Source organism: Hemitrygon akajei, chromosome 7, assembly GCF_048418815.1.
Source record: "Hemitrygon akajei chromosome 7, sHemAka1.3, whole genome shotgun sequence".
NCBI classification, from domain to species: domain Eukaryota; kingdom Metazoa; phylum Chordata; class Chondrichthyes; order Myliobatiformes; family Dasyatidae; genus Hemitrygon; species Hemitrygon akajei.
In genome coordinates this window covers 55,172,549-55,244,637 of record NC_133130.1, presented here as the reverse complement: position 1 = coordinate 55,244,637, position 72,089 = coordinate 55,172,549, and the positions used below count along the sequence as shown (strand labels likewise).

Genomic DNA, 72,089 nt, shown 5'->3' with positions numbered 1-72,089 from the left:
TGCACAGATAGAATGAAAAGTTTACTGGCAGCAGCATCACAGGCACATACCATCATATAAGCAGCATTCACAAGAATATCTTAAATTAACCAAAAATAGTACACCATTTCTACAAGAAGAATACAATTAAAACAACAAAAATGAAATCCATTTTAACACATTGTTATCTATGTGTCCATAGTATTGCTAAATTGGTAATGAGATTATTACCAGTTGGTTAAAAAACTGAAGAGTTGAAGGGAAGTAACTGTTCTTGAACCTTTTGGTGTGGGACTTCAGGCTTCAGATTACCCCTTGCCCAATGACAGCTGTGAGAAGATGGCATGGTCTGAATGGCGGGTACTATCAATCATGGAGAGCAAACCTGATGTTGATAATTCTAGGTGGGATAATGAGTAGAGAGACGGAAGTAAAGTGGTTTGAAGAGAACATAATGTGGAAGAACACAAGGTCATCTGCTTTGGTACACAAAAATAAATGCTGACAGATTGGGATATGCTGATGCTCAAAGGGAGGTACATGTTCTTGTACAATTGCAATAGAAAAGGCAAACAATAGAGAGATTTTGGTACATTGTCCTTTATAAATCAAAGTTTTGAGTATAAGAGTTGGAATGTTATGGTGAGGTTGTATAAGGCATTGGTGAGGCCGAATTTGGAGTACTGTGTGCAGTTTTGGTCACCGAATTACAGGAAGGATATTAATGAGGTTGAAAGAGTGCCGAGAAGGTTTACAAGGATGCTACCGGGATTTGAGAAACTGAGTTACGGAGAAAGGTTGAACAGGTTAGGACTTTATTTTCTGGAGGGTAGAAGAATGAGGGGAGATTTGATAGAGGTATATAAAATTATGATGGGTATAGATAGAGTGAATGCAAGCAGGCTTTTTCCACTGAGGTTAGGGGAGAGAAAAAACAGAGGACATGGGTTAAGGGTGAAGGGGGAAAAGTTTAAAGGGAACATTGGGGGGGCTTCTTCACAAAGAGAATGGTGGGAGTGTGGAATGAGCTGCCAGATGGTAAATGCGGGCTCACTTTTAACATTTAAGAAAAACTTGGAAAGGTACATGGATGAGAGGTGTATGGAGGGATATGGGCCAGGTGCAGGTCAGTGGGACTAGGCAGAAAAATGGTTCGGCACAGCCAAGAAGGGCCAAAAGGCCTGTTGCTATGCTGTAATGTTCTATGGTTCTAATATATCAGACATTAATATGAGTGGATTTCTGTGTAAGAGTAAATTCTTACTGCCATTCTCTAGGATCTTGTTAAGATTGAACCCTGAATATATTTCACAGTTTTGATTTCATTATCTGATAAAATAAAGATGTTGCAGAGGGAGTGCAACAAAGATTCACTAGTCTAGCACCTGAAATGGTAACTTTGATGTATAAAGACAGATTAGTAGATCATGCCTATATGAGTTTAGAACAGGGATTCCTAAACTGGGTGCACAGGCCCCCTCCATTAATAGTAAGGCTCCATGGCATAAAAAAAAAGGTTGGGAAGCCCATGGTAGTTTCATTGAAATTTCCAAAAATTTCCAAATCATCACAATAAATGAAGGGGTAAGAGATTAAGGGGCTGCCATTTAGAGCTGTTACGTGGGGAATCTCTTCAGTCAGATGGTGGTGAACTTGGTTCCCCTAATATCTGGAATCTGCTAAACCCAATCTTTACCTTGAGCAAATCCCTAACAAAAACTTTCCACCTAATGGGTAAAACCCAGCATGAGCAGAGCCTTTCCATTTAAAATCTTAGATGGGTGAAGCCCCTTTCCTTGGGTTCCTTCTGTCATTTGCAAGGATTCAATCGCTATTTGAAACTAAATGTACTACAACCAATTTTAGAACTACAATTTTTTTTAAATTATCACGTGGAAACATTTATTTTTCACTCAAAAACATGTAACTTACATGGAAACAGCCTCTCTGCCTGTTGAACCTTGTTGCGGTTTCAGTGGAGTCACAGGTCTGAAATGCTATGGGTTTAATTCCACTGTAAGTGATGGGAACTGCAGAAACTTCTTACTTCTGCTGCATTATACAACCTGCCCAACGTGAAAGCGCATTTAGGATGATAGCAGCTATCAACTGTTAGGTCAGTTAAGACTTCCCCCATCTTAGCACATAGCCCAAAACCTGTACACAGTTATAAAAGTAACAACTGACCATTCCACACAGAACAAGGAAAAGCTGAGCAAGCTAAGGATCTTCCCTTTGCAGCAAAGGAGGAATTGAAGAGATTTGACAGAGATATATAAGATTATAAGAGGCATAGAGTGGACAGCTAATACCTTTTGTCCCCAGGGTGGAAATGGCTAATATGAGAGGACATACTTTTAAAGCGATTGGGGGAAAGTATAGGGGGATGGCAGAGGTAGGATTTTATTTACACAGTGAGTGGTATCTGCACAGAATACACTGTTAGGGTGGTGGTAGAGGTTGATACATCAGGGACATTTAGGTAGACATGTGGATGAAAGAAAAATGGAAGGCTACATGTGAGGAAAGGGTTAGTTTGATCTTGGAGTAGTATTGGCCAAAGGGCCTGTACTGACTGCGCTGTACTATTCAAACAACCACCTCGGATTTTGCAGAAGTATTAGGGCTCTGGGACGGAGCAGATGGGCTGCCCTGTATCTTCTGTTCTAACTATTGAAGATTGATTAAGGTTGACTCTCCTACCAAGCTGATGAGCAGAGGTGACAGCAATTACCTCACAGGAGGAACAATTAAATTGACTCTGCTGCTGATTCACTCTGTATGTGAGCACTTTGATACCAAAGTTCACAGAATGCCCACTTGAAAATAACATAACTTTAGCTAATACAAGTGGAGGCCCTTTTCACTATAATTATCTTGTCTGGTTGCTTATCCTTTCTTCTTATCTTCTATCACAACCATTGTCAGTCTTGCTGCATACAACACATCATTCTACAAATGACATCATCCATTGAAACAATTGAATTCAGGACATGCATGGGGGAAAGAAAGATATTTCAAATAAACAATGGTGCTCTATAATATATACTAGGCCCGTAATTCCCTTTTAATTCTACTTAGCGCAGCAAAATAATTCTTTTATTTTACCTTCCTAACATCCATCATTCTATGGGAATAACACTGCAGTGTCTAATAGTTTTAAATCAATGGTAATTCAGCAGTGCTTTCATTACATTGAACTGTGATACAATTGCCAGTGATGATCAATCTATCTCATGACTCATAGAATGTCAATGAAATAATCCTGCTCTGCTGCACTGATCTGCAAAGCTATCCGAACCTCCGAAATTAACATACCTTCAATTTCATATCAGAGAATGTGTACAGTATACAACCTGAAATTCTTTCTCCGTGTAGGCATCCATGAAACAGGAAAAAAAACTTACAGAGTATCCAGGACATCTTCAAAGAGCGGTGTCTCAGAACGGCAGTGTCCTTTATTAAGGACCTCCAGCACCCAGGGCATGCCCTTTTCTCACTGTTACCATCAGGTAGGAGATACAGAAGCCTGAAGGCACACACTCAGCGATTCAGGAACAGCTTCTTCCCCTCTGCCATCCGAATCCTAAATGGACATTGAACCCTTCATTTTTTAATATTATTTCTGTTTTTGCATGATTTTTAATCTATTCAATATACATATATTGTAATCGGTTTACTTATTTATATTTACTTTTTTTGTACTACATTATATATTGCATTAAACTGCTGCTAAGTTAACAAATTTCATGACACATGCTGGTGATAATAAACCTGACTCTGAATGAATGACAGAAACAGACAGCTCTTTCTACCCTCAAAAAATCCTGCGATGCCCGAATCCAATCAGGGATTGAACTGAGCACTTGTTTTCACCTTGAAGAAGTTTGAGGGGATTGGTAGAGACAGCAGGGATATTGTAACATTAAAATCCATGAAGTATTTGACCAGCACTTCAGCCTGCCTTTCAGTTGTTGTTCTTTTATTTTGATGACATTTGTATCTCATGGAAATAAATGTAATGTTATCCTTAAACTAACCAAGAAAAAAAAACAAAATCTTTTTTCTCATCCTAACATTAACAAGTCTAATACCAATCCAAACATTTTCAAAACATATGTCCATGAGTTGCAGGGTTAACGGTCCAACGCCTTGGATTCTGAACTAGATTTAATTCACATACAAGTGACTCATTTAATTTGATATTTCCACTTACTCATTGATTTGAATGTATTATCAACAGTATAATAGAGAAAAAACTGTGAATTACAGCTATATATATAATAGTTAAATAAGTAGTCCAAAAAATAGTTATAAAAAAAGTAGTGAGGTAGTGTTCATGGGTTCAATGTCCATTCAGAAATTGGATGGCAGAGGGCAAGAAGCTGTTCCTTAATTATTGAGTGTGTGTCTTCAGGCTTATTTACCTCCTACCTGATGGTAGCAATGAGAAGAGGGCATATCCTGGGTGGTGGGGTTCTTAATGATGGACATCGCCTTTTTGAGGCATCGCTCCTTGAAGATATCCTGGATGCTATGGAGGCCAGTGCCGATGATGGAGCTGACTATCTCTCTGCTGCTTACTTTGATCCCGTCCAGTAGCAAGCCCCTCCCCACCCCATCCCCATACCAGACGGTGATGCAGCCAGTTAGAATGTTCTCCACAGTAAAACCCTAGAAATTTGCAGTTAGTCAAAACAAAGTGGGTCCCAGGAAGATGTGATTCTTCAGTGTTTGTCCTTTTGGTAAAATGATGTGACTATATACAAATGCTTTCACCTCACAGCATTCAATCAATCAGTCATAATGTTTATTGCTAATTGTTACATCATGGTGCTTGCTTTGAGCACAGTGCAAAGACATGCTTCATTCAATACATTACTGGGAATTACAATTCCAAGTAAGTGTCTAAACTCTGTAATTTGAATGAAAAGGGTTCATTTTGTAGTGGCAGGGCCAGGAGATGAATTGAATCAATATCAATTAGTAAGCATGCCTCGTGCTTAGAGCCGGACTCTCCTCTCATTTAGTATTGCTTTTGTGCAAGGAGCAGCTGAGAGAGGTCAATTGTGAATAAACATTGTCCTACACAAAAATCAATTTTAAAAGTTTTGATTTAGTAATTAAAGTTGGTAAGAATACTGTTTATAAATTCACTATTTTAAGCTTCATTTTCTTCTTCAACTATTGCCACTCACACAAGCCACAAGAGAAACACAGCAATTAATAGGCGTCTTTGGAGAATCACTCTCATGGACAGCATACATCGTCTACGTTGGTGCTTGTTGCTTCTAATCCAGGGAAGAAAGGTAGGTACAAAAATATTGTTATTAACTATTTTATTAAATAGTTAATTTGCTTTTACCTATCTAATAGATTTTCGGAGAGGTGTAAGACATCCTCTGATGAGGAGGAGGAAAAGAAGATTGCAAAGCACTTTGGGTGGCTTGTGCATATGTAATTTCTGTGAGTTTACTATGGGTTTTATGAGGGGAAGAGGGGAATTGTTTTCCTATTCGTCAATGTTCTATGCAGCTTAGGTATATACATTAAGTTGTGAATCCCAAAATTGTGAATTTTCAAGGGAGATCCATAATGATTATAATAACAAAACAGTGAGTGGTTCAACTGATATTTTAATCACAAAAATAATTCTGTCTAAATTGACCAAATTGTCAAGCAAATCTGAACAACGGCAGCAAATTGGTACAAATGCAGGTAATGTGGTTTTTCATTTGTTCTTCTTCATTTGTTTATACCATGAGAACATTTCTGGAAAAGAGTTCCCCTAATGTTCCAAAGAAGATTGAGGTAACCTCTTTGAACTACTGCATACCTTGTGCATTTCTCTGCTGACACAAATATTGTGCATTTACCATCACAAAAATATGTTAGTTTGTTAATATTTTATCAGTACTGGATTTTAAAAACACAATTGCACATAATTTTTAAATCCTTGAAATTATACCAAATACAAATCGAGGCATCAAATATCAATTCTTTTTACTAAACATTTGTAAACCCTTTTGACATCAGTCTTATTTAAGGTGTCTGGGGGCCAGTGAAATCCCTGCTTCACTCCAGGTATGAAATTGTCAAACATAATATAAACTTGGGAGTGCGCAATTTACAATACTGTAACATAATCTTAAGAGTTCAGATAACACTTGTAAGTTGCTTGTGGCTTTGTAATATTACCATGAACCGAGCTGTTAAAATGTGCACATTGTACTTTTGAGCATACTGTAGTTACCCGGACCTTTGTGTCATGCTACAAATTTCAATATATAACAACAATGGTTGCACAAGATTGTGAACACAGGTGGAGTATCTGGTTCCACCTGTTCTTTTATGATTACTCAAAAGAGATCCATCTGTCTTGGGTCTAATGTCCAGTCTTGCATGTATTTCAATGGAAGTTGTAGGAAGGACAGATGAGCTCAGGGCATGGAATTATGATATTGTGGCCATTTATGAGCCTTGTGGCAGGAGGGGCAGGACTGGCAGCTCATTCTTCTTGGGTTCCACTCTTTTAGACGTGATAGAGTGAGACCTATTAAAGTGGAACAGGTGGTGTAACTAGTCAGGGAAAATGTCACAGCAGTGCTCAGACAGGACAGATGGAAGAACTCGTCTTGTGAGGATTTATGTATGAAACTATAGAATAAGAAAGGTACGGCCATGTTAATGAAGTATAATATAGACCACACAACAGTCTGCAAGATTTAAAGGAACAAATTTGTATTGAGATTATAGACTGTTACAATAAACCATAATGTTGTGATAGTAGGGTATTTCAACTTTCCACATTTGACTGGGTGGACTCCCATACTGTAAAGGACTGGATGGGATAGAGTTTGACACATGTGTTCAGGAAGGTTTCCTTAATCCGTATACAGAAATCACAATGACAGAATGTGCAATACTTGCTTTCCTATTAGTCAATGAGATGGGGCAGGTGACAGAATTTTGCGTAGGATGCACTTTGCGTCTAGTGATCATAATGCTATTAGTTTCAAGCCATGATGGTACTCTATCAGACAAGGTGAAGGAGAATCCTAAGGGCTTCTACAGAGATGTTAAGAGCTAAAGGATTGGAAGCAACAAAACTGGTTCTCTGGAACATCAGTCTGGTAATCTAATGTGGAGCCAAAAGAGATGGGGTGAACTTAAATATTTTTTTTTTGTATCTGTATTTACTCAGGAGAAGGACACGGAGTCAATACAAGTGAGACAGCAAGGTCATAGACCCTGTACAGATTACAGAGGAGGAGGTGCTTGCTGTATTGAGGCAAATTAGGGTGGACAAATCCCCAGTTCCTGAAAAGGTGTTTGCTTGGACTCTGTGGGAGACAAGTGCAGAAACTGCAGAGGCACTAACAGAGTTATTGAAATCATTCTTAGTGACAGGTAAGGTACCAGAGTATTGGAGGAAAGCTAATGCGGTTCTGCTGTTTAAGAAAGGCTCTGCTAATAAACCAGGAAATTATAGGCCAGTGAGCCTGATACCAGTAATGGGAAAGTTATTGGAAGGTATTCTAAGGGACCAGATATACGAGTATTTGGATAGAAAGGGACTGATTAGGGAGAGTTGGCATGGCTTTGTGCATGGTAAGTCAACTAACCAATCTTATAGAGTTCTTGAGGAAGCTACCAGGTAAGTTGATGAAGGCAAGGCAGTGGATGTTGTCTACATGGACTTTAGCAAAGCATTTGACAAGGTCCGACATGGGAAGTTGGTCAAGAAGGTTCAGTCACTTTTCATTCAAGATGAGATAGTAAATTAGATTAGACATTGGCTTTGTGACAGAAGCCAGAAAGGGATAGTAGATGGTTGCCTCTCTGACTTGAGGACTGTGACTAGTGGAGTACTGTAAGGATGTAGTTGACAGTGAGGAAAACTAACAAAGCTTGCAGCAGGCTCTGGAAAAATGGTCCGAAAATCACAGATAGATTTTATTGCAGGTAAGTGTGAGGTATTGCACTTTGGGAGACCAACCAGGGTAGGTCTTACAAAGTGGATGGCAGGATCTTGAGGAGTGCAGTAGAAAAGAGGGATCTAGAAATACAGATCCATCATTCCTTGAAAGTGACCTCACAGGTAAATAGGGTAGTAAAGAAAGTTTTTCACATATTGGCCTTCATAATTAATGCATTGAGTAAAGGAGTTGGGATTGTTAGCCATAAAGAAATTATAATATGTAAGGAAACATTGAATAAGTATCATGGGAATAGACAAACCAGATGTCTTTGTTCTTGCCATGTGCTGGAAGGAATTAAGGCTACCATTTTGTGAGGCTATTCTGTAACCTCCATTTTGTGAACTGTTTGATGAAATGATTCTTGCTCTGGGATAACTGAATCTTACAAAGTGAGCAGTAGCGATCTGGGATTATAGGTACCTAATTCGTTGAAAGTGGTGTCACAGGTAGATAGGATCATAAAGAAAGCTTTTGGCACATTGGTCTTCATAAATTAAAATATTGAGTACAGGAGTTGGGATTTTATGTTGAAATTGGTGAGGCTTAATTTGGAGTATTGCTTGCAATGTTTGTCACCTATCTACAGGAAAGAGGTAAATATGAGTACAGGGACAATTTACAAGGATATTGCCAGGACTGAGGACCTGAATTATAAGGAAAGATTGAATAGGTTAAAACTGTATTCTCTTCTAGAATGTAGAACATTGAGGGGTGATTTGACAGAGATGTAGAAAATTATGAGGGCTAGGGATAGGGTTATTGCAAGCAGGCATTTTACACTGAGGTTGGGTGAGACTACAATAGAGGTCATGGGTTAAGGGTGAAAGGTGGAACATTTAAGAGGAACGTAAAGGGAAACTTCACTCAGAGGGTGGTGAGTGTGTGGAAAGAGCTGCCAGCGCAAGTAGTGGATATGACTTGAATTCCAAAGTTTAGAGAAGTTTAGATAGGTACATGGTTAGGAGGTTCTATTGTCTGGCCGCAGATCAATGGGACTAGGCTGTTTAAATTGCTTGGCATGGACTAGATGGGCCAAAGGGCCTGTTTCTGTGCTGTAGGTTTCCATCTCTGTATGAATCTTTTTGTCCAAAAATGCTACCAGATATTGCATAGAAATAAAATTGATTTTATAACATGAGGGACTCAAGTAAGCCTTGGTACAACTGTATAGGGAACTGGTGAGATCATAACTGAAGAACCATGAAGACCTTAAGTAGAGATTTTTTTGAAATATATCAGTTTCTGAAGAGTTCTTCAATTTATAAAAATGCTCTAGATTGTGAAATCCTAAGATACTGAAAGGCAATTTGTAAATTTACATTCATTTGGCTTTTATAGTCTTTTTGTGTTCAATCCTTTCCTGTGTTCTCATCTTCCTACTCAGATACTTTATTCAGAAAAGCTTTTATACAACTGTCTCTTGAGCCTCTATCAATTCCACCCCATCAAGACCACTTAGAAGATGCATAGTGCCCAGATACTTGACTTTTCTTAGTAAGTTAACCTCAAGGGGTAATTTGTCATTAACCAGTTTGATTAATGCTGACAACTCACCAATCATAGACAAATAAGAGGAATAAACATCCAATTGAATTGTCTTTGTGTCTCTTGTCTAAGTCATCCCACATTTGTCAAAACCATATGAGTATAATTTAATCTCTGCCTCACCCAATCTCAGACAAATGACCATTTTCTCCAAAAAAGTGTCTTAGTTGTTGTACCTTTTCTTCAAAGGATTACTAGGAAAAATGATTAAAATGTAACTAGGGATCACTTTAACTTTGAGTAACAATGTACAATGGTTAAAACCATATTAATTACTCATTACACATGATTATTCTATTCTATTTCTATTGGAATCATTTGAAAGGATAAAGGGATGGGAATATAATAGCCAATTTCATAATGATCATTATACATATCATACCAGGTAACATTGCCACCTGAGAATTTTTTTTCTTGTTTGTCCTTGGAAGTTTGATCCATAACTTTCTGTACTCAAAATATTAGAGAATGGTTAGCAATCTATTCCATTGGAAGAGTATTGCAATTCAAAAGACAGAACAAAATATATTTGAACAGGTACTACTGCTACGATTCAAACTCCTTTTATTGTATTGTGAAAAAATAGTTAAGAATATACCCTATAATTTGCAGTGCTGTAAAAAAATAGTTTTCAGTGATTCACCATGCTTCAGAACTTCCCTGAAGTTCCTTATTGTACTGTGTGCCCCAAAGTAGCAGCAAAGCTGGAGGCAAATGATTAAGTTGAAAGCAATTCCTTGGTCACCAGCCAGCAAGAATTTTAAATGAAGCAATGAAAATGTTTTACAATAGATAGTAAGACCTAAAATAAACAGAGGCTTAAACAACATAATCACCTGAACAAGCTTTATCCCCCCCCCATTGTTTGAAGTTAAATGGGTAGTGATACAATGGAATATTCAAATTTGAATGATATCATCTTCCTTAATGAAACAGTAGGGGAGTGTATCACCCAGTGTGTACAGGTTTAATTTACTGATTGTTTATCACAGTCAGGGCAACAGAACAGCGGATGCAACAGAAGGCAGAAAAAATTAACCTGAGTTCTTGCCCTAGAATGCTCCCGGAAAGTTCATGATTGCTAGATGACGACAAAATAAGGACCAGACCACTTACAAAGTGCTTTGTGACAATTCATACATCTTATATCCACTACTAGACAGTTAACCTTCCAAGTACAACCACTGTGGCTGTCTCTGACTGACAAACACATTTCTATTTGTCAGGTTTAATCTCAATGAATGGATTCTGTAAAGTCCTCACCAATGAAAATAATGTCACATTTAACAGTAGGATAACAGCATTACTTGTGCAAAAGGTAAGACCAGACTTCATTTATAGACAGGCACAGCAGACTTGTTCTTCACAGGAAATTCTGGTTTATTTTTCTTCTACAGATGCCATTGAAGTTTCATATTCTCCACTGTGTTCTCAAAGGTACCATCGATATAGTATTTAAAAAATGAACACCCTGCAAGTGACTGAAATGCTACATTAGGCCATTTGCCTCCTCCCTTACCTCCACTCAACGCCCCAGTCCTTCCAGACAAGGCAACACTTCACCTGCAAATCATTTGGGGTCATCTACTGTATCCGGTGCTCCTGCTGTAGCCTCCCTTACGTAAGTTGGGGCATCACTTTGTTAAGTACCTGCACTCCATCTGCCAGAAACAGCATTTCCTGGTGTCAACTATTTTAATTCCTATCTGCATTCCCATTCCAACACGTAGGTCCATGGCTTCCTCTTTTGCCACACCTCATATTCCATCTGGGTAGCTTCCAACCTGAAGGCATGAACAGCGAATTTTTTCTTCTTGTAAAAAAATTTCCCTCTTTCTTTCCTCTTTTTCTATTTCCCACTCTGGCCTCTTACTCTTCTCTTGACCTGTCCATTACTTCCCTCTAGTTCCCTTTCTCCCATGGTCCTCTTCTGTCAGACTCCTTCTTCTCCAGCCCTTTACCTTTCACATCCATCTAGCTTCACCTATAATCTTCGAGCGAGACCTCCAACCCTTCCCCCACCTTTTAATTCTAGCATCTTCCCCTTTCCTTTCCAGTCCTGAAAAAGGGCCTTACTCCAAAACATCAACATCATAAAAAGTACAGCACAAAAATAGGCCCTTTGGCCTATCTAGCCCATGCAGAATCCATTTAAACTGCCTACTCCTATCAACCTGCACTTAGACCATTGCTTTCCATACTACTATGATCCATGCACTTACCCAAACTTCGCTTGAATGTTAAAATCCGAGCTCACGTGCACCACTTGTACTGACAGCTTGTTCCACACTCTCAGGACCCTCTGGATGAAGAAGTTTCCCCTCATGTTCCCCTACAGCTTTTCATCTTTCGCTCTTAACCCATGACCTCTGGTTGTAGTCCCACCCATTCATTGCCATAGATGCCTGACCTGTCGAGTTACAAGATCTGATTGGCTTGGAGATTATTTAGGAAGAGTTTTTAACCGACATTAGTGAGAATACCCTGGAAAACTGAGGATCAGTTTAGGGATTTAAGATGCATCAAAGTATTAAGGAAAACTAAATGACAGTATTGAACGAATTATAAAGCCATGGCCATCCACAAGAAGCAAATGTCTGCCATTGCAGCTATTCTTTATTTTTGAAACAGAATTCATCTTAGTCTTAAGCACAGAGATACAACTGGCATGCCTTACAGAAACACCAAAATATAGGTATAAAAAATAAAAATGACAAGATCAAACTTCAAAAAGAAGAGCTGTGAGGGAACTGATTTAAGGAGGCTGAGTTCAGAGAGCTGATGCTACGTATGTGGGGATACAACAAATCGGTACGCTTCTGGAAACCAAAGTTGGTCAATAAGAGGAATAAATAGTCTGTGCTTATCCTAATAAAGTATCTCAGCCTGAAATGTTGACAGTTTATTCCTTTCCATAGATGTTGCCTGACCTGCTGAGTTTCTCCAGCATTTTGTGTGTGTGTGTGTGTGTGTGTGTGTTACTATAGTTAAACAGCAACTATCTGAATGGCCTGTGAATTCCACAGTGTTTAAAACATCAGCAGAGGTCTCATGTAATCTATGCATCAGTGGCTGACAATCGTTTCAAATTTCATATTTTCTTACAACATAAAAGGCCACTAGGTGAAAACTGGTTTTCAGAGCAATCCTACTACTGCAATTATTTCTTCATTACCTTTTCTCTCTCACATGCCTTTGCCTACCTCCTGAATCTCCTATTTACACTGAGATGGAAACTGCTAAGACTCAAGAAAAATAAGTCTGGTCGCAGGAAGAAGGCAGACAGTGCCCAAGATCATGATTAAACCTAGGTCACTGAGACTGTGAAGCAAATATTACCTGCTACGATGTATTACTCTAGCCAATGAAGAACCAATTTAGAGTTTAATCGGGAAAAAATGGAAACATGTGGCAGGTACATTATTTAGGATCGAATGAGTCTGAGGAATATAGAGCTTGTAGGAATGAATTTAAGAAGGAAAAACAGAGACCTTAAAATATTCTTGGCAAGTATGATTTAGGAGGTATCCACAATATTCTGTCAGAAGCAAGAGTGTATTCAGGGAAAGTATAACCACTGTAACTTAGGTACAAAAAGAGTAATCTATGTGTGGAGCCAGGTGATGAGGACCAAGTCCAAAATGAGTATTATTCTTAATCTGTATTCACCAAGGAGAAGGACGTGGAAGACAGTTATTTCAGGGAGAGGTATGTGGATAACCTGGGACAGGTCAGTATTAAGCGGGAGAACATGATAGATGTTACAGCTCATAAAAGGGTTGATAAATCCTCAGCAATGAGACCTATCTTAGCTTCTATGAGAAGCAAGGGATGAGATAGCTGGGGCTCTGACAGAATTTTTTTGCAAGTTTCTTTAGTCGCAGACACAGTGCAGAAGACTGGAGGATAGGCAATGTTCTTCTGATATTTAATAAGGGCAGCAGGAATAAGCAAGGTAACAACAGGTGATGGCTTTTACATCAGTTATAGGAATGTTATTGGAGATCCTGAGAGATATATATGCAGATTTGGAAAGACTGTGGCTGATCAAAATTAACATAGCCTTGCGTAGGGGACATCCAAGCTTACTAATTTCATTGAGTCTTCTGAAGAGGCAACTAAGAAGACTGGCAAAGGCAGGGTGGTAAACCATGTGGATTTTTAAGGCACTTGACAGGGATCTGAACTGAGAAGGTTAAGGGTCCTGATATCCAAGGGAAGCTGGTTGATTGAATTCAATTTTAGCTTGGTGATAAAAGGGCAGAAGTTAGCTTGGTGGTGTGTGACTTTTGATTATTTGTGATATATATTAATGATTTGAATGTGAATGTAGGAGGTAGGAATAGGTAGTGTCTGAAATTAAATGGAAGTTGGTGTTGTGAGAGCAAGGCAGTTTCTCTCAGGCTACAGCAGGATACAGTTCGGATGGAGAGCTAGGTAGACTTGACAAACTGTGAACTTGTGCATTTTGTGATGTCCTTAGGAATAGAACATTTAAAGCAAATAGTAATAGGCCCAGAAGTAATATTGATAAACAGAGAGACAAAGTACACAGTTGTAAGTGGCAATGCAGGTAGATATTTCAAGTTTATTGTCACCTGACTGTACATATACACAACCTAATAAAACAACTTTCCTCCGGACCATAAAGCATCTATCACACACAGCACAAAATAATTACCACAAATAAGTTAATAAGATATAATTCAAAGTACATGCAGTGCACAGCAAAGATCAACAGTAAAGGAAAAAAAGAGTAAACAACTCGCTGTCCTAATGATGAGACCTTGGTGGTGGCATTTGGTATGCTTGTCTTCATAAATCAGGTCATAGACTATGAAAGTTTAAACATTATGTTGTAATGACTGGTTAGATGGCCATTCTAGTTAAAACATTCTAAGAAAGATGTAGTTGCACCAAAGAGAGACAGTAGACATTCACCAAGATATTATCTGGACTGCAGTGCTTTTACTTAGGGGAGAGATTGGATATTCAGTGTTTGGGGCATTCCCCAGAGAACAGGTGGTTAAGCAGTGGACCTGACATGAGGTATATAAAGTTGTAAATAGGGTAGATTGATTTTCTCTTCCCTCCTCACCCCAACCTAGGAAGGGAATCGGGGAAAAAAGCATCATTTTAAGGAGGGAGTAAGGAATTTTAGAGGGGATTTGAGGGACTTTCTTTTTTATAAACAGAGAGAAGGGAGGTGGAATCAGACAATCACTATGTTTATGGCACATTTACATGCACAGTTAAACAGGCAAGGAGTAGAAGGATATGGAAAATTGGATTAGATTGATGGATGTGAGGACTGGCATGGACGTTGTGGATGTTTCCTGAGCTGTATGATTGTTAGTCTGTGAGAGAGACAGCACAGAATTTCCAAAGGCCATCCATTTGTTCCTTTCAATTCATCAGACTATTTAGGCTTTGTGAACAGATTGAAATATTTAAGGAGATTGAATTCTACTTTGCAAAGGGGGATTGTCGCAAACTTCCACCTGGTTTAAGATTGACTGGTAATAAAGGGGATTTGTCACCCTGACCCAGATGGTCAACATGTAGCTCAGCACGTTTACTGACAACTATCCAAGAAAATGACTGAAGGCGGCAATTAGGGATGATCAATAAATGCAATGAAGTCCATGTCCTATGGGCAAATAAAGTACAACAAACACCTGCAAAAGATTGAAAATATGGTGAGAAAATTATTCAAAAGAGATTTCAAAATTCTGCCAAACAGCAGGAAAGAAAGGTTTCTTTGATAAAAACACTGCAACAGCTCAGGTCTGCTTTGCCCGTGATGTGTCCACATGATCAGTCTCACTGACCTCAAAATTAAACTGTCATAAATAAACTAGGTTACATGGGGCATGCTTCTTGCTCCAACTCTTCTGTTATTTTCACCAAAATTACTGTAAGCGCCTTCCTACTAACATTCAAGTAATTGTAGATGGAAGCCTAGAAAATGCAGTTTTATGCTGAAATCTCTCAAAGACCCAGTAAGAGGTCGACGTAGTGATGTCGATGTATTCCATTGCATGAAGATTCCAAAGTTGGTGCCTTAATTATTTCCGTTTTTTCTTTTATATGTTGAATATTGGTAAAATGATACATTATATTAATTCAGCATTCATATTGATTTTTGGTAAATAACAGAACAAATATGATCCCAAAGTAAACTGACCCATATTTAGCTTAATACTATGCACACAATATGTATCACTAAAATAAATAATGCTGCCTCTGTTGGAGTAAAGAAGGACAATGAATTTGAAAGTTCCTTACCTATAGCAAGGCAAAGGCACCACAGACCCTCCTAAGTTCTGAGGGTTTTTTTCATAATAAGTTTGAGAAATTACTAAAACAATACTGCTTAAAATTTTCAAGTTAGTCTTGTAACGCTAAGTGTTACCAATGAAAACAGTAGTTTTTTTCAGGTTAGTACTTGGAATAATTTAATGGATGAGGGAAAATCAATTACTGTACTGGAAAAACCATAGCCGATTTCAGAATGGTTTCACGATTGAGCATGGGTGACAGCAGGCCTGCCACCTGCCAGAATCAGTGTATGTTAAAGATGCAGAACTGACTATGTACCATTTCCCTCCAAGCCTTCTCGTTACTATTACCCTGCAGTACCTCTGGACACTGAGGTTTCCTCACTATACACACAAAGTCGCTCATCATTACCCTCTTGGTCACGACTGACCACCAGGTCCTCTGTTCACCATTACCCTTCAGGATATCTGCTCCGCAGTGCCCACTGAAATCTTTACTCATCGTTATCTGTTGGGGCTACTGTTCACCAATGGTTGCTGGACATCTACTTATCATTGCCTACTGGGAGATTTACCCAAGGTTGCCCAGAACCTCTACTCGTCATTGGACAACTCTGTTCACCATTTGATGCTGGACCCTTCGTTCATCATTGTGCACTAAGTCTTCTGCTCACCACAGCTGTATGTGACATCTGTTCAGAATTTCTCTCCATAAACTCTTCTCACCACTGCCCACCAGGAGCCTGCACACCATTGTACAGTGTTGTCCTGTGGGGGGGGGGGGGGGGGGGGAGGGGCGTGCCTTATTGTCAAAAGCCGCTTCCTTTGTGATTGGTTAGCTTAGGAGGTGCCTCTGCTTTCCCCATTGGATAGATGCCTGGTGTCCAGTTTCAAATGTCTTGGGTGTATAAAATAACAAGTGGAAGAGGCTTGGTCTCTTCTTCCTTTGTCTAAGACATGACCATTGGGAAGATATGCTCTTCACTCACTTTTAACTAAGTATATTTGTTGAATGTACATATGTTTGCTGAATATTCAGATTTGTAGCATCTATAACTTGGGCAACATGAATATTTGGTCAAATTTTTGCTGTTTGTAAATAAATGATTAATATACTTATTCGCAGAGAGTGCTTTCTGTGTCACTTGCCAGATCCATGAAATTGATTGAACGTTACAAGTGCTCACTGATATCCACCAGTATGCCTATTCATTATTGTCTGCCAGGGCATCTGCTCATCTTTGTCCTCCAGCATGTTCTGATTTTGGAGCACTGAGATCAGGGTGCAGAAAACCCAAAATAGGTTGGCACTGATAAAAGGGTTCAAAGTAGCAAAAAGATCTTTCCAGGTATGAGGGCAATTGGGCCATCCCAATATTGTCTGTGGAAAGATGCAAAGAAGCAAAAAATTATCACTATATCTGGCTAGATCTGCTGCCACACTTTTTGATCAGATGTGCAGCAAGTCAATTAATAATTAGTGTCTAAGATCTGTTGTGTGATGACAGTAAAATGTTCAAAAGCAGGCTCAAGGAGGAGTACTTGCTTGTGACCTTACTGGTTCATCTTCCCTTCTTCTCTACCATATATGGACATGATAACTGAAGGAAGCCAAACCATTAACATGCTATTGGAATGAGCTTTAAAGGTCACCCTATGGCTTCTTCTCATTTACAAACCCCATTTCCAGAAAAGTTGGGATATTTTCCAAAATGCAATAAAAACAAAAATCTGTGATGTGTTAATTCACGTGAACCTTTATTTAACTGACAAAAGTACAAAGAAAAGATTTTCAATAGTTTTACTGACCAACTTAATTGTATTTTGTAAATATACACAAATTTAGAATTTGATGGCTGCAACACGCTCAACAACAGTTGGGACAGAGGCATGTTTACGATTGTGTTACATCACCTTTCCTTTTAATAACACTTTTTAATCGTTTTGGAACTGAGGATACTAATTGCAGTAGATTTGCAATTGGAAATTTTGTCCATTCTTGCTTGATACAAGACTTCAGCTGCTCAACAGTCCGTGGTCTCCGTTGTCTGATTCTCCTCTTCATGATGCGCCATACATTTTCAATAGGAGATAGATCTGGACTGGCAGCAGGCCAGTCACGCACACGCACTCTGTGTCTACAAAGCCACGCTGTTGTAGCCCGTGCAGAATGTGGTCTGGCATTGTCCTGCTGAAATAAGCATGGACGTCCCATGATGGCAACATACGTCTCTCTAAAATCCTAATATACGCCTCAGAGTCAATGGTACCTTCACATACATGCAACTCACCCATGCCGTGGGCACTGATGCACCCCCATACCATCACAGATGCTGGCTTTTGCACCTTTCACTAATAACAATCAGGATGGTCATTTTCATCTTTGGCACGGAGAACTCGACGCCCGTTTTTTCCGAAAACTAGCTGAAATGTGGACTCATCTGACCACAGCACATGGTTCCACAGTCTTTCGGTCCATCTGAGATGAGCTCGGGCCCAGAGAACTCACCGGCGTTTCTGCATAGAGTTGATGTATGGCTTCCTCCTTGTGTTATACAGTTTCAAGTTGCATTTCTGGATGCAGCAACGGACTGTGTTAAGTGACAATGGTTTTCCAAAGTACTCCCGAGCCCAGGTGGCTATTATTGTCACAGTAGCATGACGGTTTCTTCGGCAGTGCCGCCTGAGGGCTCGAAGATCACGTGCATTCAACGGTGGTTTCCGACCTTGCCCTTTACACACTGAGATGCCTCTGAATTCTCTGAATCTTTTCACAATATTATGTACTGTAGATGTTGAAAGACCTAAATTCTCTGCAATCTTGCATTGGAAAATGTTCCTTTTGAACTGACTAACAATTCTCTCATGAATTTTGGCACAAAGGGGTGAGCCATGACCCATCCTTGCTTGCAAAGACTGAGCCTTTCATGGACGCTACTTTTATACCCAGTCATGATACCTCACCTGCTACCAATTAGCCTGCTTAATGTGGATTCTTCCAAACCAGTGTTACTTGAATATTCTGTGCACTTTTCAATCTTATTTTAACTCTGTCCCAACTTTTGTTGTGTGTGTTGCAGCCATCAAATTCTAAATTTGTGTATATTTACAAAATACAATTAAGTTGGTCAGTAAAACTATTGAAAATCTTTTCTTTGTACTTTTGACAGTTAAATAAGGGTTCACGTTAATTAACATATCACAGATTTTTGTTTTTATTGCATTTTGGAAAATATCCCAACTTTTCTGGAAATGGGGTTTGTATGTTTCTATGGATTTGCAAAGTTATAAAATTAGCCCCAGCACATAACAGAATGCCTGTTAGAGCTCCAAAAAATCCTCAAGTCCCAACATGAATCAGAATCTTATCAGCCTCACCATTTGATATGAATCAAATTTTGAAGTTTATCAATTGCATATCCAGATCTAAACTAGATTCAAAGGGCCATTACTCTTATTTTAGAATTGCAAATATGAATTCAAAAGCTCACTGTGCAGAATAGTCATCTCTACCTTTCATCTCAGATTCTGAATACTTGAATTTCCTAATTAGCCAGAGATCTAAATTGTTTCACAAACAAGAGAAAATATGCAGATGCTGGAAATCTAACAACACACACGATATGCTGGAGGAACTCAGCAGGCCAGACAGCATCTGTGGAAAAAAGTACAGTCAACGTTTCGGGCCAAGACCCTTTGGAGTACTCATCTCTTTTTCTCCAGTCCTGCTGAAGGGTCTTGGCCCGAAACATCAACTGTACTTTTTTCTATAGATGCTGCCTGGCCTGCTGATTTCCTCCAGCATTTCATGTGTGTTGCTTATCTCTATTGTTTTCTCAGTTTTTAACAAAGGTGTTCAGGGTTAATCAACTATATGCCATACTCAATTACATCCTAAAGCTATAATTGGCATACTTGTATTCTGTCTTTGGTCAGAGCTTTCAAAAGATGAACTTAAAAAATAAAAACAGAAAGAATTTCTTTTAAATCAGATTAAATTCAACAATTAGTTTAGCATAAAATATACAGTATATGTTTTTTCAAGCCCAGAGGCTTAAAAATAATGCATGATTTCATCCTAAAAATGTAACAAAAATGTGGAAAATATTTGTGGCTATGTTTTCCTTTAAATTACTTTCATTAGTGTTTCTATTGTATAAATGTACAAATAATTGGAATTTTTAAATAATTCCATTGATAGAGAGTGTCTCAAGGTTACAAGTACATTGAAAGAAAAGTTTTAGTGAGTGCCTTGTAGAGAAAAACAAAATGGAGAGTTTTGGAGATGAAATTCCAGAGATTAAGGTTTAGACTCCTGATGATGCAGCAATTCTGTAACGGGCTGGAGTCTGAGCTGAAAAAGCATCAATTTCTTGACTGGGTTTTATGAATGAAGGAGATGCCAGATAAGTGCAAGAATATGGAGGTATTTGAAAACAAGATGAGGATTAAGGAATCGAATAATCAGAAGCCAGTGAAGGTTAACCAATATGGATGAATGTGGCTTGGAGTTTGAGATGTTCCCAACTATTAAAAATGATAAACAAAACAGACCATCCAGGATGGCATGGGTATAGCTGTGTCTGCAAGTTACAGAGGCATAGATGAGCACTTTAACAGCAGTTAAACCACGAAACAGTATCAAGCAATATTACAGAGTTAAAAATAGGTAACCATAGAGATGACACAAATAGAGTGTCCAAAGCACAGTTGTCAAATATGACTTCCAAGGTTAGAAACAATCTGGTTCAGTTTTGGACGGCTGCCAGTGAGAGAGATGGAGATAGTTGTCAGGACCTGTGTTGGGTACTGGAGCCAATGAAGGTGGCTCTAGTGTTCCCATTTTTTTGAAAATTGTTTTTCCTTTTTTCAAGACTGCTTGTCAGGCAAATAGTACAACAATTTAATTAAAAAACAGGCCATTTCAGTCTAATTCAGAGACTTCAATCAAATTGATCTTAGAATCTTGTTGGGGGCAGAAACCTGAATGCAGAGGTCCAACTTAAGAATTTTGGGTAATAAGGATATGAATTAGGGAGGCTAAAACCAGAACAATGATGTGAGGAACAAAGTGAAACGTTAAGCTAAAGGAACACATGTAATGATAATTCCTTCCTTGCTTTTTCTATACTCTATTTTTGCTTTGTGTAATTTTGGAAACAAATAATGTCCCTAATTCACTCCTAGGCTCTTCTGAGCTCAGTAGTTATGGATTTATGGAAGACACAGTCCTCATTATCTGCCATCAGACAAGCAAATACAATGAAATTAAGCTGTAAAAGAACCAGGTAAAAGATGTAAAAACTCCCCCCCAAAAAAGGTATTAAAAATGCACTAATCCAGGAATAATAATAACTTTTTATGACTCATCTATAACGAGATTTCATAACTTACTTTGATTCTTACAATTAAAGAATTGGCTTAGGAATAGGAAAGTCTTTAAAGGCAAAGTTAAAAGCACTGTGGCACAGTGATTAAAGAGGGAGACAGAAAAAGAACAGTATCCAAAGTATTCACAGAAAAAGAAAGCACACAATGGGAGCCAGAGAACTGTTACACAAGTAGAAACAAACTTATAAAAGTGTGAGCAATTAATTCTTGTCTTGAAGCAAAATAGCCCTTCTTATTTTATAAGGCTTAACATCAGTGATTAAGTCCTGCGAATAGTTATGTAAAATTTAGCTCAACCTAAAATAGACCAAATGAATGCACCAACTCTAAGGGCAAGTTGGCTGTGGAGGTGTCATTATTTTATATCTATTTCATCCTGACTATATGCTAAATGTTATGGTCTAAATAATAGTATTAAATCTAAGTAGGGGATGTCTTTAAGATTAATTGAAGTATAATTACTACTTAAAAGGTTAAATCTATCATAGGCATAGAATCATAGCACAGTACGGCATGAAAACAGGACTTTCAGCCCAGCTCATCCATGCCCATCTAAGCTAATCCCATTTGCCCTCGTTTGCTCAAATCCCTCTAACCCTTTCCAATCCGTATATCTGTCCAAGAGTCTTTTATATGTTTTAATTGTACTTCCTCTGACAGATCATTCTATATACATACCATTCCACATGCAGTAGCTCCCCAGGTCTCATTTAAATATTTCCTCTCTTACCTTGAACCTGCACCTTCCCGTTTTTCATTCCCTTTTTCCGGGAAAAGGACTGTGTGCATTCACCCCATCTTTGTATATCCCTTGTCATTTTATACACCATGATAAGGTTACCCTTTAGTCTCCTGCACTCCAAGGAGTAAAGTTCTAGCCAATCCAATCTCTCCCAATAACTCAGACCCTTCAGTTCCGGCAACATTCTTCTAAGTCTGCTTTGCACTCTTTTCTGGTTACTAACAGGGTGACCAAAACTGTAACAACACTACAGTTGAAGCCTTGCCACCACCTTGTACAATGGCAACAAAACATCCCAACTTCTATACTCAATGTCTTGACTGATGAATGCCAGCATGCCAAACTGCTTCTTCACCACCCTGTCTACCTGTGGCTCTGCTTTCAAGGAAGTATGCGCTTGTCCTAGCTCCCTCTGTTCTGCAACATTCACTAGGGCCCTATGGTTCACTGTGAAAGTTGCAATCTGGTTTGACTTCCCAAAGTGCAATGCCTCATACTTATCCAGACTGAACATCATCTGCTATTCCTTGGCTAATGTAGCTAGCTGTTCAAGCTCCCCTTGTAGTACTGAGTAACAATCTTCACTATGTTACCACCTGTTTTAGTGTAATCTGAAAACCTACTAACCAGCTCTTGTATCTCCTCATCCATATTGTTTTATAAATGACAAACAATCTTTCCCTTGTTGATTAAAATCTGTACCAATTCATTGGAACCCTTGGATATGCCACTCAATAAGGAACATAACATCTGGGAAGTTCTAATCCACAGGTACCCAACCTTTTTTATGCCATGGACCTGTACAATTAAGCAAGGGGGTCTGTGGACCCCAGCTTGGGAATGCCTTACTTGAATGCTCTTGAGTGCCTAGCAAAATGTACGTGCATCACTTCATAGTAACAACCTAGCTGGCCCATCTAGCACCTTCTACTAACCATGGCAGCATTTGCAGTGCCCACATTAGTCTCAACAGCCCCTTTAGAAGCCATGGATCTGGAGTAGATGATGCAGCAGTCAACACCACTGCTCACATCTACATGTATGCAAGGTTGCTCTCTCTCTGTGGAGTTTGTGCGTTCTCTCCATGACTCTGTGTGAGCCCTCCAAATGCTCCAGTTTCCTCCCACATCTCAAAGATATGCTGGTAGGTTAATTAGATACCTTAGTTCCCTCTAGTAAAAGTGGCAGAATCAGCTAGTGCCATTTGGCTGCATTTAGCTTATATGCCTAAACGTTTCCTGCCGGTCACCTGTCCAAAAGTGTTCTAAATATTGTAATTGTACCTGCCTCTACCACTTTTTCTAGCACTCTGTTCCACATACTAGCACCCTGAAAAAGATGCCCCTCAAGTCCCCTTTAATCTTTCCCCTCTCACCATAACGTGAAGTCCTTCAGTTTTAGACGCTCCAGTCTTGGGGAAATGTATGTGACCATTCAATGTATCCATTCCGCTCATGATTTTACATGTCTTTATAAGGTCACCCTTCAGCTTTCTACGCTCCAGGGAGAAAATCCCCATCCTATTCCTATAGCTGGTGACCAGAACGACCCATAACATTCCTGCTGTGGTATCCCCAACATCGTAACATGATGTCCTAACTCTTCACTGCCCCAACCAATGAATGCAAGAGTGCTAAAGGTCTTCTTCACCCCCTTCTACCCGTTTCACCACTTTCAGGAAAATGTGCGCTTCTACTTCTAGACCCACTGTTCTGTGGTGCTTTCCAGGGCCACTTGTTCAACTGCACTTCCTGCAAAATATGGCAGCAAATTATGAACAACTTTGAGGAGATTTTTTGGGCATAATTTCCTCCAATTTTAATTTAAAAGAGAACACCATAATACAAGGGGTTCGAGCTGTTAGCTGTATATAAAAACATTCATCTTTAAATTGCTTTTCACATTTTCAGAATGTACAGAATTGCTTTACAGGGTTAACACTTTTGAAGGGTTGTAACTGTTTGATTATAGGAAACATGGCAGCCAATTTGCAATTTCCATAGGCATGTCACCAGCTTCGGATTCTGTTAGACTAACTATCGTCCAGAATATAAAGAGAAAATTACCAAAGCAGGGAATTAAACAGTGTGCATAATTTACAAGATACCCGTTTAAAATCTCTTCTGGAAAAGAAACAAAATTGATACCTGAATATAAATTGTGTTTAATACTGAAGGACTTGTCATAACAAGGGATTCGATTGACGGTAATCAGCACCCGGGGGATATTTTCTACACCCGGACACTTTAGTGTTTGGGAGGACAGTATGTTGGTTTTCAATCATGTTGGTATGATGATCAGCACACGATACACCCACCCTTAGTTTCCGCCAGGTACTGCAACTCGCCGATCTTATACACTGGAAAATAACTCTTATTTGGAAGAAATATTAACGAAATCAAATTAATCGAGCAAAGGAGAAGTGATACGATTAACCAGAATTTGATACAGCTTGCGTTCTTCGTGTTTAACTAATCAAACGTCGTCCAACCAATTACCTGGCCGGCGGCACTGACATCAGCGCTCGACATCCGGAGATTATCATTTTACCATGCTCCTCAAGTTAAACTCGTGCATTCATGTCAGGTCTGGGTTACGTTCCGGCGCAACGTTAGCGGCTGTTTTTTTTTAATGCAGTACTGTATGCTCAGCCGTAACACTGCAGAACCTGGTTAAGTTACTAGCGGATACAAAATATACATTCCGCCGAGGCACACGGATCCCAGGAAATGCCAACATAATACTTCGATGGTCACTTTCCCTTGTAAGTCTATTCCCCCCCCCAAAAAAAAAGTGAAACACTAGGGTCTGCACGGAATGATTTTAAACTTATTTTTATTTAAAATAAAGTTCATGGACAAGCATTGATGCGAAGAAGTAAAGAAAAATGAAATTCAAAACAATGCGTGTGGAAGGCATATCTCCGCCGTGTCTGCCTCGCTACGGTCAATTTAATTGCCCCGTTGCTGCATGCGCTGTAAACACTGAATACTCACTTCATTCCGGGTCTGGGCTCCGTTTTCTGCCCGCCCATTGGCTGCCAATGATATCATGCTTGCGACATCGCGTTCCCCCTCCCTCCGTCCGTCAGTTTAGCGCCCGCCTTCCGCGACTGCCGATTGGTGAATGCGTCAATAGGCGGTTCCTTGTCCAGAAAGCGTGAACTGCAGTGGGCTAGCTTCAATATCAATCACACAAGTGGCTCCGCCTTCGAGACAGGTTAAATTAACGCGCTGTATAAGTGCTGCCAAATTAAAGTGGCAATGATCGTGCTCGTATGCCGAATGAGTAAAAGTCTCGAAATCGTAACAAATAACAGAAAGTAAATAATTAGAGGGACACGCATGTCATCAAAGTTCAGCAGAAAAACTCTGTGATGTAAGTAGATTTTATGAATGTGCAAAGGAGCTTGTAGAGGACTACTGCAGACTGGACGTGCCGCTCTCTCGCAGGCTGGGGACAAGTGTGCGCGCTGTGTGAAAGTGAGTGCGAAAGTGAGTGAATGGGGGTGGGGGGGGGGTCTGATTCCGTCTGGTTCTGCCATTAAACCAATCCATCTTGAAGCTTTATTAGGATAATAATTATCGAGCTTATTTAAAGTCAAGTCTACTGCTTGCCAACTGCTTGCGTTCTTCGCTCCAGTTTATTTTTAGTTGAGTTCTCCGTCTATTTGCAGCAGTGTGCCTTTTAATTTATACCACCCTCCCCAACATGCACACATACACACCCTCCCCTCTGCTCTGCTCAATGCTGACAGTACATTTGATCCCGTTTCAGTCCATTTAGTCCTCGGATCGACAGCAGCGCCCAGCACCATTATACAGATGCCTCCATCCCCTCTAGACGAACGGATTGTTGGTGTGGTGGCATTACCGAGGCCGGTCAGACCGCAGGAACTCCATCTCCGCTTGGATAACACCTACGTGGCTTCTACTCCAGCGATCACTGCCCCGACTATTACCAAACCAAATATCCAGAGCACGACCCTCAGCCCAGCGGCTGAGGTTTCGTTCCGAAGCGTCAACTTTACGTATATGCCATCATCCAACGGCTCGGTGCGCTCCCTGTCCTGCGGATGCAGCGGCGCTAGTTGCTGCACTGTGACTACCTACGAGAATAAGGGCAACGGGGGCGATCAGACCCAAGGATCAGTGGGCAGCGGCAACCTCGTCCCAGCCTCTGCTTCCAAACTCGGGACTTCAGCAAACTGTGTCTCCTGTGCGAGCAATCAGATGGTGAGCAACAGCAGCAGTAATGAGAACGGTGGCACTCTGAACCCCCCAGCTTCTGCTTCTGCCGGTAGACTTGGAGGACTCCTGTCTCCTCCAAGTGGAGCCACTAAGCACATTGCCGCCGTCCGCACGATTTACCCCACCGAATTAGCCAAGAAACTGACCAAATGCAGCAAGGGCCCCCAGTCACAGAGCCAAGGTCCTGTGATCATAGACTGTCGCCCTTTCATGGAGTACAACAAAAGCCATATCCAGGGAGCCGTCCACATTAACTGTTCGGACAAGATCAGCAGGCGGAGGCTGCAGCAGGGCAAAATCACGGTCTTGGATCTCATCTCTTGCAGGGAAGGCAAGGACTCCTATAAAAGGATTTTCTCCAAGGAGATAATAGTTTACGATGAGAACACTAATGAACCCAACCGGGTAATGCCCTCCCAGCCACTGCACATAGTGCTGGAATCGCTGAAACGAGAAGGCAAGGATCCGATGGTTTTAAAAGGTATTACGATTTAAATATTTCATTCAGTGTGTAGAGTTAAAGGATTTTAACGATTGGAGGTTTCAAAAGATGATATACATGTCATTGCAATAGGGTGCTATATGTTTTAAAATACTATTTAAATTCGTTCCCTACTTCAAGGAAGTTACAGAAGGAATTGAGAGTATTTGTAAACAAAACATTTTGTGAAACTACATCAGTTCCTTTTAACATTTCAGAGCTATGGATTTTATTCAGTTCAGTCAGAACATATTAATCATTTGCGAGAAGTTTTAATATATAAGGCAATTAAATTTGAATTAGATTTTTTGTATTATTTTTGAAACGGGATTTTGAATGAAAACCATTGTTAAGAAAAACTACTTCCAGGAAACAGAGGAGAGCAGCCTGAAAAGGGAATACTGTATGTGTGGCACGTCCCCCTAACTACTGTGCATTAGTGCATTTCCAGCAGCAAAATGCCCATTAAGGATGATTCATGCAGATACTAACAAGTTATGAAAGGTCCCAATTGCAAGACAAACAAAATCTTTGATGCAGTGTCATTATGGACATTTGACTTAATGATATTGACTCTGCTTTTGAATGCAATGCAGTAAATGCAGTTTTTCAATCTCAGTGCAGTTAATTATCATGGATGAAGTGAGCACTAACAATATAAAATGCAGAGCAGGTTAGCTACTGCAGCACTGACCTTCCAAACAGACTGATGTAGGTATGAGTCCTCTGGCATCTTGTCACTCATTCATCTGGCAATATTTGGGACTGAATCTCCCAAATTTAGCCAGGCTGCCAAGTAGACCACTTTTGCAAATCAGGTCTCCTTCAAGGAGAACACAATGATTTTGGCTATCCAACTCACATAGTATGTTTCTTTTGTTGAGTTACTGCAGAGCAATATGTGACCTTCATTGTCATTAGGCCTACTTGGAAGAGAGAGCCTACAATGGAAAATGTGTAAATATGGTAGGATGGAAGAGGACATATTAGAAGACACATGGATGAGTATTTCAGTATTAAACCAGTTGCATCAAGAGTAGCATGGTGAAGTATTAAGGCCACAAACACAAAGATAGATTTAACAGGAAATGTCAAATCTTTACTAGTTATTGGCTTGGCCATTGACTAGATAGTTGTGGCAGTTTTAAGATCCCTTTGGAAAGATTGAAGATCCAGAAAGGCCCCTAGATTAGCTCCACTGATTTGCAGCTTGAATCATGAGAATGAAGAAAATTGAGCATTTTTATTTTTGAATTTACCAAATGAGGGGCATTAGGTTAAAAGTAAAGAAACGAGACCATTAAGTGGACCAGAATGGTTTATGTGCAAAAATAAAATGAGTCATTAGAATTCATGCTTACCCACTGGAGAATAAATTAACTCAAGACTGTGATTGACAATGAAGTGCTAGACATCCTAAATTAGCACTTTGTATCCCTTTACATATTTGAGGCAAGGGGAAATGTATATCACTGACAAAGTAATCTAGAAGAAAAGGGGAGTTCAGAACATTGAATATGTTTAACAGTGTTAATTGAAAACATAATTGAACATAAAGTAGCCAAGAATACAAAGCCCTGTAAGCACCACTTCAGATGTTAAAGAAATGTGAATAAATTGCTGCCACAATTATTAGACATTTTTTCATAGCACTCTATACTTTGTAATTCTGTTTTTGGATTAGAAAACTGCAACTATATTTGCTCCATATTTTCAGATTGGAAGAATTACAGGTCTGAATGTTTAATATAAATACTGGGGAAGTGGCAAATATATTGTCAGACTCCATGACTGAACAATTGAGCAGATAGTAGCAGATTAGAATTGGGTGGATTTGTGATAGACATTGTATGATTAATTTAATTGCATTTTTTTGTGGTGATCATATATATGAGCCTGTGGGAAGAACGATCAGCAAAAACAAGTGCTAATGTTGACTTGGAAAAGGAAGATGCAAATAGGGATAATACTTCATCTAGTTAGAAGAACGACAAGTGATGTTTCCCATGAAAAATGGGGCATTGCTTTTCAATATGTATGTGGATGACTTGAAGAAAAGAAATGGACATGTATATTCAATTTGCTGTCTCTAATTCGGGGAGCATTTTAAAGTTGGAAGAGTTGGTTAGATATTGACTGTGTAAGTGGGCAATAATTATAAGATGGACTGTGAAATTTTGGATCTAAAAATTTAAAGGAAAACTTTTTTTAAAGAGGATATGAAATGTAAAGAAACCGATTTATTACTCATTCTAGGCAAGTAGACTCCTTTTGGGAGAAGAGAAAAAAAGGAATCAACAACTCTTGTGGGATATTGAATATTTGAAACAGGAAGTTGTGCATCAGTTATGTAGAACCTTGCTCAAATGTCATGGTTTACCATAATCAACATGAACAATTAACTACCTCAGGAAGAATATATTGGTCTTGGTTTAAAAAAAAAATGCAGTATTGATTAACCAGAATGATCCCAGAGCTTAGAATGTTGGATTACGAGGGAGGATTGCGAAGATTTGGCTTGTATTCTGATTTTAAAGTCATTGATCAAAGGAATGGTCATGCTATCAAGGACTTTAAAATATTAAAAGGACTCAGTAAAGTAGGTATAGAAAAACAATTTCATCTGACTGGAAATGATGAGCAATAGTCTTAAAACTAGACTTCAGCAGGGCATAGAAATTGGGTGCCCTCTCCCACAAAGGTCTTTTGGATGGCCCATACAACTGGGACTTCAGAGGAAGTTTCTTTTTCTTATTAGACAATAGTGTTAAGGGATGTAGTGTTTCAATGGACTTAAGTGAAGGCAAGTATGCTTGACAGTCAGAATGATGAGCTGCCATTCTTGTGAATCTATAGGCAGAAACTTGGGCCATAATGGATTTTAATCTCCATATGGTAATTTCATCTATGTAAATTTACTCACCATAGATTAAAATTACATAGTGTAGGTATACAGGCAAACTTTTCCCAACAGGTCTGTGCTGGTGTTCATGTCCACACATTTTGCATTATTTCTAACTGGAATACCAATGCTAGTTGTTGAATTAGTATTCAGTCAGAGGCTATAGATCTGAAAAGCTGTGGGTTGAACCTCCACTGTGGCAGCTGGAGAAATTAACATTAAAAGTCTAGTGTCAGTAAACTGTTACATTTCCATAAAACCCCATCTGGTTCACTAATATCCTTCTGAGAAGGAAATTTACCCCATTGCCTTGTGTGGCCTATATATGTCGTTATTTGCTTGGCTTTTAACTGTCCTCTGAAATAGCCTAGAGGGCATTCAGAAGTAAACAAATGCTATTCTTGTTAGTAAAATTTATATCCTGCGAGAAAATTAAAAACCTTATATTTCAAAATATCATCCATCTCTTCTCTTTCGAAAATATACAAACTTTTTGTCTTCACATCTACTGTGGTGGCAAGTTCTACCTTCTATCCATGTGATAATTTTTCATTATTCCACATTGGATTTATTTGAAACCATCGTGTATTCATTGTCATTAAGTTTGAATTGTCCCACACCCTCCTGACATCTACCTTTCCAATTTGCTCATTATTTTGAAAACATTCATTGTCCATTTTAAATCTTTTTCAAACAAGAAATCTCCAACGTGGTCAGTCCTTCCTGATATCTGTGTATTCTTTCAGTTCTGGTATCAACGTTGCACTTTCTCCAGTTACATTAACCTGACGCGGAGGTAATGGGCATTCAGGCCTGTTGCAAGAGTTCTGGCTGCAAAAAGCCCCTCCCACTCACCAGCCTTTTAACCTAATTTTCTACTATTCTATTTTCTTATCTTGTCCTGATCAAAGTTACCTTGAAATAATGTTACCTCACCTACTTCACATGGGTAGGAAGATTAACATTCTAATGTACTTTGGGTAATATGCTTCTTGTGAATTGTTTTTATTACTGACAGTTATACTTGGATATTTTTATTTGATCTGAAATATATGAGCTACTGGCTTTGACAATTTAAAATATCTCTAGTTTATTCAATCAAATCATTAATAATTTTAATAATTCTTGTGCATGCACACACTTTTCATCATTGGAGTGTCAATTTCCTGGAAGTTTATCCCTTAAGGAAATATGGGAGTATCTTTACCATGACTATAATCATTAAAGTGGGTTGGGGGGGCCATCTCACCACCATTTTCTCAGGGGCAGTTATAAATGAGTAATAAATACTAGATTTGCCTGTGAATGGGGGGGGGGGGAAGCATACGCGGCTATCCCATCCTACACTCACAAGCTAAGGAAAATACTTTAATACCTAACTAGAGTAGAGAGAAGTAAATGTGATCTTGCATTGGTGGCTGACCTCACTCAGTTTTCCCAAGCTTTGTCAGTGCTGCCAGATTCTTCTTTCTGCAGCTCACCCAACTAATACCCAATATCCTAGTGGTAAAGACAGACCAACACCTGAGAACCAAGCCATTGCTTATTAGTATCTGATACTTAAGCAGGTTAGCATGGCTTTTAAATTGATAGTTCTATAGAGCAAAACAAGAAGTGGCTGTTGGAGAACAAAACTGAAGGAAGCAGTTTCCAAGTACTAGAAGAAAAACTTTGTATTGCTCAAGTTACATAACATCTAAATGGCTATAAAGAGAAAGAGCAGGAAACTGGAACTAAGTAGAAAATACGTACAAATTCTGTACAGGATGGCAGAGCAAAGTGTCCTTTGCCTGCTCTAAAATGTTTTTTAATGTAAAGATATAATATCAAAATAAAATGGTGGTATCAGTAATTCAGGAACAGCTTCTTCCCCTCTGCCATCCGATTCCTAAGTGGACATTGAATCTTTGGACACTACCTCACTTTTTTAATACACAGTATTTTTGTTTTTGCATGTTTTTTTAATCTATTCAATATACGTAATTGATTTACTTGTTTATTTATTATTATTTTTTCTCTCTGCTAGATTATGTAAAGCATTGAACTTCTGCTGCCAAGTTAATAAATTTCATGTCACATACCGGTGATAATAAATCTGATTCTGATACAATAATGGCTCCATGTGTGATATAACATTGCATTGGTTTTAGTTTTACTCTTCAAACTCTCAACATATTTATATGCACTCTAAATGGCTGCCCTATCATTCAGTTTCCATTTATGTTTGCAAATACTGTTGCTTGGAGAGAGCATGTGTACGTCCAGACTCTGGGACTGAATGTCCACTCCAAGTTTGGTATTGGCAGTTAGGCCTATCGATGTTTCAAAGGTTTCTGAATATAAATTGAACTGGAGGCCACAGCGTTGTTTTCAGGATTGAATTACTGTTTAAATTGAGGATGGTTCAGCAAGGGAGTGTGTTTAGAAAGGTGTTGATAGATGCTTAGGACTACATAAAGCTCTTATTTTATCAACTGGAAATAGAGAACTTAGATTGATGATATAATATGAACAAGAAAAAGGGCTGTTTAAGACAGATTTGCATTTAACCTTTTGAGTCAGGAAGGACTTTTGATAATTTGCTTATATCAGGACTTCACAAAAAATTTGCTTATATCTGATTTGTGTACGCATTGACTTTGTTTAGGTCAATCCAAATGATCTCAAATAATTTAGAGTTGTAGAATTTAACAAGGTTGCAACAATATCTAGTTGTTTTTGATTCAGTTCATCTTTTGAATTCAGCTAAGGAGCACCTAAGCTCAATTCCTTTTGATATTATAATGTACTAAATTCATAAAATTTGTATGTCACATGCTGGTCCATCAAGTAATTTTTTTTTCATTCAAATCTTATGCAGTGCATTGGTCAAGAATCCATGTAGTTGCCTTAAGCTGTCCAGTATACACTGCATAATGCACTTGCAGGAATTGAGAAAGTGTCCTTTAATAGTTCTCAATATTAGTAGGTGCGATCAATCGAGTTGCGGGTGATGTCCTCCAATGGGATTTCCTACTTCTGGTTCATTGAGTATTGGTAGAGGCTGGTCTGGGATGTTAGGGTGGACTCCTTTAATGGAGAATGCCTGTGCATGGTTTTGTTTAACATGAGGAGGCTGATGCACGAGTAGCCACCACACAGTCCTTGACAGATTGGGGTCAGGGTCATGGAATGAAAGACGACTGAGGACCCTTCACTACTGCAGCCTCCCTCCACCTTTACCACCATTGCGATGTCCAATCACAAACAAGGGAAAATCTGCTGCTGGAAATCCAAGCAACACCCACAAAATGCTGGAGGAACTCAGCAGGCCAGGCAGCATCTATGGAAAAGAGTACAGTCAATGTTTCAGGTGATGTGTCATCATCTACCACCAACAAGATTTTGAGCACATGATTACTGATTTAGTGCTGAAGTACATTGATGCTACAACACAATGGAGGGAAATTAACAGGATACCTTCGGGATGCGTACACAAAAGTAATCAGTATATTGTATTTTGTCACAGTCTTGTGTTCTGGCATCTGTAAATGATGCACTGCTGTGTTAGCTAGCAATTCTCATGCACCATCAAAATGCTTTTTTGATACTAAGTTACTGTGGTAAACCATCACTGCAAACTATAAAGAGGCGAGCGAAAGCAAAGCAAATTCAAGAGATGTGCATTGCAAAATTGATGCACTTGGAGTTGGAGTTGTGCTGTTTGAAGTGAATAACCTGGAGAGGAGAAGATGAGGCAGAAGAGTTCTGTTGTCCATCCAGCTAACTCGGGTGTGAGGGTAGATCACTCTAAGTGCTGAGCTGATTTGGAGAGGTTGAGAATGGCTTCTTCGGCATCAAAATCTAGGCCTGAAGAGAATCACTGGACGATGTGTTACAGGCCCGGAGCGATTCACTTCGGCAGAGCTTGGGTCCTAATGCGAGCCATGATCCACTGTTTGGACAATTTAAATGCTGGCCCAGATACACTGAAAAGGCAGGGTGTTGACAGTCAGGGGAGGTTGGATCACTCTAGGTACTGAGCCAATTTGGAGAGATAGAGAATGGCTTCAGCAGCAAAATCTAGGCCTGAAGCAAATCGCTGGGCGGCATGTTCTAGGCCAGGAACGATTTGACACAGAGTTGCATGGCTCCTAAGGAATCGATTTCATTGGAATGCTGTTGATGGTGCTCATTTCCATTGTTTGCATGATTTGTGGGGTTTTTTCCTCCTTTCTCTGCGTACATTGGGGGTTGGTTTTTATTTTAATTGGGTTCTTTGGGGTTTCTTGCCTTGTGGCTGCCTGTAAGCAAATAAATCTGAAGGTTGTATATACATTCTTTGTTAATAGATGTACTTTGGATCTTTGAATCTCTAGATTTGATTTTTCACTCAAGTGAAATGAACAAAATTTTGGAAATATTTTTCATTAAAGACATTAGAAATATCAATGTTTTGAGTGGATGTTCTCATGTAGTTGAAGCTGGAATTTCAGATGGTTAGTCATTCTGTACAGAATGTACTAAAAAAAATTTTATTCTTACTTGGAAAATTAGGACTGAAAATCCATTATCTCTAGGACATTTTTAAATGACAGTTATTTATCTACCATAATTAATTAAAGAGTCACTATTGTTCTGAAACATGCTTGTTTCTTGCTGGTGGTTCTTGGAGAATCACCATGATCTTTGTGGATCTGCTCATCTCACTTCCTTGCCAATGAATTGACTGAAGTCAGAGACCAGCTAGCGACTGCAGATCAGTGGATTTGTTTCAGTTGTATTGACCTGAGGGGTCTAAATCAAAGCAAACTTAGCTCCTCAGCTTTGTCACCTAGAAACATGCAGTTTTTCAAAGGTGTTGCTGATTTTGATTGAAAAGTTAAGTACAGGTGAAAGGCTGTTTTCTTTCTTAAATACTATAAATTAATTGAAAGCATTATGTTTAAGTTTCTAAGTAAATGTATCTTGGGATGGGTGACGTTAAGTTATTTGTCTTTTTCTATTTTATTTACTTAAACCCAATGGAACTGTTTTAAAAACAGTTTACGAAGGTCTTCCTTTGACAACAGTAACTTGTCAAAAAGATTATGCAAGTTGTCCATGGGTACCATCTTAGCATCTGCTAGTCAACAACTTGTTGCCACTTGCAGATTACTTCACTTCATGTGACGAACCCTTTAGGGTATTAGGTGGGACCACAAAAATAGCATAAGCACAGAGATACTGTGGAGTGGGGAGGGGTAACCGCATGAGAAGCAGACTGAAATTGATCTTGCAGTCTGGATGAAGATCCTTTTCATACAGATATGTCATTACACCAGTCTCCTGCTTTCACACTGACTATGCTTTTTTTTTGAATCCATGTAAGAGCTGACAAAGCAAGAGCAACGCCAGAGTAGCAGATATTCTGCAAATCATAAACATGTTTGATTGGTGCATGCTGTTATGAATGCACAAATGACCAAGCAACTCGTAGTGTGAATTGCAGACTGTGGCAAATTACTGCCCAATATGCTCAACTGTGCCATCAGCCTCATGAATATGGTATGTTGTAATTAGCCTGCCATGTTTTTTCATAAAGTTGCAGAATTTGCACATTAATTGCCATTAAATCTACCATTTAAAAAGTTAAGCACATATAACTAATGGTGTGGTATGTGTTAATGACTGCAACCTAACCTCTCTTGCACATAAAGTAAATAATTTGAAGAGTGGAATTCCTTCATGATGAGCTGTTGTGGAAGATTACAACTAACTTTTTTCTTTGAATTATTCTCTTTTTTTAATCTATTCTATTTTTCATCTCTATTTCTCTTTCTCTTTCTCATTCTGATTTAACTCTAAATTTACCAGTTCTAATAACTTACTTTTCTCAGGTCTTCTGGTTATTTCGCAGTCCTTGTATCTCATTGGTTAAGGAGACATACCATCTGTCCAATAGTTTATCAGTTGCTGATGTCACTGTGCCATTCTCAGATTGCATTTCCAGACTGTACCTGCTGGGTTACTTTTTAATAGTAGGACTTGCTGCACAGCAACGGAGAATTCCAGACTGAGGGGGCATAGTTTTAAGGTGCTTGGAAGCAGGTACAAGTGGGGGATGTCAGAGGTAAGATTTTCCACACAGAGTGGTGGGTGTGTGGAATACATTGCCAGCGAAGGTGGCAGAGGCAGATGCAATAGGGTCTTTTAAGAGACTTGGACAAGTACATGGAGCTTAGTAAAATAGAGGGCTATGCAGTAGGGAAATTCTAGGTAGCTTCTAGAGTAGGTTACATGGTCAGCACAACATTGTGAGCTGAAGGGCCTGTAATGTGCTGTAGATTTTCTATGTTCTACAAAAGTGGTAACATCAGATTCAATCACAGGCAAGAGAAAATCTGCAGATGCCGGAAATCCAAGCAACACACACACGATGCTGGAGGAACTCAGCAGGCCAGGTAGCCTCTATAGAGAAGAGTACGGTAGACGTTTTGGATGATGTGTTGCTGAGACCGAATGAAGGGTCTTGGCCCGAAACGTCAACTGCTTATTTTCCATAGATGCTGCCAGGCCAGGCCGGGGGTGGGGGTGGGGGGAGGTGTGTGTGTGTCCGTCCCAAGGCTGTTCTGCAAATCTCACATTTAAAATTTTCTTTCTGTAACTTGCATAAACAGCCTTGGGTGACCTATAATCGTATTTTAAAAATGGGTGAAGTATGTGATAGGGCATGGTATTACAGTGTTTTCAGTTGAAAGTCTCTGGGTTCAGATCTCTGAGTTTAAAAAAAAATGCAAACAAAAATGTGTAGGCGCCTAGGAAATGCTGCACTCTTGCAGATGCTGGGCTCAAAATTCTTTCACCAAACTCTTTTTTTTAAATAAAAAAACAGCAAATTAGTCCAAGATAAAGCAATTGTTTCATATTTCAGCTGTAACACTCTTCTCATACCTCTGCAGATTTTAGTTCTTCCTAGCACTTTTTCTGGTGTTAAACTTCCCTGAATAATGTCAAAATGTATCTGCAGTGAGATTTAATTCTCACTGGTTTAAAGGAAACCTGCCCAGAAATTTACATGCATCTAACCAGAATCTACACCTCACTTTGCCATCTGTACCACCATAACAATCGTGGAACAGTCTCAATAGTACTAGGAGTGCATTGTGTTTTCCATATGCTCACATTAACAGGGAATCGCAATTAGCTGCTGGGATACACATTCAAACGGTGTCTCAAAGGTACACGTTGTTACTGTAAGTGGTATTACACCAGCGACAGGCTATTCTGGGTGAGTGGACGATATTGAGGCGGGAGGTGTCCATAAGCAAAAAGTTGACCACTCAGACTGTCTGAAGAATTAGAACATCTTACCTAGACAACCTAGACAAATCGTGTATTTGCTGGCAATGGTTTACTGAGGCTGTAAACTCAGGCTATTTGCAGGAAGACCTTCAACCTTGCCCCTGTGTCTGGACTGCACTCCAAAGCCAAGGCCATGATGGCTTACCTCCTTGACATATTTAAGCTGTTATGCTGATCTTTGCTGTGTTTCCCACCATGTGTCACTGTTGTGTCACAGAGGTCACCCAAGCATTGTATTAGCAAGGGAATAACTTTGGCAGCTATAAGGTGACACATTGGGCACCGATGTTTGCCCACATTGCTTGCTTCCCATTAAGGCAGACAGCAATTGACTATAGTCATATGTCCAACAGGCCTTTCCTTGTATACAGACCTCTCATCAATAGGAAATGGCCCTACTTCCTGAATGTGGCATGTATTGTCAACAGGTGAGTGCTGTCTTTCTAGGAAGCACACACACCGGTATTCTCAGAGAATCCACAATGCTGGACCATTTCAATTGTCAGTACTGCCCTGAAGTATAGTTATTGGGGGAGAAGAGCTACTCTCCACTTTACTAGCTGTTAACACCATTTTGGTCATCAGATGCAGCAGTTGACTGAAGATGCGATGACTGCTATGAAGGAGAGCAAGAAGTAGATCGTCAAGCCTTTCAAGTGTTTTCCAGCATTTAATATGATCATGGTTGATCTATGCTAGTTGCAACACCTCTTCCATGCCATTTCTCAATACCCTTCTATTCCTTGATCTAAAATATTTATTCATCTCCACTTTACATACATTCAAAGTTCCAATTACTACTACCAGCCAAGGGGGGGGGGGGGGGGAAATCCTGAGATTCACCATCCTCTGTGAGCAGAAATTTCAACATGGTTATCAATAACTGGCCCACTTATCTTGTAAATTATGCTCCATTGTTTGTAGCTCTCCTGCTAGTGAAAACATCCAACCATCTACCCTGTCAAACTCTCATAAGATCTTAAATGCTTGAATCAGGTCATCGCTTATTCTTCTAAACTCTTTAAGAATACAAGTCCAACATTAAGGCTCTCTTGTAGGATCTCTCATTTTAGGGATTAGCCTAATGAGTTTTTCATACTGCATCTAATTAAAATATTAATTTAGGTAAGGGAAGCAAAACTGTATGGAATATTCCAGATGAGACCCCACCAGAACCCTGTACAAGTGTAATAAAACATTTAAACAAAAAAACCAGCAGGTCAGGCAGCATCTTGTGTTTATTATATTAAAAATCCAAATCCTTTGCAAGGTAGCCCAAAATGCCATTTGCTTTCTTAACTACTAGTTTGGACCTACCTGCTCCAATTTTGTAATTCATGCACTAGAACACACTCTGTACTTCATTCACTATCAGTCTTTACTTGTTTAGATAATTACCTGCCTTTTGATTTCTCTTACCAAAGTTCATGAACTCATTGCCACATTAAACTCCATTTGCCAGTCTTTTGCCTACTCAGTCAATCTATCTCTATCCCTTTGTAGATTCACGGTTATGTTATGCCCTTCTGCCTAATCTTGCATCATTGACAAATTCAGAAACCCTACATATGGTTCCATTCTGAAAGTCATTGCTGTAAGTGGTAAACAATTATGGCCCAAGGACTGATTCCTGCACTATTTCACCAGTTACCTCCTTCCAGCCTGAAAAAGGTCCCTTTTCCTACAAGGCATCCAATTTTCAATTCCATCTCACACACTTTTAAAACCTGGGGCATTAAGTTTATGCTGATGAAAAATGCCATTGTTCTTGTGAATACAAGGTCCTGTTGTCTGCAGTGCATACTAAGGATTGTGATTGATGCTGTATACTGCACTATCCTACAAATCAACAGAACAACCAGTGGCAGAGGAAAAGCAGCATGGAGATGTGGATCCTGAAGAGCAGCAGTAGTGAGAGGAGGAAGAAGAAATATTCCAGCTCAGCATACGATGTATATGTCAAATAAGCAGAGGAAGGAAGCATGGACAATGGAAGATTTAACAAATTTGGACGGGGTGGGGGAGAGAGAGACTTCTGATAAGTAACTTATACAGGTGTCCCCTGCTTTACAAAAGTTGGCTATACATCACTTCGCTTTTACGAAAGACCTGTATTAGTACCTGTTTTCACTAACCGAAAGAAATCCGAAGAGGATTTTTTCTTTTACGAAAAAAGGCACCCGCTGTAAACTTGTGTTCACCCCGAGAAAGACTACCATGTCCATGAAGCCTTGCGCAGGCAGGTGTGTGCGCATACATGTATGTGCCGATTTTTTATTTTTTTCCCCCCCCCCCCCCTCTACAAATCGGTTTTAGCCGAATCTTCCCGATTCTGGGAAGTGAAACTACACTGTACATATTATTTCTACTTTATATAGGCTGTGTATTTATCTTATCATTCCTACTTTTACTATATGTTAGTGCTATTTTAGGTTTTATGTGTTATTTGGAATGATTTGGTACGTTTTTTGGCTCTGGGAACACTCAAAAACTTTTCCCATGTAAATTAATGGTAATTGCTTCTTCACTCTACACCATTTTGGCTTACGAAAGGTTTCATAGGAACGCTCTACTTTTGGATAGTGGGGGAAACCTGTAAATTAATTGTTCATAAGAGAAAACTCCCAAGATCGTCTTTTTTAAAAAAAAAACACATAAATAATCTGGTGAGGGAGTCCAAATGATGCATAAAAACCTTCCACATCCTACCTTGCAAGTTCAGCAACATTGTTGATAACATAAATAAAATGCAGCCCCATTTATTTTACTTCAAAGGGCTTACTGTGGTGTCTTAGCATTTTTTGCTTAAGTAATTCAGACCTGAGCAATAACACTTTTCCAATGGCCATCCCTCATCTGCAGGTAAATACAGTAGAGTACAGCCTACACTGGTGTAGCATGTGAGCATATGATATTTATTTTCAAATGCTCCTAGAGGAGCCGTTTGAGTCTTCGGGCCAATAGCAGCGGATGTAGCTCCTGGAATGTATCTCACTCCCCAGTAATTGAGTGAATAAGTTCTCTCTCGCTACCCATTATGTGCATTGGTGTTGTATCACTGACATGTGGAGCTATAAGAGCTGATGCAAAGTGTTGGAGGATGCAGTATATGAGTGAAGAATTGTCATGGATCAGTGCATGTTTATGGCATGAACCACCCTTGCATTCTTAATCAGAGAATTTTGACCAATTTCAGATCGTTTGGAGTTCCTGTTTTAGTGCACCATTGTGGGTGAAATCCAGTTTTAAAGGTGGATAGTTATTAATTTACAAATTAATTGATTAATTTAGTAGTTACAGCACGGGGGGGGGGGGGTTCCATGTGCCTAAACCAGCTCAATCTCTGTCATTTATTTATTCTATAGAAGGCTGCAATTAAATTTGCTTCCACTGGATTTGCAGGCAGTGCATTTCCAGATTCCAGTCACGTGCTGCTGTCCTTTGAGAAGTGTTTCTTATGCCGTTCTTGATTCTCTTCTCCTTTAGATTTTTCCTGGTTATTTAATAACCAAACTTTTCTAACCCTCTTTCGCCTGAAAGCATGCTATTATCAAACAAACAGAAGCAAATAGTTTTTGCCCTTGCTGAGATCTATGAACTTCAGTGACCTGATATATACTGTAACTTCATGTGTACCTTGACGGCTTTGCCCTTGGCAGCCAGGGCAACAGTCACTGTTGGTTTCATAACCTCAGGATGATTCCAGGCAGAAACTTCAACTCACAATTTACAGTAGGAAGCTCATCCAGACTGCATGTTTTAGGAGAGCAGAACTTACCAACTTTTCCTTCAATCCACAAAAATGGGCAAAGCATGCATTGATATATGCATTGCAAGCTTCCCATTGTGCAGACATTCAGGAATTGCACATATGTTCTTGAGACCTCCCAGATGATTCTTCCTTGGTGAAAATTCACTCCGTAAGCATTATTCTGTAATCCTCTCTGGGTTCCTCTAAGTCCCAGGAGACTTTCCCTAGCGCCATTCATCATTGCAGCATCTACATTCTACAGCAACCTCCTTATGTGGTTTTGTGGTCTGTCGATTTTACAAAGATCATGTCTGTTGGTCTGCATACAAAGAAATGCGCAACTTTCAAAGCACAATGTCAGTTTCAGTAAGGAATTTCACAGGGAATTTCTGTTTTTTATATGTGAAGTTATTGTTTTGTATCTAGCTTGCATAAAACAGCCTAAGGATGACACGAAAAGAATGTATAGAACATTTTCGAGGGTTCTGTTTTGGGTGAGATAATTTACCCTTTTGCCTTTTGCCCTCACAGGTGTGTGTACGTGAAAGGTCTAAGACAATATTATCTTGAATAACCGGGGATTTATACCCCATGTCCTAGCTAATATTTAAACATTGCTCACCATCACCAAAACAAAAGCAGTTTATTTTCTTATTGTCAGATTTGGTGGAAATTGGTTGCTCTGTTTCCTGCTTTGCTTTATTAGCTGTGTGGTGCTTTGTGAGACCTGAAAGGGATGTGAGGTTTTCCTTTATCTCGAATTATCAAAGCAAAACCACTTTTAGTTTTGTTTGTAGCCTTGGCTACTTGCATTTTAGTTGATTGCTATATCTGAACTTCAATGGTAAGACTCTTGACAGTGTGGAGGATAAGAGGGATCTTGGGGTCCAAGTCCATAAGACGCTCAAAGCAGCTGTGCAGGTTGACTCTGTGGTTAGGGCATATGTACATTGGGCTTCATCAATCGTGGGATTGAGTTTAGGAGCCTAGAGGTAATGTTGCAGCTATATAGGACCCTGGTCAGACCCCACTTGGAGTACTGTGCACTGTTCTGGTCGCCTCACTACAGGAGGGATGTGGAAACCATAGAAAAGGTGCAGAGGAGATTTACAAGGATGTTACCTGGACTGGAGAGCATGCCTTATGAGAATAGGTTGAGTGAACTCGGCATTTTCTCCTTGGAGCGACGGAGGATTAGAGGTGTACAAGATGATGAGAGGCATTGATCATGTGGATAGTCAGAGGCTTTTTCCCAGGGCTGAAATGGTTGCCACAAGAGGACACAGGTTTAAGGTGCTGGGGAGTAGGTATAAAGGAGATGTCAGGGCTAAGTTTTTTACGCAAAGTGGTGAGTGCGTGGAATGGGCTGCCGGCAACCGTGGTGGAGGCGGATACGATAGGGTCTTTTAAGATTCTTTTGGATAGGTACATGGAGCTTAGAAAATTAGAGGGCTATGGGTAAGCCTAGTAATTTCTAAGGTACAGACATGTTCGGCACAACTTTGTGGGCCAAAGGGCCAGTAGTCTGCGGTAGGTTTTCTGTGTTTCATTGTTCAATGCCTCCCTTGATCCACTGAGTTTCTGGTCTTAGTCAGTTTTTGCTTCCCACATTAAATTGGATCTTAGAACTCCAGATTTATAGTGTGGATTCAGAAAGAGGAATCATTAGTAGAGTAAACTCCTTCCACAGTCAGTTCGGTCACCGAGCTGGAACCAAGCAAAGGCAAAAAGAGTGAACTTGCAAATGAAGGCAATGCAATAGAGGAATTGTTGCTGCTATCCTAACAAACATTTAAGATCCTTCTGTGCACTATACTTGTAGAAATGGATTGTTGCTGTATGATATCATAAAATAACACTAGACTGTTGACATTTTGGCTTCAAAATGCACTTGAAGTGAAGTTGCAACAGCTTATAAATTGCTTTGATTAATGATTAATCATTTTCTAAATTGAAACTTTACCCTGAAGACATCTTTTGGATCTGCTAGGAAGCATAATATAATAAAGCAGATATATGTGAAAGGAAATATTGAACATTACTAAAAACTTATTAGGTGGGAGCATCCTAACAAAGGAATGGATGACTTGACATTACAGCTTTACTTTCTTTGTGGATTGTTAGGAATTTTTGCAAAGGAGGACAATTGAATAGATAAGCTTAACCTTTTCAAAAATTTACACCTGTTTAAACCATAACTCTTCACTTTAAAGTTCTCCACCTGCCTTGTCACCATTGGAGATGGATAATAACAGTGACATCAGCTGGCATAACATCAACTTTTGAATACTATCAGTACAAAGAATATTACTTTGTTTAGGCTGTGGTTCAAGTGGGGGTAGATGATGTAATACTAACAGGTGGTACAACTGAACAAAGTACTGATAATCTTTGTAATAATTGTTCCACCCATATTTTGATGTGCATTGCTTGATGACTATCAATATAATTAACTGTTAATATATACTAAAAAAAGCAATGGCTCACAATGTGTCTCAATATTTATTTCTGTTTCATCAAAGTTAGCTTCAGGAAACAAACGTTGCAATTCTGAAGATATGCAGTCATGTTGAGTTTATCAATCAATAATTCATTACTCCCCTATGCATTTTCTGGACTTATGTTCGTGATTGCTTGCCAAAGAGTTTAATGAACCATAAGTAAAGAGTAACTTTATTTTACTTTAAAGCAGTGAATCATCACAATTAGTTTGGATTTAAGAACAAGCTTGAAGTTTTACTTACAGAGAACTATGTGTGTAATTGGTTATCAGACAGGCACTGCCATTAACTGATTTGAATACCTTTTTAGTGCAACATACAATATCCTAGGTTTGTTAATAAAATGAGGCAGGAGGAGTTTAGAAATTCTATTCAGAAGCTGAAGTTGTGCGCTGAGTAGATCTAATAGGTGTGTTAGGGATAGGAGGGGGGAAAAATAAGTACTGAAGTCTCTTAACTATCCCAAAAGTATCAGCCTCCACCCCTGACATCACTAAATAAATAAATAGATGAACACATTTATGCTGATACTGAGGAGCATCTTAAAATGCAGGAAATGGTAATAGCATGTCAGAGAAGTATTGAATCAAGATCACCAGTATGTCAAAGTATTAGCAATGCTAACTTCTCCATCCTGTCCCTTTAGTAAGGATCATTCAGAAGCAGATGTTTGACAGGTGGTTGTTGTTCGGGCATTGATCCTACTGTCTTTCATTTGTTTTATACAGGGTACTTGTTTTAGAAAAAAATTAATTGCCTTGTTGGAATGCCTTCTATGGATGTCTTTAAAGCACCCTGTGTCCGGAACAAATGAGTCTGGAAACACCTCTGATTGTACATCTGGCTTTCACTAAGGACTGTAACACAGATCCCACAACAAACCTGGAGACCGGATTTGTGTATTTAAACAGGCTCTATGTTTGTACGATAATGAATGGTGCTCATTTAATGGAGAAATTAACTTATGAGGTACTCATCCACCTCTTGCCCATTTTTAGAAGCAGAATGAGTGGCTGGTGTTTGGAAAAAGAAATTCCTTTATACAGTATGTTGGGCTATGGATTCCATACACAGCCTGTGAACTCAATGACTTCCAATTGTGACTTGTCACGATGGAATAAATAGTGGATTATCTAGTATAATTTTTGTCTTCACAGTCCTCTCACTTGCATTTTCTCCCTCAAAGTTGAGATTATTGTGATATGCACAAGTACAAGAATGCATTGTTGTAATAATAAATTTACTTGCAAAGGCATCAGAGTGATTTCAGATCCAGCATTTTAGTGTGCAAGTAACTAACATACAGTATTTGATTTTCATCCCAAATCTATTTCTCATATGTCTATTAACAACACTAATATTGAACAATGCATCGGAAGCTCCTCTCAGAATTGTAGTTTAATTGCTTATTAACTTCTTGCAGGCAAGAATTATGACCAAGTTGCCAACATTGTAGTTAGAAGCCCATCAGTCAAATTTGTCAAAGGGCTTTTGTGATTCAGAAATTCTGAAGAAAATTATATAAAATGCTGGAAAAAAAGATCTACTAGTGTTTTTAGTGAACAAAGTTGTAGTATAAATGTGATTATGTGTAGTATAAATATAGATTATGTGTTTCAATAACAATCAAATGTTCTCTTTCAAAAGGCTTTCTTTAAGAGCTTTTTGTACATTGTTTACGCATGTATTCAGGTTACTGCCTGATACTTGACGAAGGATCCAAGTACACGTTATGGTGAATGTGAGTGTGATTCTTGACATGCAGGTGGCAAACTGGTGTAGCTAGGCATGAAGCCAGAGTCACTGTAAAATTTATGAAATATTCTATATCTTTTGAATGTAATGTTTTAAATTCAAGAATGGGAAAGCATCAGCTGAAGGAATTCAGCAGAATGTGCCTGTAAAGAATAAAATAACTTCTGATTCATACATATAAATGCTGCATATTATAGTGACCTCTTGCATTGCAGATCATATTGTGAGAGCAATTCTGGAGGTGATTTAAAATCTCATTTGTGACTTAATGAAAAGAACCTGACTCTCTTGAGGTCAGAAATCCAGCCTAATGCTTTAATGTGCAATTTTCTTGGGCTCTTTTGGATTGGGCATTATGCCACACCACATGATGAAAAGGTGGAATAAGAGCCTTTGATGCCCTGGGCAATATTTACCCCTCAAGAAAGAGATTATCTGCTCACTTTAGGATCAGTGTTTGTGGAGATTTGCTATGTGCAAATTACATACCTTATTTTCTGTTACAGGAGTGACAACACTGGCTGCTAGGCATTCAGCAAAGTTCTGAAAGAGATGGGAAATGTGTTATTTTGGGAAGGGGAGAAAAGATGTCACATGTATTGCATTGATAGTACCTAAATAACCAAATGTGAAACAGAAAGGGAGCAATGATTCATATTCACATTGAGGAGAGGAAGAGGATATCATGCAGGAGGGTGATTCAGTATCTATGATGTATTTGATTTAGAATACACCTTCAGTCAATAAGAATTTGACCCAAGCAATACTGGCGATATTGATGCACAAAATTTATTGCTTATTTTGGGATGTAATTTGGTTGAATTTTCAATCCAGCCTCTTAAATCCTAGAGTGTATGAATATGAGCCTGATATGGTTGTATGAGCCTGAATTAACAGCCTTTGTGTCACAGATTAAGGCAGCTTTAAATCGACAGGCTTCAGCTCAAAAGGACTTCATTTAAATTTCCTAGATCAAAGCACGCTTATCCACTTTATTTATGATTCTCGAAGAATTTAAAATATACGTCTTCAAAGAAAGTATTTCAAAGCCATCGAGCAGATTATTTTGGCATGGTCATTTTTTTTTATCTTGCACAGATTCATATTCATTACTTGCACAGATTCCAGATGGCTGTAGTTTTTGTACTTTCTATGTTTAACTTTAGTAATTGAATGAAACATTCTCTAAAAAAATAATAATGCAATACTTCAAATCTCAAGCTCATCATTTGCAATAAGAACTGTTTTTCCTTTAAAGGGAATTAAGCATGGTCATTAAGTGCTGGCATTGCCAATGATGTTCGTATGAGTAAAGTGCTCATGAGTTTGTCATTTTATGCCATTTATGTAAAAGTTTTAGAGCCACTGGGATGAAGGTGCGGGTTATCTTCAGTGGTCGGGTACTTGGGTAGTTAGGTGAGAGAGAGATAATAGTTAACTTAAAACACACTCTGATGGAAGATGCAACTAAAGGTGAGGGTCATGTACTTAGTCTGAGTCACATCATGAAAGAATCCTTTAAGCAAAAGTAGCTACATTCCCACCTGGAAGGGAGGAGGAAGAAGAACCTTAAAGAGAAGAAGTGCATGTTGCTAACTCAGTGCTGAGTTGTGCCCAGTCCAAGGGATTGTAACAGACATATCAAGCAGTAGTTGCTAAAGAAGAGGGAACAAAATCAATCTTCCAGAAAAAGATATGAACCTTGTGGTAATCAATTGCCATCAATAATCACTTCATTCAAATTCTAACCTTAAATAAAGAGCAAAATTTAGTCAAATGCATTTATCTTTAAATTAATATAATACAACATTTTATTTAAGTAAGCAGATTTCACATAATTTCAGATACTTTTGTCTGTAGGTTGTGCCACCAAGAATAGATCTGTTTCTACTCATTGTCTCTTGCTTATTTCTCTTTAAGATCAAATGCATTTCAAGTGTTGCACCTTGCAAGTATTTTAGTATTTTGAAACGATTGGTGCAACTAGCTCTCAGGGACGTCTTCAAGTGTGAAGCAGCTTCAGAACGGATACACACATGCATGCATTTTCAAGGCAGCTGATGCTAGAGAGGAGATTAGGATATTTACATTCATCATTCAAATTAGCCCGATTCCACAACTTAGTTTTAATTCAAAAATAAAATCAAACATTTAGCACTTGATAAATGTTTGTGCTGTGAACGCAGGGCCCTTAGCATTGTCAATGTGAAAAGAGTAATATTTTCAGGTCTCAAATACCTTTCTAGAACAGACATTGGGCTTTGACAATGGATGAATTGGGGCCTGATCTTTTCTAAATAAAATCCTTTGCCTCACCTAAGATTCATCAGTGTTTTATAAGACACTCACAACAGGTAACTGCTAATGATCTGTTACTCAGAAACGCTGCCAACCCTGACAATAGACCCCATGGAACTTAATTGTGGAAAGATGCTGGTGAGGTACGTGACCCTCAGGTAGAATGGCCAAATTATTCTAATAATTTAGATGAAGCTAGAAAACCTGTTTCATGTTTTTTGGCAGCATGTACTGTAGTTTGGCCTACAAATGGATCTGAACTACTTTCTACCTATGTCCTGATGAAAGGTCTCAGCCCAAAAAGTTGACTGTTCATTTCCCTTCATAGATGCTGCCTGACATGCTGAGTTCCACCCGCATTTTGTGTCTGTTGCTCAAGATTTCCAGTATCTGAAAAATCTTCTCTACTTTCTACCCATCTCTATTTTTTAAAAACCTAAGTATCATTGTTGGGGTCATAATGTCCTTATATCCACTTTAAATGGACCACTGATTTTAGTTAACCAGAGAAAATGGTAACATAATCTTAAACAATGACTTTGAAGATTAGTAAGTGAAAATGGAGGTGATTCTCCCCTGCTTGTTCAGCTGTGTGTTTAAAACGGGTTTGCATGTGCCATGGACCATTACCATTCAGCAAGGGGTCTGTGGGTCTCAGGGTGGGAGGTTGAAGGTGTAAAAGGACCAGAAAATGAAAGTGGCAGATGCTTGAGCTACCAATAAAGGCAAACAGTAACAATTTTTGGGAACAAGCAGTGTTTTCCGGTAGATATCACTGTTTCCCATAGGTAGCATTGTGTAGCATCGTGATATAATACCTTTTCAGAATCTTAGGTTGATTTACACTCAATTAGGAACTTTTCCTATTTTAGTTACTATTGTCATAGGAGAATGCTTTTTTTAAAATCTGTTCTCTTTCTGTAAATCGTAAACTGTATTTAAGTGGCAATGAAATTGCAGATGCTGGAAATCTGAAATAAAAACAGGAGATGCTAGAATCACCCAGCAGGTCAGGTAGTGTCTCTGGAAAGGGAAACTGAGTTAATGTTTCGGATCTGTGAACCTTAGTCGGAAGAGGGAAAGTGAGAGAAAAAGGTAGTTTTCAATACTGAGGGTGAGGAGGAATGGAATATCTCTAGGGTGAGACCAAATGAGGTAATGTGACAGAATGTTTTAACATTGCTAGAATTTTCTGTTTGTAGGTGTTGTTGGTTAAATGATACATAATGGTCAGTTAAACCAGTCTTAATACACCTGCTATCCTTCAAAGTAGCATATGTGACATCTCTTCAGCCTTGTACTGAACTACCAAGCTAATTTTTCAGCTTGTGTGTCCGATGTAAGATTTGATCCCATTGTTTCCTAACTACACTCCTCATTGAAGGAGGGAACAGAAATTTGGAGATCTTGCTAGATCAACTGAGTTGGGTGTAATTGTGGAAGGTGGATTTTAATTCACGTGACTGAGGATATCCAGTTTGGATTTAGTACTTTTGAAACCACAGATGATTTTAATAAAAAAAGGGAAAAACTTGAGTATTTCTGAAACTAATTCTGAGTAGGTTAAAGCAATTACATGAAGGTTAGTAAGTGTAGTTAAATGTATCAATAAACATTTTAAAATACTGTATTTGGAGATGCTCATATGTGAGGAACGTTTATATGCAAATACAGGTTGAGTGAGTAGGTTGATGGGAAGCAACTCAATGAAAGATTCTGCCGAAAGTAAATTGACTAGCTCTAAAGAATAATAGTTCTAAAAAGTGGCATGAAACTTTGAGGCTGTTACCACTTAAGCAGAAGAGGCTAAGAGGAGATTTGAGATTATTTTTGTTTGTAAAGTAGAAGAGCTTGATAGAGTGAAGAAAGACTATTTTCTCTGACGTAGAATAAATGATAAAGGGCCATTGTTTAACATTTGATGAAAGTCGAAAGAAGGGAGTTTATGAGCAAAAAAAACATAAAAAGGCACTGAAGTGTAACAATGGAGCTAAGGCAAAGGAGAAAATAGTCAAAAGCCTAAAAACCTGTTAATGCAGTTCATTGGCATACTAACTTGTATGTGGAAACGTTAGGGCTGTTTAAAAAGGTTATAATGTGACAATTAAACAAGGCTAGAAGCGTGAAGATAATGGAAGGAACAGAGAACTGGTGGAATTGGCAGCCCCGAAGAGGTAGAGAAAAAGAAAAGGGATTTTAAGAAGATGATGAGAATATCAAATGTGAGGCAGTGAGAGCAGGAGCCAGCATCTTGAATGAGAATGCCAGATTGTGTCTGAAAAAGAATATAGCAACAAGGTTTTGAACCACTTTAATTAAAGTATATAGAGATTTTGGCAGAGCTCAATTGTAATGGCAGTGGACTTTCCACACTTTAGCTGCAGGACATTGTGGCATGTCAAAGAATGGAACGTTAGTGGTGAGATGGAGGTAATAGCAGGCACTGAGAACGTAGCTCTGGATGCCAGCTAACATGCTTATACAAAATAACTTCATGTCATCTCATAAAGTTGCTAGGGAGTCACAGCTCAATGAAAAACTGATGGCGAACCAAACGATGGTGAAGTGGGAGTTGGAGAAACAAGATTTACGCAATGTCCAAAAGATTTTCAAAACTGAGTCATCTTTTGCTATCAGTTTCAGTTCAGTATAATGTTTTTCTATGTTGGTAATGGTTCAGTAACAGCGGAATTGCCATTATTCCATATGTGTGCGATCAGAATATATGAAAATTGAGAGCTTTGTTTCCATGTACATTGTTAGACTGTAACACCTTGTACAAATTGGTATACTTGTCTTTCATTTATATAATTGTACTACCATCAATCCACCATTATCCATCAAGTATCTACGAGTCTACTTTCAAACTGAAATGTTTGAAAATGAAAGCAGTTCACGTGTTGATTGATTAAAATAAATTATATTTCACTCTTGGTTTGTAACTTTAAGCCAAGAATGTTGCATATTGTTCAGAAGAGGATCAAAGAGCTACAAATACCTTACTTTAAAGGAATTAATTTGTCTGGCTTATTTACACTGAGCGTCATGAGAAGAGGCAGTATGAAGTTTAGGATTTACTAGCAGAGCAAAGTTCAAAGTAAATTTATTATACAGCTGGAAGCCTGTTGGAAAATTTATACAGCTTACAGAGGATGAATTACAAATTTTCACCACAAGAGTAATAATGTTAAAAATATTAAGCTACAGAAAATGTTGCATATTTGCTCGTAGCTTTAATATTGAGAAATCCAAATCTGCAGAACTGGCTTGTCCTTTGATTTTCTGCAAAGCAATTCCTTTGGTGTAAGCAATACCCATTGTTTATAACATCATCATCATCATGTGCTGTGTCTTGGAAAATTTTTCTACAGAAAATTTGTCTTCTCCTGGGCAATGTCAGGTGCTAAGCAGGCGCTACACTTTGTCTGGGGTGACCTGGAGGCTAATGGAGGAACGGAGTGCCTTACACCTCCTACGGTAGAGACAGCTCCACCCTGCCACCCTATACCGTGTAGTTGCATGCTGTTTTCATGATCTGGCGAATCCTTTCAGCTGAGGTCTTTTTCCAAAAGATACTCCTATACCGATTTGAGGGATTTGACTATTGCAGGATTGATATAGTATTTGGCTCAATTTCCAGTAAATGCATCCTGGGTAGATTTTATTCAGTTTGGAATGAAGAATTTTATTCCTGCTGTTGTTTAACATGCATAATCTTTAGTTATGGGCTCCAATTCTGTGTAATATCTTCAATGTTGAACCGACTTGAATTCAGGTCTTGACCATAATTTGATGGGTTATGAACTTTCAGAAGCAATTGGAACTAAGATCCTATTTTCAGAATGTACAATTACTCTTGACTATTTAATGTCTGAAAATCGAACTATACCCACATGAATTATAATAACACAACAGGAAAGTTAACTTGTTGAATCTTCCAATGGTGCAGTCAGCCAATTTTAACAATTTCCACAGAAAACCAAACAGGATACTGGTCCGTTTTCATAGATTGGGCTCACAGTCTAAGTATAGGACAGTTGCAGGTGATACCAAAGGGAAGTTTAATGGGGTCAACAGAAGCAAATCAAACCTGAATATGGTTTGGGATTGCTTTTTCTTGTTGATCAGCCTCCCTTTAAGAGTTGGTGGTTATGCTGTTTAATAGTGACGAAACTGGACAGATCAGACTGCCTATAGACTTCACAATGAGAGAACGACTATTACATACAGCATTGGACCATGCTTTGCAATTCAAAGAGACAACCCTACTGAAACAGGAAGGCTGAAGCTACCCATCTAAAAACCCTTCTTGAAAAGGTATTGGCCAGACTGCAAGGGCAACCGGTGAGGGAGAGGGGACTGGGCAAAGTGGCTGGAGGCAGAGGTTTTAACTTTCCGAGTACCACTTTCAAGGCAGTACTTCGTACTTCATTTTCACTGGAGTTACCATCCCCTCCAATTATTTTTGGTCTAATTCAAGCAGCGCAGCCTACAGGGATTAATTGTAGAACAGTAAAACTGAAACAAAAGTAAATGACTAGCTCAATTTATTGTAAAAAAAAAAGAAGCCCATTTGAAAACATTGGTGAAATAATCGATGAATCATAAGTAAACATCTGTTTGTAGTTGAATAAATGTTTGTGCAGTGAAGATTAAGCATCAACGCCCTGCTGGGAGAGAGCAAGACAATGCAATTAATCCTGAATTGCTTTGACAGTTGGAAAACAATATATGGAAAGGTCTCCTTCAATGCTCTGTGATCCAGACATGGCATTGTAATAGAAGTACCAGTCAGCTTGTTTGACATTGGCCTTACAGTTTAAAAAAAATACAATTATACCTGACATGCCTTCCTTGGGAGTAATGTGAATTACTAGTCTGGGACTTGTTGGGAAAGGCAGCAGTATACCATCAGTAATTAAGCAGCAGTACAGTGCCACAGCCGATAGCTCCAGCAAACAGAGTTTGATGCCGACCTTTGGATCCGTCTGTGTGGATTTTCATGTGCTCTGTATCACCACGTGGATTTCCCCTGAGTGTTTAGATTTTCTCCAACATCCTAACAGGCTTAATGCCTGTGGTGAATACTCCTATAGTGTGACGGATGGCAGGAAAGTCTGAGAGGAATCTATGCACCTGTGAGAGAACATTGGTTAAAAGGAAATGTTTTGGACGATGTGATTGGGAATGCTTTGTGAGCTCCCATTACCAATTAATCTGGATGAGAAATATATATATTTTTAAAATGATACCCTGCAAATATCAGGAAGTTGGGTGGCTTATTGAATGAGAGCTCCTGAACTTACTAACCGAGCTGCACTGGTGATTTGCCATTTGTGTGGTGTTGCTGCCTTCACCACGGACTGTATCAACTGGGCTGGCACACTGGTGAAGCTAGGAGAGATGCTGCAGCAACCCAAGCTCAATCTTGCTGGCTGTGTGGAGTTTGCACGTTCTCCCCACAATGACATGTCTTTCCTTCAGATGCTCTGATTTCATCTGACATCCTTGCTTGCCTGCCTAAGTTATCAATGATGTGTCAGTGAGCGCTAGAATCTGGGAGAGTAAACATAAGTGAGTGGAGAGTAAAAATGGATTTGGAGTAAATGGGTGTCTGGTGATTAGCCCAGATTCTGTGCACTGAAGGACCCACTAAAATGCTGTACAACTCTAAGACACTAATGAGAGACAGTGACTGAATTCCCCAGCACCATCACAGGCTGATGAGCCATAGAGGTTAGACCTGATACAGGATCATAAGCCCATTTATTTGAAGATTTTGTGAAAGCATATTTATTTACTCAAACAGGTAGTTGTATATATTTGGAATGTTTTAATAATTGTTTTCAATGGTTTGAATTTTTTTAAATATTTTGAGTGCTTCAGAATTCAGGGATAGTCAGAAGTATTTAATAAACTTTGACACACATGGGGACATGGATTTATCTTGTATTAGTTTTATCAACACATATGTGATCAGGGCTTGTTCAGGACCTGTCCTTGTCATTACAAGATTGGTACCATGCTTGCCATTGCCAATCAGATACTAAATACCTTATCCAACCAGTTCAGCCTTTCAGTTCAAACTTAGTAAGAGGTTGACCTTTGTGTCAGTTGCAGTTTAGAGAGGAAATTTCAGCAAGTACTACAGGCTTTCTAATTGTGGTTAACTGTGTTCTTTTTTTATTTTTCAAGGTGGACACAGCAGTTTCAAACAGCACCATGAGAACCTCTGTGATCACTCCCTGCAGCTTCAGGAGTGCCCAGATGCAGGGGGAGCATCAGCAGTTCCAACACAGCTACCTCAGTCCATCCCCACCACCCCTGACATTGAAAATGCCGAGCTGACCCCCATCCTACCCTTCCTGTTCCTAGGGAATGAGCAGGATGCTCAGGATATAGAGAAAATGCAGCGGATGAATATCGGCTACATCATTAATGTAACTACCCACCTGCCTCTTTATCATTATGAGAAAGGTATCTTCCATTATAAACGGCTACCTGCCACTGACAGCAACAAGCAGAATCTCAGGCAATACTTCGAAGAGGCCTTTGAATTTATTGGTAATTACTTCTTAAGCCTGTTTTTAAATGAGTATATTGTCTGTATATGTTGGCAAAAAACATTTTGTCATAAAAATGCATAATTCAGTTAAGATAATAGTTTAGAAAACTGAGTAAACAAGTGGCAAAATAATAATGGATTTAAATTTTTTTTAATAGTTTTACTTTTGCAGGAAAAATCAGTACAGCCTACTTCAAATCAGTGTAACTTCACCTTGCAAAGAACTACAGATTTAAAAAAAAAATCAGAATACACTTTTCAATTGTCGGGTCACCTTACTTAATTTTAAGAAGATGCCTTCCAATTTTCCACTCTGCATGGTTGACAAATGAAATCTGTCACCTCATCATTCTTTGTATTTAACCTACATTGCTATACTCAATGGGGATTTAAATCATTTCACTCCATGGAATAAGCATTTCCTGAACTTCCTGTTACTCTAAGTCTCCCTAGATAATATCATCCATCACCAGAAATAATTTAAAAAATGCTGAAAATAGGTGGCATATGTTTAGAGAGAAACAGGTGTTAATGTTTCAGGTCAATGACTTGCCATCAGATTAAATGCTGCCTGACTTGCTGAGTATTTCCAATGCTTTATGGTCATATTTAGCATATTCATCACTAGAAATTCAACTGTCAAAAGATTTGGATAATGTTTGGATATAAACTTTCATTACCATTTTGTATTAGTAATGACATTTGGGGCCATTAATTGCAAAGGAACAAAATAATTCCCACAGAAGATATAAATCTTACAGTAAGACTAGTGGTTCACATTACATTTTGTACTCCAGACAATTCATAAGTGTCTTGGCCTTCCATGAAGGATTTCAGTTCAAATACATTTGCAATTGGGCATGATTTCCTATTTTGATATGTTAACAATTTTAATATCTCTCAGCCCTCATGATAGATATTGTAAATGAGTCTTTTTATGAGTTGTGTATTTTGGAGAGAGCCTGAAAAGTCTAGTTGGTAAAATCACAGCAGTATCATTTGAAGTAATAACTAATATTCAGTGAGATTCAGCAAATATGACCCAAAAAGCTTAATTCTGTATCCAAAATTCCACCTTTTTTGTGAATGGAATTTTTCATCTATCTCTGCAAAATGACAGACCAAGTAACCCTTTCTTCAAGATCAACTTAGATAATCCCTCAAGAATAATCATGATTTTTTTCCGTTTGATCCAGTAATATTCAAGGATATTTAAGATAAAAGATTGTAGTTTAGTGTGATTGTTTTACAATTTGCTTCAATAATGATGTTGATTCAATATTAACCTTTATTTGTCTCTTTTTATTTAACTGATTTTTTTTTCTGATTCTGGTGACATGAAAAAAAAATTGCTTTCAAAGTCATAAACCAAATGGAAAATCTGTTGAAAGCCTTATAATTTCATTTACTTTAATTGAAGGCATTAACAGTATAAATCCTAAAGCTGTGGGTAGCTATAAGACTAGCCAAGCTGCTCAAAAATGCTAACAATATCGCAGATAAACGTAAAATAATTGTGAGCTCATTTGAAGACGTTGCAGGTTCCCAGCATGTTAAGGACAAGCAATTCTGACTGTTCTCCTTGCATAGGCCTGCTTTAAGAATCATGAAGCACTGATCCAGAAGATCGCAGCTTTAAAGTATTTTGTTGCTTTTTTTGTTGAACTTTTATCAGCTATCATCTGTGGTCTTTACTACAGCAACTGGAAAGAACCGATTTATGTTTACAATGCTCCAGAGGTCTGGTTGTTCAGTTATTTTCCCAATCTAGTAAAACACCAATACCTTCAATTTTTTGGTGCTTTGATTCCTTTAACCAAAACCAGTGCTTTAGTGGAAATTTGAAACCCGAAGATCCAGTTGCATTTTTGATGAAAGAAGAGTGTCCCTTAGATATGTAGTGATACATTTGTTCAGCAAAAAGGAAACACATTTAATTTAAATGAGGAGTCGACCAATGCAACATTAACTAACCCAACCCAGCTGAGTCCCTGCACTCTATTACTCTAAGTGTTATCTTCACCCTCTTAAGCATTTATGTTATGTGTGGGAAAATTGGAACAGACCAACTTTCAGGAGAATGTTCATGTCAAAGGAAACAGTAGTTTGGAATAACAGAGTGCAAGTTTACTGGATCAGCAGAAAAATACAGGGCAGCACTGAATGTTTATGCACACAGATGTAGGCAATTTCTTATCTGTGCTATTTAGAAATTGCTCCGTATATCTCTCTCTGTGTTAAAAATAAATAAATAAAATTGGGTCTTATGAAAATTGTAGATTAATAGTCTTGGATGAGTCATTGGATTTTTGGCAGTGCTGAGCTTCAGTTGGATATATTTGTAAAAATGCATTTAGATAGCAATTTAAAAAGTACATTATTTTGAATCTTAAGTAACCTGTACGTTGACACAGCCCGAGGATCAACTTCAGATTTTGTAGGGGCGAACTAAGTTCAATCATCCCATGTTCCATAGCATTCCATATGACAATATAGTCTCAAAATCTAGAAAAAACACTTCACACAATGAAATACAGAAATATTTATCAGAACTATATTCAAAATCTGAGGGCGTACTAGAGAATGCTAATAGAAAAAAATATTTAATTTAATGATGTGTATAAAATGTATGATTTGAAGCATTGGAGTCATAATTTTGATTCAGTGAAATTCTAAAAGAAAAACAGCTGCTCCCTTATTAAATAACTTGGGAGGAAAGTTATTTAATAATAGTGTTACTGAATTCAAATAAAAGTTCTCAGTTCTGTCCTTTAAAAGTGGAAGTTTATTTGAATGCTTTTGTTGTTAAATTTGTTGCTTTTCTGTACATGTTCAAAAAGTTGATCTTCCAAATTTCTCCTCAACATATTTTACCTCTCAGGTGTTTTGACAAATTTCTGTGCAATAAATAAAAAGCAGTGTCAATTCAAACTTCAGCAGAGTCAAGACACCGTTAATGAATATGAAATTGACAGATTTATCAAGTAATATCTGCCTGGTGAAAAGCTACAGAGTCCCACAACAAACTTCGAAATCTTTTATGCACCCTTTCCAGTTTAATGACATCCTTCCTGTAGTAGGGCAAACAGAACTATAGGCAATACTACAAATGTGGCCTTACCAGTGTCATGTACAGTTGTAACATGGCATCACAACCTTTTCTCAATAATCCTGACCAATGAAGCCAAGTGTGCCAAACACCCTTCTTCACCACCTTGTCTACCCATATCAGCACTTTAAAAGAACTGGGCACCTGCACGTCTAGGTCTCTCTGTTATACAACATTCCTCAGAGTCCTACTATTTACAGTATAGGTTCTGTCCTTGTTTTTCTTGCCAAAATGTAACACCTTGCATTTGTCTGAATTAAACTCTGTCTATCATTCCTCAGTCCACTTTCCTAGTTGATGGAGAGCTGATTGTATTTTCAGATACATTTCTTTACTGAATTCTGTACTAACTATTTTACTGTTTTCAATTTACTGTCTTCTGATGCTGAAACTGAATTCTGATTACTTTCAGACTCATTGGGAAATGATGGAAGAGTAATTGTATTCTCTTGATTGTAGAGTAATTGAAGGTTAATATTGAGTGTAATGTATTTTGTTTCTTTTGCTTTCAGAGGAAGCACACCAGTGCAACAAGGGGCTACTCATTCACTGTCAAGCTGGTGTCTCACGTTCTGCTACTATTGTTATAGCCTATCTGATGAAGCACACACGGATGACCATGACCGATGCCTACAAATTTGTTAAAGGAAAGAGACCAATTATTTCCCCAAACCTCAATTTCATGGGACAGTTGCTAGAGTTTGAAGAAGACTTAAACAATGGAGTCACTCCACGAATTCTGACACCAAAGCTGATTGGGGTGGAGACAGTTGTTTAATATGGCTTGGCCAACTTTTAGAGGTTTTTTTTGTTGATAGGAGATGTTTATCTCCCCTTGATGCTTTGAGGCATCCAGTGTGCTGGAACTGAGAACCTAAAAAAAGACTGCACCATCAATGATGGAGGAATTATGGTGTTGGTGGTCTGTGCAGGTTCATAGACAGCAACAAAGAACTGGAAATGGAGTGAAGAAAATGATGATGAGGCTATGGTCTGGAGATTTCCTTAGGAAAATCCTTTGGATTCATCTAAAGGATGCCAAAGCAGATTGGTCAGTGCTCACTGTGATAGAACCCAACACAGCGCATAGCTGTGGTTAATCTCCACCAAGATCATGAAGAAGGACATATACCTGTAAAGAGAATCCTGATTATTTTGTGTGTTCAGGGCCTGATAATGCCGGTTATATTTTTCTATAAGGGATAAAAACAATTACGGGAATTAAATTAAAATTGTCTTCTCTAATACATGCCATTTGAGGCTCATTGTGCAATAATTGATTTGGGTGTGAAAAACCAAATGGATTGAGATGGGTGCATTGTCCTTATGTAAATATGCAGTAATAAAACAGTATCATGCACTTAGTCAGAGCTGGGAAGAAATCAATAAAAAGCAATTTTACTTTTGATTTAAATTCTGGTCACAGTGCCATATGTACTGGTGCAATTTCTTAGAAATATATTGGATCAGAAGGTTAAGGAAAACATTATTTAATATTTTTCACACAATCGTAGTGTGTTACTGTTGTCGGTGTATAATTTTCTTTTATAAAAAAAATTGTGAATAACCATACCATGTGTCACGTTTTCATATTATGCAAAACTTCTTCACAGGAGTAATAGGGTCAGAAATAATTGTGCTGTTTCTTATAAGGAAGAGAACATATTGCAAAACACAGCAGCGCTAAAACAGTTTTCCAATGGGAAAGGTGAATTGGATTGTTGTGTGGTTTGTGTATATCTCATTCCATCCATTTAGTAATCTACTGTGCTCAGTCTTGCTTGAGCAGTGCCAGAAGAGGAGGGAGGCAAAAGGATTGAGAATGGAATCTCTCAGGTTTTGGAATGGGAAGTGGGCTTTGTTGGATGATTAGGAGGTGTCAAGGTCTTGATGATGCTAGGGAAGCAGAAAACAATGATGAGGATTGCTAAGAAGGTGGGAGCAAGAAGCCAGTTTAAAGTTTAAAAGGGGATAAAGGGTCCATCCATGTGGCCAGCAGATCCCCTGTAGTTTGTGCTGAAGCAAGCCTTGTGTTTTGTAAAAATTGTAAGCATAATTAGGCAAGAGCTAAGCTTGCACAAATTTGATGGAAGTGGTTATGTGTTGTACACCATTTGATAGTGTGCTTATGCATACATTGTACTATACACAGTATAAACATGTCATGTGCACACAGATTCAAGAACCCAGAAGACACTGCAGAAAGAACAAACAATTTCATTTCACATGTCAAATGTAAATATAAATTGATAGCACACATTTAATATACTGTATGTCACATAATATTACTGGGAGACAATCATCTCACGTTAAAGATTCAAAATTTCATTCTTGTTTGTTCCAAATATTCTCAACCCGATCTGTTTTCCCTCAATGCATCTTTTAGCCCTATTCTTTTTCTTTCAAGTTGTTAACTCACTTTTGTTTAAATGCACTTCAAAACAGTCATTCTTTTATTACAACTGCAAGGAGAAGAAAATTATTATAATATTTGGTTCTTTTCCAGATGTTGATTGAATTTCTAGCATTTTGATAGCCTGTCACAACATTTTGGAGCAAAATTATCTTCAGCATCTGCTTTGGAGCCTGCTTTTACCAGTCATTTAATTATTTCTGCAACTTTGTGAAGAGTATTCCCTGTGTGAGCCACAGGGTTGGAGAATATGAAGCCACATGATGCATTATTTACTTCTCTGACCTTTTCTCAAAGCAGTTCTTTACCCAGCGTGCTTAGATGGTAGAACTTGCATCCTCAGGGAGTAGTTGGATAGTTGAGATGCATTAAACTAGGAGCTAGGTTGCATGTGGGTGGGAATATAAGTGAGACTGGAGGAGGCTGGATGAAGCACAAGCATCAATATGGTCATGTTGAGTTGCCTGCTGCTCTTCTGTGCTGAAAATACTTTCTGATCTAAAACTTGACCTGATAAGTTTTTCTGGCGCTTTAACCCTCTGTTTACCTTATCAACCAACAATTATCCTATTAAAACCACTGAAAGTTTTGTAGATTTTCATTAGTTTGCGGCTTAAACTTTTCATCTCTGATGTAAAAGATACCTCTATTTTTCCTTCATGGTTCAAAGTGTTTTGACTGGTACGCAATTCAGGATATAATGTGTATCTATGTTATTACTTTCGTCCCTGTATTTAACAGGGTTGTGATAAATGTCTTTTTAATGTGATTTTCATCTGTCTTTATTTCACTGTTAGTAATCTTTCTCATGGGAAGGTGCTGTGAATTTGTTTAATGAGTTAGTGCTGAGTTTCTTTTATGTAACTGCGATCAATTTTATTTTATTAATTAGCCTTTGATTTGTTTCACTCTTTGTTTAATGAGGGCATCAACATGTTACTGGTGGTAAAAGTTGATATGAGGGAAGTACAAAATGGCTGCTGGTGATTCAATCAGTGGACTTGCATCTCGAGGGAGCAGAGAGACGGATGGTCAGGAATTGCGCCAATATTCCCATAGATCTCCTCCAAAAATCACAGCATTTAATTAATTAGTCTAGTTGAGGTTGTGGTTAGCAGAATCTCTCAGGATCCTGGTAACAGATTATTCCGTGATGCCAATACCACTGATTGTCATGGGGAGCAACACACAAAAATGCTGTAGGAACTCATCAAGTCAGGTAGCATCAATGGAGAAAATAAACAGTGGCCAAGACCCTTCATCCAGTCCTGATGAACATCCGGTCCAAAGCTCCACTGATGCTGTCTGATTTGTGGAGTTCCTCCAGCATTTTAAGTGCTGCCCAGGATTTCCAGCATCAGCAGAATGTTTTGTGATTATGATTGTCACAGGGACATGATCAAGCTCTCTTGCTGGAGACAATCACTGACCAGTTCTCACCCAGCTCAAATGTTACTCAACATGATACTGTTCAGGCATCGAGGTTATTCAGACCTTAATGCATACGAAGCATAGACTACGTTAGTGTGTGAAAAACTGTGACTGGAACTGCACATTGGAATCTCCAGCAAACTAACATTACATCTGAAATTATGATATTAGGAAGCAGGTAGCCTTGAACACTGCTCTAAAGAACACCTGTTGGATGCATTGGAGTTGAAGCTATTTAACACCATTTACCACAGCCATTCCATCATGCATCAGAAATGTCTGGGAAAAGCTCTACAAAGCCAATAATTTATATGTAATTTAAATCTGCTATTCCTCTTATTTTCATCTGCTCAGAAACTATGCTAATTTAAAAATATTCATTGTATGACATGATTTGACATATCCAAGAGGATATGTCCTCTTGGACTTTGAAGGACTTTATTCTTGCTTCGCTGCATTCCAAGTCAAACCTTGCTGTTGTCTTCTATGCTTAATTCAATTATTTTTAATGTCAAAAAATATATATAAAAGGTGCAGTTCAGTGCCCCCCCCCCATGTTAAGGGGGTAGTAAGCCGAGAAAACTACCTATAATGCAATTTTCTCTACCACAAACCCTTCCTTCCCTATTGAATCCCTATTGCCTTCATAAACTTGTTCAGTTTTCTCTGCACACTTTGCTTTTTACACCTAAATTATCAAAGATTGAATTTTTATTCGGTATCTCAAATTGTTTGGTAGTGATTTATAAACGGTGACCTTCTGTTACCCAGAATGCCTTTACTCAGGAGTACACTGCATAATGATGAACCTGCTGTAGGAAGTCTTGCATTTAACAGCTGTGCATTGACGTTTTGTATTGCATTCAGCATCATTTAAAATTTTCTTTCATGAATAGACTTCTCGTCACATTTAGCTACAGATGGCAGAGAGGGTGGCTCGGTATATGGACAGGAAAGCTCACACAGAAGGCGGACAGGGGACGGGGCTGGAAATTACAATAAAGATCATAGAAAAAGAAGAGATAGTCAATAGAGATGCAAAAATAAGAAGGGGCAATGAGAATATCTCCATGACAAACCCATGGGGCTTGGTGGATAGGTGCTATAAATAGTACAGACAAACTGAAGTTCAATTTGATAGACCAAGAGCTGAGCCTGGAGCTACTTGACAGATCTGTCTATCTGTCTACTTGACAGATAGACCTCAGTATGTGCGGTTGGGAGACTGTAGGTCTGACACGGTGGTCAGCAGCACAGGAGCGCCGCAGGGAACCATACTCTCTCCGGTCCTGTTCACCCTGTACACATCAGACTTCCAATATAACTCGGAGTCCTGCCATGTGCAGAAGTTCGCTGATGACACGGCCATAGTGGGGTGTGTCAGGAATGGACAGGAGGAGGAGTATAGGAAACTGATAAAGGACTTTGTGATATGGTGCAACTCAAACTACCTGCGTCTCAATATCACCAAGACCAAGGAGATGGTGGTGGACTTTAGGAGAACTAGGCCTCATATGGAGCCAGTGATCATTAATGGAGAATGTGTGGAGCAGGTTAAGACCTACAAATATCTGGGAGTACAGTTAGATGAGAAGCTAGACTGGACTGCCAACACAGATGCCTTGTGCAGGAAGGCACAGAGTCGACTGTACTTCCTTAGAAGGTTGGCGTCATTCAATGTCTGTAGTGAGATTATAGGTCAGTTGTGGAGAGCGCTCTCTTCTTTGTGGTGGCGTGTTGGGGAGGAAGCATTAAGAAGAGGGACGCCTCACGTCTTAATAAGCTGGTAAGGAAGGCGGGCTCTGTCGTGGGCAAAGTACTGGAGAGTTTAACATCGGTAGCTGAGCGAAGGGCGCTGAGTAGGCTACGGTCAATTATGGAAAACTCTGAACATCCTCTACATAGCACCATCCAGAGACAGAGAAGCAGTTTCAGCGACAGGTTACTATCGATGCAATGCTCCTCAGACAGGATGAAGAGGTCAATACTCCCCAATGCCATTAGGCTTTACAATTCAACCGCCAGGACTTAAGAACTTTTTAAAAGCTATTATTAATGCTTTTTGAGATAGTGATTTAGATGCATATCATATTTTTTACTGAGTTAAGTATTGTATGTAATTAGTTTTGCTACAACAAGTGTATGGGACATTGGAAAAAAAGTTGAATTTCCCCATGGGGATGAATAAAGTATCTATCTATCTATCTATCTATCTATCTATCTATCTATCTAAAAGGAGAGGAATGAGGGAGAGTGTAAGGTGTGATTAAGGTCAAACATTGCCTGAGCAGGGAACCTGGTGCAAATTATGACAAGGTAGGAAGGCTTTAAATCAGAGTAAGATATTCTTTGAGTTAAGATACACTCAGTTTTCTACTGTAGCTGGTTTTGAGCTAACTGCTGAAAATGTATAGGAGTTCCAATTAGCATTCAGGCTCTTGTACTCATCATGACACAACAGAGAGTATATTATCCTGTATATGCTCTGTGCTGTACTATGATATATATCAAAGTTCAAAGTAAACTTATTATCAAAGTACATATACATCACTGTATTCAAACATGAGATTAATTTTCTTGTGGGCATACTCAATAAATCCAATAACCATAATGGAATCAAAGAAAAACTGCACCAACAGGGTGGATAGCCATTGTGCAAAAGACAATAAGCTATGCAAATCCAAAGACAGGGAAAAAATAAGCAATAAATATTGAGAACGTGAGATGAAGAATCCTTGAATGTGAGTCCGTAGGTTGTGGGAACAGTTCAGTTATCCACTCTGCCTCACGAGCCTGATGGTTGAGAAGTAATAACTGTTCCTGAACCTGGTAGTTACATAGTACAGCATAGTCTTACAGCACAGTGACTTGGGTTTGATCTCAGTCAGGCAATGCACGTGTGGAGCTTGGCTTGGCCAGCGGCAACTTATGATTCCTGTAAATTGTTCCCAATGTTGGGTGGGTGGCAGGAAAAATGGGGAGTGTTGATGGACATGTAATAGATAGGATGATTAAGGAGCAACAGGTAGTTTATTTGGATTTGTAGATAAGGTGTCACTTGAAAAGTTACTGCATAGGATGTATTTGAAGGTAATGTGTTGATATGGATAGGGAATTAGTCAATTAATAAAAAACAAAGAATTGTGATAAGTGTGTCACTTTCAGAATGGCAATCAATAACAAGTAGGATGTCAGAGGGATCATTCCTAGACTTCAAAGGTGTGTAATTCACTGTATATTAAAGACGTTGATAAAGGGACCAAGTGCACTGTAGCTAGATTTGCTGGTGATACAAAGATAGGTGGTACAAGTTGAAGAGAAAGAGATAGGTTAAATGAGTGGGCAAGTGGTTGACAGATAGAGCAAAGTACAAGAACATATAAGCTTATTCATTTTAAATAAGAATGCAAAAAACTATTATTTAAATGGACTATAACATAAGTCATTGAATATATTCAAGACGAAGCTTGACAGACACTTGATGTAGAGTATTAGCAAGGCAAGAGATACGGGGAGAGGGCAGGAAAGTGGCGTTGAATCTAGAATTGGATCAACCATGATATTATTGAACGGTGGAGCAGGCTCAAGAAGCTCTCTGGCCCACATTTGCTTCTTCTAAAATGCTGAAAATTTATAAGAAATAAAAACATAAAATAGTGGAAATACATTGGGACATAAAGCAGTTACCAAGAACTGAAAAAATTAGCTATAACGCTGGTTTTGATTTGCCAATAGCGAAAGAGGGTAGGAAATATCATGTAAAAATTGTTTGTCATGGAGAACAAATAACCAGAGATGATGGTGCAAGACAAAGGGGTGTGGCTAAGTAAGGAAGGCAAAGGAGCAACACTGCATTCAACCAAACCGCTGGCTAAAAACCTTTAAAGCAAATCAACCAGTTTGGACTCATGTATTGTGTTTCCTGGCTTCTGCAGTTTTAGGATATTTTGTATTGAAATGTATATGTAGCAATAATGTAATATCATAATTAACTTTAAATTTCAAAATTTCATATCAAATTGTTTCTTTTCTTAATTTAAAAAAATGCCCCCGATACGGAGTTGATTCTATGCCATCAAACCATATAAAGCCAGCAAATGCCTCCTCCTTGTCCTCAGAGGCTCAGGCAAAGAAGTTGCATTTCCAAATACGTCGAAAAACAAATCCAAGCTGAATGCAAATCTGCTGAGATCAGGGCTATTCTTGCACAGACGGGTATGCACTGCTGATAGCTGAGGATTAATATGATGGACTGCTCATCAGTTGCAATTAGAAACTATCCTCAACTATTTTGGTGCTGTTTACAAGCAAAGAACTTGACCTGTTTATCAGACAAACCATGAACCAGGCAATGTTAAACATTGGTAAATGCCATTACTGAAATAGAAAACTGCAAAGTGTTTGCGGTCTTCTGCACTCTGAAAAGAACAGCACCCTGGAAACTAAATGCATTAACACCAGTTTTATAATGTGCAAGCAGTGCAGGAATGCAGTCTAACTTGAGATGGATTTCCATGTGAGATCATTTCCATCAGGAAATTGACCTGGATATTTATGCTTGCATAAATTCACTTCATTTCATTTATTGATTTCCTAAAACCAACCACACACCTAATGCTAACAAAGATCATGCCCTGTTTGCTTCCACATAGACTGAGGCTTTGGAGTTAAACCTATGACCTTTATTGAACTACCACAGAACCAGAGGACAACATTGTACTACTTGGTTGCATTTGCGTCTACTTAAACTTTAAATTTTAAAGGGACCCTGATGACATTAGAATAAATCTGATTCTGATTCTGTCTCTTGATTAATCAGCTGCAGGCTGCACTAACGAACGTCTTAAAAAGTCCTCACTGCGGGCTTAAACGGACAGAATTTAGCTGCTGCGATAGTCATTGTGAGGCCTATGTAGCACTCCTTTACTCAAGACTGAAACAAGCCTTTTCTAGCATGCAGGATAAGCCAAAGACCTTCATATAAGAGGGAAAGACAGCAAGTCTCTGGCATCACCACCTTCTTGCTGGACTGCATCTCTGATCAATGTATGTGCAGGTTCAATTCTGCAGCAAGCTTTCCATGCTCAGATTACTCTCTCCATACAGGTTATGGTTACCTGGACTCTGAATTTCTTAGAAAAGATCTTTCAATATACCCGAGAAGATTTCATCCACTTTGATTTCATTCATAACCAGCTGCTTGGGCACTGTGATTTGCCAGCATCTTCTCAGGAAAGGAAGTAATGATTCACTCATCTGCCTAAAAAGGCTCTCATTAATAACTGAACCTAACATCAAGAGATTCCTATCTTCCTTAATGTGATTGTAAATTATTTCACAACATTTAAGAAGTATCTGGACAACCACCAGAATTGCTAAATACGTGGATGGCTATGGACCAAGAGCTGGTAAATGGAATTAATGCCATTTGGCACAATGATCAGCATGGATGATTGGGTCAAAGCATCTTCGTGTTATAGGAATCCTTGACTTTAATTTCCTTACAATGTCTTGTCTCTTACAAGCAATCCTCAAGCTTTCAAGCTAAGAAAGTGAACTGCTATATATTTCTCATGGGTAGAGCTGGAAAATTTGTTTAGCATTGTCACATGTACTGAGGTACAGTGAAAAATGTGCCTTGCACATTGTTCATATGAATCAATTCATTACAACAGTGCATCCGAGGCAAAACAATAACAGAATGCAGAATAAACTGCAACTGTTACAGAGTAAGTGCAGTGCAGGTAGACAATAAGATGCAAGATCATAACGAGGTAGATTGTGAAGTCAAGAGTCTCAATGAACTTGGGAAATGTTCAGTAGTCATATAACAGTGCGGTAGAAGCTGTCCTTGAGGCAGGTAGCACTGCTTTCAGGGTTTTGTATCTTCTGCCCAGTAGAAGAGGGAAAGAAGGGAGGGCATCCATGGTGGATGGGGACTTAGATTAAACGGGTAGCAAGAAGAGGAGACAGAGTCCATGGAGGGGAAGCTGATTTCTGTGATGTGCTGAGCTGTGTTCACAATACTCTGAAGTTTCTTGTGATCATGGACAGAGCAGTTGCCACACTAAGCCATGGTACATCTGGATAGGATGCTCCCTGTGGCGCGTAGATAAAAACTGGTGAGGGCCACGGGGACATGCCAAACTTCTTTAGCAGTAGAAGCACTGGTGAGCTTTTGCAGCTGTGCATCAACATGGTACAAGCAGGTTAGGTTACTTATGAGGTTTACTCCTCGGAACTTGAAGCTCTCAACTTCTCAACCTCAGTACTACGGAATAAAACTGGAGCATGTGAGCAGACCACCCCCCCCCCCCTCCACCCACCTTTGTGAAGTCAATGACCAGCTGTTTTGAGGGAACTTCCTGGAGAGGTGGCTAGACCTGCGCGGTTACCCTTTGCTCTTTGCAGTGCTACCACGGTTGCTGCAGTCAGAGCCAACGCCAAGATCAGAATTGTGTGAAAGAAGTCATAGACTTGCTGTAAATAAAATTCCAGCTTTTGCTCTGTCAGGGGCTGTAAGCGTGCCCAGCAGGTCCAAAGACTCTAGTGTGTGCTGAATACTGCAAAATCTATCACAGTGAAGACAGCAGCTGACGCCAGAGGAAAAGCAATTTGTGGACCCGAACCTGAGGGTCATGAAGAATAGGCTACGGGGCAGGGGTGGAAGGGGGAGGCAGCCTGGGGAGGCATCATCTTCCAGCAGAGCAGAAAAGAAAACCATCAGCTCCACAAGCAATAGTGGAATCTACAACAGAAAGATATTTTCATAAGGCGCCTACTAAATCTCAGTCCCCAGTCCAGACAATTTATCCCTCTCCATAATTCAGACCTTAACCCAGCATTTAGCCAAGAAAACCCAGAAGGCCCTGGTGGAAAGTGGAGACATAGGTAGACAGGGTGGTGGAGAAGTTGTTAATCTTTCTTCTTTCAGGGCACTGAATGCAAGAGTTGGCACAACATGCTACCACTGTACAAGACACTGATGACACAATTTGGAGTATTTTGTATAGTTCTGGTCACTAAGCAATGGGAAGAATGTCATTAAGCTGGAAAGATTGCAGAAAAGGCCCACAAAGATGTTATCAGGACTGGAAGACTTGAGTTATAAGAGGAGGCTGGTTACACTGGGTCTTTTCATCCTGGAGTGTAAGAGACTGAGGAATAACCAATTATGAGGGGTAGAGTCTGTTTTTTCAGTGTTAGGAGTCCAAAAATAGAGGGCAAAGATTTAAAGTGAAAGGAGAAATATTTAAAGGGAACCTGAGGGGCAACCTTTTCATGTAGATCAGGGTTTCCCAGTCATTTTTATGCCGTGGATCTCTACCACTGACTGAGGGCTCTGTGGAGCCCAGGCTGGGAACCCCTGGTGTAGAGGGTGGGGGGTATGTGGAACAAACTCCAAGAAAATGTGTTCAAGGCAGGTTTGAAAGATATTTGAACATGTACGTAGAGAGTCATAGAATCATAGAACAATACAGCATAGAGAGCGGCTATTCAGCCCAACAAATCCATGCCAGCCACTCTGTCCCATTTTCCTGTGTCAGTCTATATGCCTTTGAATCTTATATGCCTTACATATATCTATCCAATTATTTCTTAAGAGCTACTATTGTACTTGTTTCAACCACTTCCCCTGGCAGTTCATTTCATACACTCACCACCCTTTTAAATATTTTCTCACTCACAGCAGTAGTAACTGCAAGCAATTTCAAATTCCTGGGAGTGCACATCACATACAACCTCTCATGGTCCAAGAACACATCCTACGCACTCAAGGAAGTCACCAACACCTCCATTTTCTGAGGTGGCTGAAGAGAGCTGGACTTTGTACATCCATACTCACTTCAGAGAGTGCTCTACTCTCTGTATACCCATGACTGTGCGGCTAGGCATAGCTCAAATACCATCTTATACATTTGCTGACGATAAAACCATTTTTGGTAGAATCTCAGGTGGTGACAAGAGGATGTACAGGAGTGAGATATGCCAATTAGTGGAGTGGTGCCGCAGCAACAACCTGGCACTCAACATCAGTAAGACAAAAGAGCTGATTGCGGACTTCAGGAAGGGTAAGATGAAGGAACACATACCAACCCTCACAGAGTAGAGAAAGTGAGCAGCTTCAAGCTCCTGGGTGTCAAGCCCTCTGAGCATCTAACCTGGTCCCAACATATTGATGTAGTTATAAAGAAGGCAAGACAGTGATTATACTTTATTAGGAGTTTGAAGAGATTTGGCATATCAACAAATACACTCATAAACTTCTACAGTTGTACCATGGAGAGCATTCTGACAGGCTGCATCACTGTCTGGTATGGGGGGTGGGGGGGGGATACTGCACAGCATCGAAAGAAGCTGCAGAGGGTTGTAAATCTAGTCAGCACCATCTTGGGTACTAGCCTACAAAATACTCAGGACATCTTTAGGGAGCGGTGTCTCAGAAAGGCAGCATCCATTATTAAGGACCTCCAGCACCCAGGGCATGCCCTTTTCTCACTGTTACCATCAGGTAGGAGAAGGCCCACACTCAGCGATTCAGGAACAGCTTCTTCCCCTCTGCCATCCGATTGTTAAATGGACATTGAATCTTTGGATACTACCTCACTTTTTTTTAATATACAGTATTTCTGTTTTTGCATGATTTTTTGTAATCTATTCCATATACATAATTGATTTACATGTTTATTTATTATTATTATTTTTTCTCTGCTAGATTATGTATTGGTTTGAACTGCTGCTGCTATGTTAACAAATTTCACGTCACGTGCCAGTGATAATAAACCTGATTCTGAATCGGTGGAATTCTTTGCCACAGGCAGCTGTGGAGGCCAAGTCTGTATGTGTATTTAAGGCAGAGGCTGATAGATTCTTGATTGGTCAGAGCATGAAGGGATACAGGAAAAAAGCAGGAGATTGGGGCTGAGAAGAAAATTGGATCAGCCGTGATGAAATGGCGGAACAGACTCGATGGGCCAAATGGCCTAATTCTGTTCCTGTATCTTATGGTTTTATGGCCATTCTGCAGATGCGCATTAGAATGCATCCTAATGAACTATATCAGTGCTTGGCCAACCAGAAGGCTCTGCAACGGGTAGTCAAAACTGCACAACACATTATTGGCACCGCCCTACCTACCACCAAGGACATATATACAGAAAGGACTGGAAAAGGGCCAATAAGGATCCTAAACACCATGCTCATGAATTCTTTGTCCCACTCCCATTAGGGAGGAGGCTATATAGCATCCACGCCAGGACCACTAGACTCAAAAACAGTTACCTTGTCCAAGCAGGAAGGCTGTTCAACACCTCCATCCACTAACTCTTCCACTACTTTACTATTTCCTGTCAGTCACTTAGATACAGCCTAGGATCACTTTATGGACATATGATCAATCTACTGTATGTATATAAGCTATTTATGTATTTATAATTAAACATAGAACATAGAATAGTACAGCACATTACAGGCCCTTCAGCCCACAATGTTGTGCTGACCCTCAAACCCTGCCTCACATATAACCCCCCACCTTAAATTCCTCCATATACCTATCTAGTAGTCTCTTAAACTTCACTAGTGTGTCTGCCTCCACCACTGACTCAGGCGGTGCATTCCAAGCACCAACCACTCTGAGTGAAAAACCTTCCTCTAATATCCCCCTTGAACTTCCCTCCTCTTACCTTAAAGCCATGTCCTCTTGTACTGAGCAGTGTTGCCCTGGGGAAGAGGTGCTGGCTGTCCACTCTGTCTATTCCTCTTAATATCTTGTACACCTCTATCATGTCTCCTCTCATCCTCCTTCTCTCCAAAGAGTAAAGCCCTAGCTCCCTTAATCTCTGATCATAATCCATACTCTCTAAACCAGGCAGCATCCTGGTAAATCTCCTCTGTACCCTTTCCAGTGCTTCCACATCCTTCCTATAGTGAGGCGACCAGAACTGGACGCAGTACTCCAAGTGTGGCCTAACTAGAGTTTTATAGAGTTGCATCATTACATCGCGTTTCTTAAACTCTATCCCTCGACTTATGAAAGCTAACACCCCATAAGCTTTCTTAACTACCCTATCTAACTGTGAGGCAACTTTCAGGGATCTGTGGACATGTACCCCCAGATCCCTCTGCTCCTCCACACTACCAAGTATCCTGCCATTTACTTTGTACTCTGCCTTGGAGTTTGTCCTTCCAAAGTGTACCACCTCACACTTCTCCGGGTTGAACACCATCTGCCACTGCTCAGCCCACTTCTGCATCCTATCAATGTCTTTCTGCAATCTTCGACAATCCTCTACACTATCTACAACACCGCCAACCTTTGTGTTGTCTGCAAACTTGCCAACCCACCCTTATTATTGTGTGTGTTTTTATTATTATTGCATTCTTTATCTTTTGTGGGGTTTTATTGTGCTGCATCTGATCTGAAGGAATAATTATTTAGTTCTCCTTATACAGGAAATTACTTTGAACAATCTTGAATCTTAAATCCATGCTCCCTAGTTCAGCACGTTTCAACAATGAGGAAAAACCTGTTGCCATCTCCCTCATTGATGCCTCTCATTATTCTAAACATTTTATCTAAGTTTGCCCTTCATTCTCCCATGTTCCAAGAAATAAAGGCATAACCTGGCCAAGCTCTTCCAATAACATAGGTCCCCTAGTCTTGGCAATGTCGCTTTGCTCCATTGAATGGGTATGCTCACACTTGCCAGAGGCAAAGAGGCCCTTCTCCTGCCTGACATTTCCTATAATGGCCCAGAAGATCACCCACGCCAAATACCAAAGATTTTCCCTTGGCACGTACAGAATGCCAGACTTATTTTGGCAAATCACACACACACACACACACACACACACACACACATACACACACACACACACACACACACACACACACACAAGTCATTGAGTAATCATATACTCTTCTAGTTATCTCTAAATGATCACAAAGGAGAGAAATTTTTTTATAATGTAAGGAAAACAAAATTGAGAGAAGCATACATTAAGTATCATAAACATCAAAGATAGCAAACTTCAGCAGCTCCTGAATTCTAATTCTCCTCTGGAGTCTTCTCCTCTTCACTTCCCTCAGACCTCATTTCTTCTGAGTGTCCTTCCCTTTGCCATGTATTTACTATTCCATATTTGATCTTCTGTTTTCTGAATACAATGACTAATCTTCAGCATTGGCCTCAGCCTTACCTCCTATGGCTCCATATTAAACTCCCTATCACAGACATTCCCAACAGCAGCTTGTCTATCAAGTCAGTAATATCAGGAGCCTGGATCTACTTCTGTGGAAGACAGAGGATTGAGAAATACTAAGAAAAATGGATAGGTCAGCGTTGGTGGGGTGCAAAGGAAGACAGAGCATTTGCAGAGCAAGCCTGGAA

At 39.1% G+C, this 72,089-nt stretch overlaps 1 protein-coding gene across 2 annotated transcripts; it reads left to right on the top strand.

Annotated features, from left to right (window-relative positions):
• Nucleotides 1–25,146: 25,146 nt before the first annotated feature.
• Nucleotides 25,147–58,427, top strand: dusp10 (dual specificity phosphatase 10). Of its 2 annotated transcripts, none has more exons than XM_073050916.1 (4): nucleotides 25,147–25,298; nucleotides 25,698–26,651; nucleotides 53,377–53,745; nucleotides 57,368–58,427. In XM_073050916.1, exons 2-4 carry the CDS (start codon nucleotides 25,745–25,747, stop codon nucleotides 57,631–57,633), a joined length of 1,542 nt encoding a protein of 513 aa, XP_072907017.1. In that variant the 5' UTR covers nucleotides 25,147–25,298; nucleotides 25,698–25,744; the 3' UTR covers nucleotides 57,634–58,427. The 2 variants fall into 2 exon arrangements, with proteins under 2 accessions (XP_072907017.1, XP_072907018.1); XM_073050917.1 differs by having other exon boundaries at nucleotides 25,149–25,402.
• The last annotated feature ends 13,662 nt before the right edge of the window (nucleotides 58,428–72,089 follow it).

Coding starts and splice junctions, on each gene's coding strand:
- dusp10 (XM_073050916.1), top strand. CDS start 25,745: ATGCCTCCATCCCCTCTAGACGAACGGATTGTTGGTGTGGTGGCATTA. Junction 26,652..53,376: donor GGATCCGATGGTTTTAAAAG/GTATTACGATTT, acceptor TTATTTTTCAAG/GTGGACACAGCAGTTTCAAA. Junction 53,746..57,367: donor AGAGGCCTTTGAATTTATTG/GTAATTACTTCT, acceptor TTTTGCTTTCAG/AGGAAGCACACCAGTGCAAC.